The 72,089-nt window shown below is 45.6% G+C and overlaps 1 long non-coding RNA gene across 1 annotated transcript; it reads right to left on the bottom strand.

Annotated features, from left to right (window-relative positions):
* Positions 1 to 19,069: 19,069 nt before the first annotated feature.
* LOC139227506 (uncharacterized) lies at positions 19,070 to 46,143 on the bottom strand. Its single transcript, XR_011587437.1, has 3 exons — positions 45,274 to 46,143; positions 42,890 to 43,319; positions 19,070 to 19,225 (listed from the first exon to the last, which is right to left on the bottom strand). It is a non-coding gene; the product is annotated as an uncharacterized lncRNA (long non-coding RNA).
* Between the last annotated feature and the right edge of the window lie 25,946 nt (positions 46,144 to 72,089).

Genomic DNA, 72,089 nt, shown 5'->3' with positions numbered 1-72,089 from the left:
CCAATCAATAGTATACATATGTGGAAGGATATAAATTGTTTAGAAGAAAGGGTAGTGGTAGTATATATAGGGGCCGAAATTCAGCCTCCCAAAAAGGCCTCCAACCGCCAGAAAGCGGCGGCCAAGCAGTGGAGTTCAGTGGCCACTGATTTCCAATCGAATGGCTGTTGCCAGCAAAAGTCACCCTGCTGCTGCCGACCGGTCCTAAGTGCGTCATCAAAGGGCGCACCGCCGATCTCCAAATTCAGCTTCAAAAATCCACGATGCGCCGAGCAGTGTTCCCGACAGCTTTTTTCCGTCAGCGCATCTTGTTGCCTGTGTGTAGGACTTGGCTGCACAGCAGCCATTAAAGGTGAGGGCCCAGTGTCGCGGCCGCCATGTTATTTTTTTTGCCGGCCGGCCAAATATGCCCCCGTGTTCGGCCGGGTCGCCAACAGGCAGACTGGCACCCCCTCTTGGATGCGAGGCCGCTGGCCCGCCCGATACCCTCCCTGGTGGCCCAGTAGACCAATCTAAAATAATCGCAGAGCTCACAGTGGCCCTCCTCTTAAGTGAAAGGGAGAGACGTGGTGATGCACATGCGTCATGATGTCATCAGCACTCCGCTGATAATTGACGGCCGTGGTGACTCCGTCTCATCTCCACATCTGTCCCTCTTGTTGGTGATCCAACGCATCCCTGCAGCCAGGACGTTTGCATGGGCAAGATTGCGGTATTTGCCCATCTCTTGCCCTGTGAATGCCCTGAAAACTCTTGCGCCTGGTAAAAGCAGGCACATAGCCTACTTTTACCAGCATAAGAGTTTTAAAACTTTTTTAAAAATTGGAAAAGTATTTTTTTTCGAAGATATTTATTAACTTTAATTTAAATTAATGTTAAATATATAATGTTTTTTTCTATGTTTTATTTGTGTTTGGATGTTTGCAGGTGGGTGGGGGAGGGTTCTCAATCATAATAATGAGAACTCCTACTTACGGAGTTCCCATTATTGGGTCCAAGTTTGCCCCAAGGGTTAGAACGGCGCATCTCCGTGTGGTGTGCTGACTTTTTCGAACAGAAACGGCGCCTATTATTTACCTTGGTATTCTCCCATCCGTCTGGCCGATCCAGGCCCTTGGCGCAGCGCAGCAGAATGCGTGGAGGGCGGAGCCAGGTCCCGGTGCTGAAAACAGTGTCAGGACCTCTGCACATGCACGCTAGAGTGTGCGCGCATGTGCAGTAGCTCCAGGCCCCCAAGGCTGCCTGGGAGGGGCCTGAAGCATGCTGCCCCTAGCCCTGGCCAAATGGGCTGCCAGGTGAAGATCGGACTCAGGCCTCCCCCCCTCCCTCCCTCCCGTTTATCTCCCGTTCCCCACCCCACCCACCCCGTTTAGCTCCCGCTCCCCCCTCCCTCCCATTTAACTCCTGCTCCCGCTCCCCCCCACTCCCGTTTAGCTCCCACTCCCCCCCTCCCTCCTTCCCGTTTAGTTCCCGCTCCACCCCCTCCCGTTTAGCTCCCACTCCCACCCCTCCTGTTTAGCTCCTGCTCCCGCTCCCCCCCACCCCCCTTCCGTTGAGCTCCCATTCTCCTCCCTCTACATTGTCATTGTCGTCGTCGGGCCCGCCATCCATCTTGCTGGGGGTGGCCCCGCCCGAAGTCTTCGGCGCGGCCCATTCAGCCTCCCTCTCCCTCTCTCCCCTCTCCCCTCTCCTCTCCCCCCATCCCGCCTCCTATCCCCCTCCCTCCCTCCCCCTCCTCTTCCCCCTTCCTCCCTCCCCTCCCACTCCTCTCCTCTCCTCCCCCTCCCCTCCCTCCCCCTCCTCCCTCCCTCCCTCTTCTCTCCCTCCCTCCCCTCTCTCTCCCTCTCTCCCTCCCCCTCCCTCTCTCCCTCCCCTCTCCACCCGCTCTTCCTCCCCCCTCTCTCCCTCCCTCCTCTCTCCCTCCCACCTCCTCTTCCTCCCTCTCCCCCCCCTCCACTCCCCCTCCTCCTCTCCCCCCCCTTCCTCCCCTTCACCCCCTCCCCCTCTCCCTCCTCTCTCCCCCTCGCTGTCAGAAACATAGCGAGACACTGACAGAGAGAGAGATAAAGAGAGAGACACTGACAGAGAGAAAGACACTGACAGAGAGACAGACAGACAGAGAGACACTGGGAGGGGCCCCGTCCCAGCACACTGTTGGAGGGCTCCCGGTGCTGCAGTCGGTGAGCAGAAATGTAATTTTTTATTTATTGATTTATTATTTTTTTTACATTTTTTATTTTTTTGATTGATTTATTGGTTGATTTATTGATTTAATTATCATTTATTATTGATGATGGCTCTTTATTTGTAAAAGTGAAGTGTTTAATGTTTGTACACCCCCCTTCCCCCCGCCCCATCACTCATTCTCTATGCCTGATTTATAAGGCAAGGTTTTTCTGAGCGTACAAAAATCTACACTTACTTCATTCTAAGTTAGTTTGGAGTAAGTTTTCGCTGCCTAAACTTGCAAAACAGGCGTAAGTGGCTGGACACGCCCCCTTTTGAAAAAAAAATCTGTTCTACAATGAAACGATTCCAACTCACCAGAATTGGCTGCCCAGTGCCATGTGACTCCAGCTCCAGCATACATCCGTCCAGACATGCACGCGCTCCTATGCGCAGGGAGAGGAGGCCTCAGGACCGGGATCTCTGGTGAGCACAGCAGGAAAAGGTAGGTGCGGATCTTTTTCGCCATTTTCTGTCAAGCTTCCACGGGAAGCAGATGACTGGGATTTGGGGGCCATCAGAGAACTGATGATGATGTTGATGCAGTACCTTTCCTTTTCTGTAGGTGGAGTTATTTTATCATTTTACAGCTCGTTCAGAAGCAAAAGCACTGTTAAATTTGTGCTTTAAAATTCTGGCAGGCATAATTGTACAGGGTGAATGGATCTGAATAATATGTTTGAATAGCAAAATATCAGCAGTTGCATGTGTGGCAGCAAATTGTTTTGGGTTGACTTTGCTGTTCGATTGTTAGGATACTGCAGTATTAATTTGTATTTAGAGGGTTTAAAAGTTTTGCAAATATTCAGCTCCACTTACGACACCAGGAAATTATGCTTTTTTTGTAAATGTGACATTTTCAACGAAGTTGTGAGAAAGTTGTATAATCCACAGGATCACAACAAACGAATCAAAACTAGGAATAAGCACAAATAATGCTGGAAACTTGAACTAGAAAAATATATCACCTTTCATTTCCTCAGGACAACTCAAAGCGCTTCACAGCCAATGAAGTACTATTGAAGTGCAGTCACCATTGTAATGTAGAGAAATACGGCAGCAAATTTGCACACAAGTGGGGAGGGGTCATTTTGACTTTGAGCGATAATGTAAAACAGATGATCGTGTTTCAGTAGCTTATATCTCACCCAATTTTTATTTCCACTGACTTCAAAATAACTCCCATGGTTCCATACACAGTAATGAAATAAATGACTAAATAATCTGGTTTTAGTGGTGCCTGTTAAGGAAAGATTGCTGGTCAGAACATCAGATGAAAGGTTACTGCACAAGATAAAAGTTCACGGGGTTGGGGGTAATATATTAGCATGGATAGAGGATCGGCTAACTAACAGAAAACAGAGACAAGGGATAAATGGTTCATTCTCAGGTTTATAATCAGTAACAAGTGGGGTGCCACAGGGATCAGTGCTGGGACCCCAGCTATTTACAATCTATATTAACGACTTGGAGGAAGGGACCGAGTGTAACGTAGCCAAGTTTTCCAATGATACAAAGATGGGAGGAAAAGCAATGTGTGAGGAGAACACAAAAAATCTACAAAAGGACATAGGCTGGCTAAGTGAGTGGGCAAAAATTTGGCAGATGGAGTATAATGTTGGAAAGTGTGAGGTCATGCACTTTGGCAGAAAAAAATCAAAGAGCAAGTTATTATTTACATGGAGAAAGATTGTAAAGTGCCGCAGTACAGTGGGACCTGGGGGTCCTTGTGCATGAATCACAAAAGGTTAGTATGCAGGTACGGCAAGTGATCAGGAATGCAATGGAATCTTGGCCTTTATTGCAAAGGGGATGGAGTATAAAAGTAGGGCTACAGCCTTGCTACAGTTGTACAGGATATTGGTGAGGCCACAGCTGGAATACTGCGTACAGTTTTGGTTTCCATATTTACGAAAGGATATGCTTGCTCTGGATGCAGTTCAGAGAAGGTTCACTCGGTTGATTCCAGGGATGAGGGAGTTGACTTATGAGGAAAGGTTGAGTAGGTTGGGCCTCTACTCATTGGAATTCAGAAGAATGAGAGGTGATCTTATTGAAACGTATAAGATTATGAGGGGGCCTTGACAAGGTGGATGCAGAGAGGATGCTTCCTCTGATGGAAGAGACTAGAACTAGAGGGCATGATCTTAGAATAAGGAGCCACCCATTTAAAACAAAGATGAGGAGAAATTTCCTCTTTCAGAGGGTTGTGGATCTGTGGAATTTGCTGCCTCAGAGAGCTGTGGAAGCTGGGACATTGAATAAATTTAAGACAGAAATAGACAGTTTCTTAAACGATAAGGGAATAAGGAGTTATGGAGAACAGGCAGGGAAGTGGACCTGAGTCCATGGTCGGATCAGCCATGATTGTATTAAATGGTGGAGCAGGCTCGAGGGGCTGTATGGCCTACTCCTGCTCCTATTTCTTATGTTCTTATGTTCTTATGAATACTGCTGCTCATCTTCAAATCATCCCACGGTAGACGGCCTCAGTTTAATATCTCATCCAAAAGACTTCCTCAACACTGCTCTGAAGTGACAGTCTAGGTTATGTGCTCAAGGTTCTTCAGTGGGGTTTAGAACTTCTGACTCTACGGTGAGCGAACTACCACTAAGCCAAGATTGACACAAACCTCAGAAAATGCTGTAAGTACACTGCAGGTCCAGCATCTGAAAAAAAGAGATTAATGTTTAAGCAGCCGACCCTTCCTGGAAATGTTTTGTGACAAATACAGTCGACACCTGAAATATTAATCTGTATTTTTCTCTTTTGAAATGCTGATGAACTTGCTGCATCATTCCAGAATTTTCTGTTTTTATGCAAAATGTAAACAACTGTGTCATTAGTGAAAATGGATACTCACTGCCCCACTGCAAATGTTCTGATGGACTTTCTATCTCATCTCCTCACTAAATCAACAGGAATCTGAAACCTCCTGTCAACTGGAGTAAAATAAAACTAGTTCAAAGCATAAAACAGCTCAGAATGGAGTGCCTCGTATAGTCTTCCTTGATCACACTATTTTTAGAACTCCAGAATCAAAAGTATAATTGAGTTGAAATTCTATTTTTCTTCCCAAGGGATTTATGTAAACACATTTCTTTAAATTGATTTTTAAAATTTCAGTAGTCTATTAAAATAACTATATTCTGATTTTTTTTTTATCATCAAATTTTTTCAATTATTGGAGCAGGTAGAGTGAAGGGCTGCAGGGTTAATCTCAGAATTTAAGGCAATAATGGATTCGGAATTATTGACTACCCTGGGTGTTTTCTGTCTTGAAAGAAGACGAGAGGGGATATAGATAATTATGAGAGATTGGAGAAATTGGATCGAAATAAGCTTTTCTGCCATTTAAGCACAAGCAGTCATATTTTCAAATTAAGGGGAACAAAAGAAAATAGAAAATGCAGGAAGAACATTTTTTTAAGTAAAGGGTGCTAATTATGTGGAATATATTACTGGCTTGGGTGGTGGAAAAATAAACCTCAAATGGGTTTCAAGAAAGAATTCAAAGGTTCTTGTCAACAAATGGGATTCATGGATATTAGAAATGCACCAAGGGAATATGTGGGTTAGTTGAATTGATGATCTTCTGCCTGAAACTGTTATTACTATGCTACTATAGTGGCGGCCCCGACCTATGAAAGATCATCAGCGGCAGGTCGGGGCCGTAAAAGGAGCGGTGCTGTGGGTTCTGGAGTGACCCCTGGAGCAGCCCCTGGAGCGGCCATGCCACTGCAAGGTACAGCGTGAGCTGGTACAGGAGGGCGACAGCAGCGAAGAGGGCAACTGGATTGGACATCATCAAGGTCCAGGTCAGTGATTGGAGCGTGGGGAGGTACAGCAGGAACGGCGAGGTCGGGGCGAAGTAGCGGCAAGTGATTGTGGAGCGACGTGATCGGGGCCCAAGAGAGGCGTGAGTTCGGGGCCCAGAAGAGGCGAGGGCCTAGGGACAGCACGGGCTAGCCCACACTGCGATATGTGTGCGCACTAGGCCCGTGCAGCAGAGCAGTTCTCCAGTCGTCTTGGGTAATCCTTGCCACTGGACCAAGACCTAGCTCTGTCAAGCCCATGTGGTGTGCTGGTGTGCAATGGCCACCACATGTTAAAAAAATCCACGCACAGGCTTCTTCCACTCTTCAACATGTAGTTCAGGACCAGAAATATCAGCTCCCTCATTGAAACAATTGTAAGCTCATCCTTTTTTGGTGTGGAAGCAAGGCAGTTCAGAGAAGGTTCACTAGGTTGATTCCGGAGATGAGGGGGTTGACTTATGAGGAAAGGTTGAGTAGATTGGGCCTCTACTCATTGGAATTCAGAAGAATGAGAGGTGATCTTATCGAAGCATATAAGATTATGAGGGGGCTTGACAAGGAGGATGTTTCCACTGATGGGGAAGACTAGAACTAGAGGGCATGATCTTAGAGTAAGGGACCGCCCATTTAAAACTGAGATGAGGATAAATTTCTTCTCTCAGAGGGTTGTGGATCTGTGGAATTTGCTGTCTCAGAGAGCTGTGGAAGCTGGAACATTGAATAAATTTAAGACAGAAATAGACAGTTTCTTAAACAATAAGGGGATAAGGGGTTATGGGGAGCGGGCAGGGAAGTGGAGCTGAGTCCATGATCAGATCAGCCATGATCTTATTGAATGGCGGAGCAGACTCGAGGGGCCGTATAGCCTACTCCTGTTCCTATTTCTTATGTTCTTATGTTCTTATCCTCGTTTCGAGGGATTGCCTATGATGATGATAGTTTGAAGCTATGGATGTGAATTAGCTCAGGATTTCTCCCGCTCCGCCGCTATATCATCCACCAAAGTTATGGCAGCAGAGAAGAAGAAGCTCCGAGGACATTTTTGGAATATAATTCTCAAAACCAATAAAAGGTATGTCTCTTAAGTACAGGTTCTATTTCCTAAATTCTGATATAACCTCTACAGTAATATAATTGTATACAGGGAATACATTTCCCCTGTAGCTTGCAGTGAAAAATGCCTAGAATCACTACAGTTCAAATCAAATGACACAATCGCACTTCAGTTCCAATGAATGCCCCTCCATTAAGGGGGGCGGGGAGCACAGTGCAGGGGGTATCAATGTTTTCTTTACTTTCATTTTTAAGTCATCTTTCTCTCTTCCCTCCGACAGTGGCTTCTGCTACCCAACACAACTCCCAAACAAATAATGTTGCTGCTGGCACTCCAAATGAGATTCATGTCATTCTCCTAAATAAGAGGTTAGGGACAGCGACCACCTGCTTCTCAGCCTTTATCACTATGGCACTCCAGTGAACACCTATTGGGAGGTGCATGAGAGGAGCCTAGAGTTTAATTTACATTGATGGGGAGCTGTTGAATATCGACACACATGTTTCCTGTCATAAAGAAAGAAATTGCGTTGATATAGTGTCTTTCATGTCCTCAGGACATCCCAACTCACTTTACAGCCAATGAATTACTTTTCACGTGCATGGAGGGAAATGCAACAGCCAATTTGCATGCAGCAAGCTCTCGCAAACAGCAATAAGATAAATGAGTAATTTCACCCAAAAGACAGTACCTCTGACATTGCAGCATTCCTTCAGTACTACATTAAAATGCCAGTCTTGATTATATCCTGAATACCTGGAATAAAACTTAAACCCACGATCTTCTCACTGACAGGCAAACATGCTACCACCAAGCCAAACTGACGTTATTGGTACGCTTGTCAATAAAGGACTTCCAGAAAATCAGCAACTGTTCAGACCCAATGTTTCTCTGGATCTCTCTAACATTAACATCCTCTTTAGCCACACAAAAAATGCTGAGCCAGTTCACTGTGTCATTGTGCTTAAGTTGTGATGCAAAATTGCATGTACACTGATGCACAGATCTGGTTCAACATCAATTTCCAGGTGCACAACAATGTCCCCAGGCCAACCAAACACAATTAAAAAAAAAATACACAGGAGCAATTGAAGAATTAATAAACTTTTATGTTTACTTGTCAAGTATTTCTGCTTTCTTGTCGTCTTGATAGAGATCGATTCAGAATGTGGAGTCTAGCCCTTCTCTCTGTGGACACAAGAGTGGATCTCCAAATTTTGAATCAGTCTCCAATGAACTTACAGGAGAATGGAGGCAAATGGCAAAGTAAGCATGGGGAACAGTGCCTGAAGATTATTTTGCAACCTAACACCCAATGTATGAGGTAAACTCTAACCTAGCCAATCATAGCCTGGGCATCTCCAACAATGCTTCCTTTCTTAGCCCTGTATGTGACTTCTGAAATTCCCCAACAATCCATCCTTGACCCACTCCTCTTCATCATCACCAGCAAATAGTTTGTTTTTAGAAAAGTTTGTAAAGAAATTAAAATTTATAACTAACATGCAACGGTCATCTCAGTGAGGCACTGAAGAGGCATTAAAGGAAGAAACGGGGTGAAAATAACTAACAAAACATGAAAAAGGGGAGAATAAAAAATACTTGCAAATGCATGAAATTGAAATAAGAATAGAAAATGCTGTAAATGTTGAAAATGCTAATGCACAGCTGTGAAGTTCCTTGAGATGTTTTGCTACATTGAAGGCACTATATAAATGGACGTTGCTGTTGGGACAGGTTCATTGACCAGTATGTAACGGAGCCAACCAAGGGGCAGGCTATCTTAGATCTGGTCCTGTGTAATGAGACAGGATGAAAAACAATCTCCTAGTAAAGGATCCCCTCGGAAAGAGTGATCATAGCATGATTTAATTTCAAATTCAGATGGAGGATGAGAAAGTTGGATCTCTGACCAGCATGCTAAGCTTAAATAAAGGAGACTATGAGGTATGAGGGGAGAGTTGGGTAAAGTGGACTGGGAAAATAGATTAAAATGTAGGACGGTTGATGAACAGTGGTGTACATTTAAGAAGATATTTCACAACTCTCAAGAAAAATATATTCCAGTGAGGAGGAAAGGGTGTAAGAGAAAGGATAGCCAACTGTGGCTAAGTAAAGAAATAAAGGACGGTATCTGATTAAAAACAAAGTGGCCCAAACTAGTGGGAGGACAGAAGACTGGGAAGCTTTTAAAAGCCAGCAAAGAACAGCTAAAAAAAATGATTAAGAAAGGGAAGATAGATTATGAAAGTAAACTAGCACAAAATATAAAAACAGATAGCAAGAGTTTCTATAGGTACATAAAAAGGAAAAGAGTGGCTAAAGTAAATGTTGGTTCCTTAGAGGACGAGACCGGGGAATTAGTAATGGGGAACATGGCGATGGCAGAAACTCTGAACATATATTTTGTATCAGTCTTTACGGTAGAGGACACTAACAATATTCCAAAAGTGGGTAGTCAAGGGGCTATGGGGGGGAGGAACTTAACACAATCACAATCACTAAGGAGGTGGTACTCAGTAAGATAATAGGACTAAAGGCAGATAAATCCCCTGGACCTGATGGCTTGCATCCTAGGGTCTTAAGAAAAGTAGTGGCAGGGATTGTGGATGCATTGGTTGTAATTTACCAAAATTCCCTGGATTCTGGGGAGGTCCCAGCAGATTGGAAAACTGCAAATATAACACCCCTATTTAAAAAAGGAGGCAGACAAAAAGCAGGAAACTATAGACCAATTAGCCTGTGGTTGGGAAAATGTTGGAGTCCATTATTAAAGAATCAATAGCAGGACATTTGGAAAAGCAAAATTCAGTCAGGCAGAGTCAGCATGGATTTATGAAGGGGAAGTCATGTTTGACAAATTTGCTGGAGCTCTTTGAGGATGTAACGAACAGGGTGGATAAAGGGGAACCAGTGGATGTGGTGTATTTGGACTTCCAGAAGGCATTTGACAAGGTGCCACATAAAAGGTTACTGCACAAGATACGGGGTTGGGGGTAATATATTAGCATGGATAGAGGATTGGCTAACTAACAGAAAACAGAGAGTTGGGATAAATGGTTTATTCTCTGGTTGGCAACCAGTAACTAATGGGATCAGTGCTGGGACCCCAACTATTTACAATCTATATTAACGACTTGGAAGAAGGGACTGAGTGTAACATAACCAAGTTTGCTGATGATACAAAGGTGGGAGGAAAAGCAATGTGTGAGGAGGACACCAAAAATCTGCAAAAGAACATAGACAGGCTAAGTGAGTGGGCAAAAATTTGGCAGATGGAGTATAATGTCGGAAAGTGTGAGGTCATGCACTTTGGCAGAAAAAAATCAAAGAGCAAGTTATTATTTAAATGGAGCAAGATTGCAAGGTGCCGCAGTACAGCGGGACCCGGGGGTACTTGTGCATGAAACACAAAAGCAGAGTGTGCAGATACAGCAAGTGATCAAGAAGGCCAATGGTATCTTGGCCTTTATTGCAAAGGGAATGGAGTATAAAAGCAGGGAAGTCTTGCTACAGCTATACAAGGTTTTGGTGAGGCCACACCTGGAATACTGTGTACAGTTTTGTTCTCCACATTTACGAAAGGATATACTTGCTTTGGAGGCAGTTCAGAGAAGGTTCACTAGGTTGATTCCGGGGATGAGGGGGTTGACTTACGAGGAAAGGTTGAGTAGGTTGGGTCTCTACTCATTGGAATTCAGAAGAATGAGAGGTGATCTTATCGAAACGTATAATATTTTGAGGGGGCTTGACAAGGTGGATGCAGAGAGGATGTTTCCACTGATGGGGGAGACTGGAACTAGAGGGCATGATCTTAGAATAAGGGGCCGCCCATTTAAAACAGAGATGAGGATAAATTTCTTCTCTCAGAGGGTTGTGGATCTGTGGAATTTGCTGTCTCAGAGAGCTGTGGAAGCTGGAACATTGAATAAATTTAAGACAGAAATAGACAGTTTCTTAAACAATAAGGGGATAAGGGGTTATGGAGAGCGGGCAGGGAACTGGAGCTGAGTCCATGATCAGATCAGCCATGATCTTATTGAATGGCGGAGCAGACTCGAGGGGCCGTATAACCTACTCCTGTTCCTATTTCTTATGTTCTTATGTTCTTATCCTCGTTTCGAGGGATTGCCTATGATGATGATAGTTTGAAGCTATGGATGTGAATTAGCTCAGGATTTCTCCCGCTCCGCCGCTATATCATCCACCAAAGTTATGGCAGCAGAGAAGAAGAAGCTCCGAGGACATTTTTGGAATATAATTCTCAAAACCAATAAAAGGTATGTCTCTTAAGTACAGGTTCTATTTCCTAAATTCTGATATAACCTCTACAGTAATATAATTGTATACAGGGAATACATTTCCCCTGTAGCTTGCAGTGAAAAATGCCTAGAATCACTACAGTTCAAATCAAATGACACAATCGCACTTCAGTTCCAATGAATGCCCCTCCATTAAGGGGGGTCAGGGAGCACAGTGCAGGGGGTATCAATGTTTTCTTTACTTTCATTTTTAAGTCATCTTTCTTAAACGATAAGGGGATAAGGGGTTATGGGGAGCGGGCGGGGAAGTGGAGCTGAGTCCATGATCAGATCAGCCATGATCTTATTGAATGGTGGAGCAGCTCGAGGGGCCATATGGCCTACTCGTGTTCCTATTTCTTATGTTCTTATTATCTTATGAAATGTGCAGTAGTTCTGCCAGCACCCAAAATGAGAAAAGCCAGGTGAACAATCCTGTGCAGACCCCCATTAGACTTGTGTTCTGATGAAGGGTCTGCACCCGAAACACCAATTCACCTCCCTTACCCCCAGATGCCAACAGACCCTCCGTGTATCTAGCATACATGCTAAAAATATTTTCTCTCAGAAAGATGGGGGTCAGGGAATGATGGGGTGAGAGGTAAGTGAATGGTGCAAGGAGGGTGAGGAGATAATAGGATGGTCAGAAGCCGAGCCGCAGGTGAATGATACAAGGTGTGAATGGCTATTGCAAGGGGGTAGGAAAGGAAGCAAGACAGACTAAGGGAAGGGTTGGGATTGGATCTACCTCTCCCCACAGTAGTAAAGACCAGAGAAAGAACATAGCAGAAAAGGAGAAATACAAAAACGTGCAGAAAAGAAAGCACGAGGTGAAAACAAAAGGGGAGATGAATAAAGAAACAACATGAAGACAACACAGGCTGTAAGGATACTCCAACTTGAATGCTCCAACTTGCTGTGAGCAGCTTCTTAAGTGATCCACTATAAATGCTAGCCTTTCTTTCTAGTTGTATTAAAAAAAAGACATCAGTCTAATATGCATATGTCACATTCCAAGGGCTAGTACTGTGATATCTTCACAGAGCCCAGCACACACAGCTTCCTGACATGGCCGGCAGCTCTCTTGGAAGTCTCCGGAAATCTGCCTGGGCTGTTTATTATTAACCCTGCACTTGCAGTACACAATACGTCCACATTCACAGTATGGCGCTACAAACATTACAAGCTTACAGACATTACACTTCTCTTTAATGAAGAAGCCATCATAACAAACATCATACATAACTTTCATGTTCATACATAACACAGGATATAAACTTATTTTTTTTCCCATATTTACAAATTTAACTACCATTTGTTTTCTGTTTCGAAGAGGATACCTTCGCTCTCGAACAGAACCTTCTAAACATGGCGTCGATTTCACTCATTTGAGGCTCATCCTGAGGAACGTTTTTCTCCACGGAATTTCCTTGATTTTCATTTGAATTCACTCTAACTTCAGGCTCTTTGTTTTCCTGACTCGGACTCAGACTTTCATTCTGATTCTCTCCTGGATTTGTTTCCAGTACATTGGATTTAGGATTTGCTACTGGTATATCAAAACTATCTGATGAGTCAGAAATAATTGAATCATTCCCACCTTCAACTCCTTCCATGTCTGTAGGTAAAATATGATCAATATGAACAAACCTAACCTGTCCATTATCAAACATCTTTACCAAATATGTGCGAGGGTCACACTCTTCACCACTCTTCCTGGTAACCACTTTAACCATTTATGGTGATGGTTCTTCACTCTCACCTTCTGTTTAAATTTCACACTTCTCTCTTTTACTCTACCTCTATCCTGATTCTCTTTCTGTCTTAATTGTGTCTCTTCTATGGACTGTGCCAAATTTGGCTTTAACTACGAGAATCTGGTTCGTAGCTGTCGTTTGAGAAACAACTCTGCTGGTGTTCTACCAGTAGTTGTATGAGGAGTATTCCGATATGTAATCAAAAAATTAGCCAATTTGTGATCCAATGACAAATGTCGTTTCCTTGTATATGGATCTAACATTTGTTTTATGAGGGCATGTTTTACAATTTGTACAGTGTACTCTGCTGCACTATTCGAAGAAGGATGGTATGGTGGAACCTTGGTATGTTTCACACCATTTTTGCTCGTGAATTGTGCAAATTCTTCTGAACGAAATTGTGGTCCATTATCCGAAACAATCTCTTCAGGGAGGCCAAATGAAGAAAATCATTTTTGTAAAATGTCCAGTGTTTTACTTGTTGTTATTTTCCACCTTGGAAACACCTCAACCTACTTCGAATGGCTATCAATCACAATGAACAATTGTTGTCCTTCTAACTCAGCAAAATCAATATGTAGACTTTGCCAACACCTTGGGAGGCCATTTCCATGGCTGTAATGGTACTGGTGGTGGTTGCTTGCTTACTGATTGACATGTCATACACTGGCTCACGAGGTACTCGATAACTTTATCAAGACCTGGCCACCATAAATAACTGCGTGAAAAACTCTTGGTCAAGCACATTCCTAGGTGCTGGTCATGGAGGTCTCCTAATAATTTGGACCTGCATTTATTTGGTATAACCACTCTTGCACCCCACATGATACAATCTTTATCTACTGATAATTCATTCCTACGAATGAAGAATGTATGTGTATCTTTATCTGTTACCTGGTTTGGCCATATATTTGCAATATACTCATACACCTTTGATATCACTGGGTCACGTTTGGTTGCTCTACCAATCTCTTCAGCTGTGACTGGCAGTTCATCAATGTATGAAAAATAAAACACTTCTTCCCTATCGGGTGTAACTTGTGATGGGGAAGGCAATTTAGACATTGCATCAGCATTACTGTGATCAGCTGATCGTCTGTACTCAATACCATATGTATATGCTGACAAAATCAAAGCCCATCTCTGCATTCGGGCTGCAGCTAATGTTGGAACTGGGTACTTTGGATGGAGGATTGCTGTTAGGGGATTATGGTCCATAACGATGGTAAACTTATGACCATACAAGTACTTGTGAAACTTTTTGACCCCAAAAATTAATGCCAAAGCTTCCCTTTCAATTTGCGCATAATTTCTCTCACTGGCACTGAGAGTGCGTGAAGCAAAAGCAATTGGTCTCTCCTCCCCACTCCTTAATACATGAGAGAGTACTGCCCCAAATCCATACGGAGAGGCATCACATGCTGGCTTAATCTCCTTAGATATGTCATAGTGAACTAACATGGTGCTCTCTACCAATTTGCTTTTACACTCCTTGAATGCTGTATCGCATTCTTTTGACCACTTCCAATGGATCTGTTTTTTCAAAAGTTCATTCAGTGGATGTAATACTGTAGCCAAATTTGGTAGGAACTTCCCATAATAGTTCAAAAAACCCAAGAATGAACGAAGTTCAGTGACATTCCTGGGAGTGGGTGCATTTCTGATCGCATCCAATTTTTCCATGGTTGGATGTAAACCATCTTTGTCTACTCTGTACCCTAATTACTCCACTGAGTTTTTAAATAACTCACACTTACTAGCAGACACTTGTACTCTGTGCTTCTCTAGCCGTTTGAGGACTTCATTCAATATGTTATTATGAATTTGTCTATTTGGTGCTGAAATTAGTATGTCATCCAAATAACATACTACCCCTTCAATACCTTGCAAAATCTGGTTCATCACCCCTTGGAATATGCAGGGGCAGAAGACACTCCAAACGGTAGCCTATTAAATTGAAATAGGCCTAGATGAGTATTTATAGTCAAACATGACTTGGACTCCTCATCTAGTTCAAGCTGTAAGTAGGCATTCATAAGATCCAGTTTTGAGAAGATCTGACCACCTGTCAGTGTTGTGAACAAATCTTCTATATTCAGCAATGTATTGGGGACATTACCCTCCAGAACCTGGCTTACGGTTACTTTATAATCACCACACAATCTTACCTTACCATCGGACTTAGGTACAACAACAATGGGTGTAGCTGAATTACATCGATCTATCTTACAAATAATGTTCTCAGTCTCTAGTCTTTTGAGTTCTTGCTCAACTTTCTCCTTGAGTGCATATGGTACGGAACGTTGCTTGTAGTAAACCGATCTCGCGTCCTTTTGTACCCTGACACTCGCCTTGAAGCCTTGGATCGGACTGCCCGTTTCACAGGACACCTTCGGATACTGCTTGATAACCTCATCCGTTGATGAAAATCTCAGTTCCACACAGAAAATCTTACTCCAATCCAGCTTCAAGGAGCTCAAACAATTTCTTCCTAGTAAGGCAGACTTGTCTCCTTTCACTACTATTAGAGGCAAGTTCTGAAATTGATCTTTATAGTAGGTACACTGATACGGCCTACTACAGGAGTTTTCTCTCCCGAGTAGCCTCGCAGCTCTATCTTGAATTTCTCCAGTTGGAAATCACGCAATTTGTCGCGGTATAGTGACTCCGGTACTGCATTCACGGAGGCACCCGTGTCAATTTCCATTGGTATCTTGAATCCCGCAACATCCATGTGGATTTCGATGCTTTCCGATCGCTGTCCGTTAACCTCGTGCTCCTGATGACGTGTAACTCTAGCATCTCCTCATCCTGTTGTTGTTCTTCCATGCTATGTCGTCTCTTGGGATTTCTAATCATAGCTTTGAACGCTGGACTCATAGCTTTAAAAGCTGGTTTACCCTTCAGACGGCATGCCTTCGCAAGATGCTCAGTCTTTCTGCAGAAGAAACACTCTGCCTTCATTTATGGACAACTTTGAGCAATGTGTTGTCCCAGGCACCTATAGCACGACTTCGACGCACTAGTAGAATTTCCAATTTCTGAGACTTTCTGAGACATGCATTCTCAAAAGTCAAGTCATCTGTCGTCAATAACTTCCTTCTGATCGCATCATTTTTCACCCCACAAACAAAACGATCCCGTAATGCTCGGTTTTGAAAGTTTCCAAAAATACAGTACATCGACAGCTTTTTTAATGCTACAATGTAATCACTGATAAGTTCATCAGCCTTTTTATTCCAAATCCCAAAACGATAGCTTTCAGCAGTTTCTAATGGTTTGGGGTTATAGTGCTGCTCCAGCTTCGTTAAAATCTCTTTAAGCGTTGTGTCCTTTGGCTAATCAGGCACAAGCAGATTTACAAGGTTTTCGTACAATGCCGGACCTGCCTCCGATAAGAAGATCACTTTCTTATGTTCCAACACAGCCCGGTTCTGGACTGCATTGTCTGGAACTTCGATTATGTTATTTGCAGTGAAATACATTTCTAGCTGATCCACATACGGTTGAAAATATTCCCGGTCATGTCTATATTCCCCCAAATATCCCAATACACCTGTCATTTTAACCTCTAGTTGTTCAGACCATATGCTGTATTTTACCTCGGATTTTGTAGCTTTTTTCCAAAGACAGAAACTTCCAAAGTCTCCCTGTCGGCTGGCTGAATCCTTCACCAACAAAATTTCAGCTTTAAATCATCCGAAAAATCCCAACCTCGTCGCCAAATGTGATATATTCACAGAGCACAGCACACACAGCTTCCTAACATGACAGGCAGCTCTCTCGGAAGTCTGCGGAAATCTGACTGGTTCTGTTTATTATTAACCCTGCAATTACAGTACACAATACGTCCAGATCCACAGTGTGGAGCTGCAAACATTACAAGCTTACAGACATTACAAGAACCTCCACTTTTTTTACATGCTTAACGCCCACTTAACGGCCATTTTACCGCTGAAATGACGTATAACACCCATATATCGCCCATTTTGGCACAAAATGGAAACTGCCGGGCTTTTTTTGGAGACATATCACCGAGCGTTATTTTCCAAATGGGCTTAACGCCGGGAAAAAATATTACCGCCCGTCCACTTTTTTTGGGTGGAATCAGCAGAATGGGCAAAATCAACGCCCATAATATCGCCCAGCGTTACTTTCCACAAGGAATTAATGCCAAGTTTCAATAATAACGCCCGCCCACTGTTTCTTGTCGTAAAGAGCATATTTACCCAAACTAATGGCCATGGAGATCGCCCATCGTCAATTTCACCACCTCGCACACATATCGCCCACAATATCGCTCGCTCAAAGACTGCCCACAAAAAGTGGAACTAACCGGAATGAACGGCAGCAGTGTGGCTGGCATTTGTTAAATCCCACTTTACGTAAGGAGCTGATATTGGAAAGATTTGCATGAAAGAGCGCTGATGTGAGTGACAACGCTGACACACTGCTGTGTGTGCAGCTCTGACAATGGTGCCCATCAACTTTGTGCCAGTTAAAGTTTACATTAATTGATGTTAAGTTTTATTTAACCCTTTCATGGTAAGGAATCACCAGTGTGTAACAGTCCAGCTATCTGAGCCAATGCGCAACAAGGTTATGTTCAATAACAAAAGTTTAATACCAACATTGGTCTGAAATCATAAGTATCACAGCCAATAACACCCAACCCCCGCCCACATCCCACTTTTTCCACCATTGACATAAATCACATGTTCAACATGTCCACCATCACAGAATACAAAGGCAAAGCAGGAGCGTGGTCCCCAGCCCCCATATATTGTGACAAATTGCATACACCCAGATGGAGATATAACATAGCTATCACCTGCGCATATGCACCTCACTTTCCTTCCCCCCTCCCTTTCTTCTCCCCACCTCTACCCCTTCCCCTCCTCGCTCCATGGCGCCTGGCCGAGGAGCTCTTCAGGCGTTGCCTCATTGTGGGGGATGAAGGTAGATGCGGTGGTTGCATGGGTACGGGAGTGGGGGCTGCCGAGGAGGCAACATTCTCTGATGCAGAAGCAAGGATCTTGGTCCTTACTCTCATCTGTTGTTTGCAGTGGTGGTGCGGAACCTAGGGGTGGAGTGCCACGCTCAGGGAGTACTGCGAGGCCTGTGGCAGCAGTGTTCCTGGCTATCACATCCAGGGACTCCGCCATGCGTGGAATGTACTCGGTCATGGTGGCCAGCTGTCGGGATATGCCCCCCAATGCTTCGATGAGCTGGTCACCAATGTCTGCAGACCTTCTGGACAACTGTACCATCTCTCCGCTGTCATGTTGCACTCGTGGAACAGACCTGCCGCGTCCACGAGGCCTCCGCGGGGTCGCGCCGTCCTGGAGAAAAATGGAGTGTCCTGTGGAGAGGTGTTTGGGGCTGATAATTCAAGAGTGGAGGCGGGACTGACCGGTGGACGACTAGATGGCCTTGGAGTGGAATGTCTTCTGGAGCGTGGTGATGCAGGTTCTTCGAAGTCCTCACTCTCATCCGTTGTGAACAGACTGTGCAGATTGACGAGCTCCTCAGCACCAGATGTAGTAGGATCATCTGCCGACTCCTGCCCCGCGCCCCCACCTTCTGGCCTCTGTGGCCTTGCCTGGGGCCACGTTGCTGGCTGAGCTGCAAGACACAAATGAGGCTATTGGAGGAGAAGAGGGTGCTAGGGTCACAAGATGAGTCAAGTGGTACACACAGCATATGCACGACAAAAGCACCACCGCTCTCAAAATCATCGCAGACATCACATTTCATGACCATCAACACATTTGCAATGCAATGATTTTCACTAGACCAGCATTATTTCAAGGACAATTTTAGAAATCAGCTATCATAAATGATTATTCAGATATGAGTTGGTGAGGCATCTATTGAATTTACATCACGCAATGGTGTAAGCTTTACTCACATGGCATCACTTCAGGGTCTGCAGATGCGTCCATGGCTGTCCGGGAATGCTTCCCCACGAGTGCGAGCACTCGCTCCTCCATGTCAGTGATGTCGCTGGAGACTGGTGGCCCCCCATCCGTTCGCCTCTGCACCGACCTCATCGTCGATAGCTTCTTCTGTAAAAGGTGACAGGACGACATGGCATGAGATCATTGCGTGATATCATTGCACATAGTGTCACAGAAACTGATACAAAACATAACCGACAGATGCAATCATGATTATTAGATAATTATCATTCTTTACCTAAAGACGTACACCGTGACCGCAGGCTTTGAGTAAAACATTCCTGGTAAAAGTGCAAGACCTCACATCTGCTGATAGTCACTCATGACTGTTACAAATCAAATTATATAAATACATAAGTACAACGGGGAACAAAGAAATGGCAGACCAATTGAACAAGTACTTTGGTTCGGTATTCACTAAGGAGGACACAAACAACCTTCCAGATATAAAAGGGGTCAGAGGGTCTAGTAAGGAGGAGGAACTGAGGGAAATCTTTATTAGTCAGGAAATTGTGTTGGGGAAATTGATGGGATTGAAGGCCGATAAATCCCCAGGGCCTGATGGACTGCATCCCAGAGTACTTAAGGAGGTGGCCTTGGAAATAGCAGATGCATTGACAGTCTTTTTCCAACATTCCATTGACTCTGGATCAGTTCCTATCGAGTGGAGGGTAGCCAATGTAACCCCACTTTTAAAAAAAGGAGGGAGAGAGAAAACAGGGAATTATAGACCGGTCAGCCTGACCTCAGTAGTGGGTAAAATGATGGAATCAATTATTAAGGATGTCATAGCAGCACATTTGGAAAATGGTGACATGATAGGTCCAAGTCAGCATGGATTTGTGAAAGGGAAATCATGCTTGACAAATCTTCTGGAATTTTTTGAGGATGTTTCCAGTAAAGTGGACAAAGGAGAACCAGTTGATGTGGTATATTTGGACTTTCAGAAGGCTTTTGACAAGGTCCCACAAAGAGATTAATGTGCAAAGTTAAAGCACATGGGATTGGGGGTAGTGTGCTGATGTGGATTGAGAACTGGTCGTCAGACAGGAAGCAAAGAGTAGGAGTAAATGGGTACTTTTCAGAATGGCAGGCAGTGACTAGTGGGGTACCGCAAGGTTCTGTGCTGGGGCCCCAGCTGTTTACATTGTACATTAATGATTTAGACGAGGGGATTAAATGTAGTATCTCCAAATTTGCGGATGACACTAAGTTGGGTGGCAGTGTGAGCTGCGAGGAGGATGCTATGAGGCTGCAGAGTGACTTGGATAGGTTAGGTGAGTGGGCAAATGCATGGCAGATGAAGTATAATGTGGATAAATGTGAGGTTATCCACTTTGGTGGTAAAAACAGAGAGACAGACTATTATCTGAATGGTGACAGATTAGGAAAAGGGAAGGTGCAACGAGACCTGGGTGTCATGGTACATCAGTCATTGAAGGTTGGCATGCAGGTACAGCAGGCGGTTAAGAAAGCAAATGGCATGTTGGCCTTCATAGCGAGGGGATTTGAGTACAGGGGCAGGGAGGTGTTGCTACAGTTGTACAGGGCCTTGGTGAGGCCACACCTGGAGTATTGTGTACAGTTTTGGTCTCCTAACTTGAGGAAGGACATTCTTGCTATTGAGGGAGTGCAGCGAAGATTCACCAGACTGATTCCCGGGATGGTGGGACTGACCTATCAAGAAAGACTGGATCAACTGGGCTTGTATTCACTGGAGTTCAGAAGAATGAGAGGGGACCTCATAGAAACGTTTAAAATTCTGACGGGTTTAGACAGGTTAGATGCAGGAAGAATGTTCCCAATGTTGGGGAAGTCCAGAACCAGGGGTCACAGTCTAAGGATAAGGGGTAAGCCATTTAGGACCGAGATGAGGAGAAACTTCTTCACCCAGAGAGTGGTGAACCTGTGGAATTCTCTACCACAGAAAGTAGTTGAGGCCAATTCACTAAATATATTCAAAAGGGAGTTAGATGAAGTCCTTACTACTCGGGGGATCAAGGAGTATGGCGAGAAAGCAGGAAGGGGGTACTGAAGTTTCATGTTCAGCCATGAACTCATTGAATGGCGGTGCAGGCTAGAAGGGCTGAATGGCCTGCTCCTGCACCTATTTTCTATGTTTCTATGTAAAATCAATGCAATACTTACTCTTGCAGATCCCACAAGGTCGTTCCATCGTTTGCAGCATTGGTTGCCCTCACGCACCTCGTTGTTCGCCGATGAAACCATCTCTGCTACCTCAGTCCATATCCACTGGTAGGCCTTTGGGGTGGGCTTCCCACATCCTCCCTGTGTCAAATCACCCCAGCATAACTTGCCCTCCTACAGGAGGGAGGCATTTGCCTCGTCCGAGAACCTCCTGGCTCTTTTGCAGTTCCAATGTGTTCCTCTCCCACCTCACTGCTCTCTCCAGCGTCAGTCTCCACAGCGTGCTGTGATGCCTCCTCCTCTCTCTCCATTATAGGGCAAATTCGGTCAAATATGTGGCTGGTAACAGCTAATTTTTGTTTGCTTACTTACTGTGAAGCTCTAAAGTCTCCCTCCTTCCTTCCAAAGCAGCCACACCACACCCAGCCTTCTGCGCATGTCATGGTGACCCTTGACCTCCAGAATCACAGGAATCGAGCGTTGCCATGCCGTTGCTAAGGACAGCCACACTTTACGGCAGAAGGTCAAAAAAATTTAACACTACCGCCCATTAAATATTGCTCGCGGTAACACCCATTTTCAAAAATGTAAACTAGGTGTTTTGAAAATGGGCAAGAAGCCGGCGATCTGAAAACCGTTTTTTACTGCCCATGCCGGAAATAACGCCCATTTTTGGGCGATAAGCACAAAAGTGGAGGTTTCAGCTCCATATATCTTATTTCAAAATGTTAAAAAAAAATTAAAAGGGGAACAGTCACTTTATGGTGAGATCATTTAAAGGTTAATTTTTGTTGCTGATAGAGGTTTGCAGATTGACTTGGAGCCAGAATGTTACAAGCAGCTGGCAATCTGCAAACTTCGCTCCCTAATTATCCTGTAACTGACCTTATGAACTATTTAGACTTCTTCCCCTTAGGCTAAAAATCACAAAGGTACTCCAGACCCCAGACTGCCCCTGAACAATGGGCCAGATTTTGCAGTAGAAATAATGATGAGGTCAACAGCGCTCACCTTTATTTACACTGAAATCGGACAGCAACTTCCAACAACCGGACATGCGCAGTTAAACACGGCAATTAGGAAGTTGCTGTCCTATATGCCCTGCTCCTCCAAAAGCTTCCCAAAAACTACATCTCGTCATTTGACTCACTATTCAAATACATTGACGTTGCTGTTCTTATCTCATAGATAACGACTAAACTCGCCAGAAAAAGATAGGGCTTGTTCATTCCAGTCTAAGTACATTTTTATTGGCATGACAAGTTTTAATTACTGTCAAACAAACTCTCTGGCTATGAAAATTAACTTTTACAAGTATGGAGTCTCATTCCTTCAGCTTTTAATTATTGTTGGAGATTGAAAAAAAAAGAATGAAAATGTTTTTCTTTATTTTTTCTTTCTGTCTCTTTTGTCTCTTTTTTTTTATCAATCTTTCATTCCCTCTCTTTATTTTGCTTTCTGTATCTGATTTGACATTAAATTCAATATTCCAACTTGCACTTCCTGGTTCAGAAGCTGTGCTGCTCATTAATGATTCTTCACTCTGATTGGTTAAGGAGATACTCAGTTGTTTGCTCTGTTCACACAGGTCCCAGATGTCTTGTAGACGGCGCTGAAATTATTGGATAGTTTTCTCACAGTAATGCACTGCACAATAGCCCATAGAATGTCTATGAGTAAGTTCAAGTCGAACAGCTGGCTGGCGCCGTTCATTCGTGACTCAGAACAAGGTCCAGTCTATTATGTTTAAAGTAACGATGATGTGTATGGGTGGTTTTAAAGATATTGGGGGAAGAATTGGTATGCATTGTATCAGTGTTTGCTCCCCCCCTCCCTCACCCCCAACCGTAGCCCATTCTAACCTCCCTCCTGGGTATTGGCGAGGCAAGGAAACCTGACATTTGAGACCCACAATGCACAAGCTGCCTGTGGAGCCATGATAGGTGCCAGCAGCTCACACATTTAATGCTAATGAGCCTGAGGCCCAAATTTGGGCTGACCTTGGACCTCTTGGTTCGGGTGCATGGCGAAAATGGGCCCAGATAAAATTCTACTTATTTTTAATACAGTTGAACAGGAGAGGGAGCTCTGTGCTAATCAAAGAAATGTGTTATTGGAGAGATACATTTAAATCAAATTATGTATTTTTAAATCATATTTTAGCTAATTATTCCTTCAATTCTACACAATATCCTTTAAGCTTCTACATTGAGTAAAAGTTTGGTTTACTGTGAGTCCTAGCCATTCATTTTAATCAAAAGTAATTGTTAATTTCAATCAACCTACTGAATAATGCATCACACTTGGGGCAATATATTCAAAGTGAAGAATCTAGAAGACACCTCAAGACACTGACACCAAATGACTTCATTCACATTGTGATTTATTTGGCCTTGCTTAAACAGCTTTGTTTATGCCACTTGATTCAGACCTTTTCTCTGCAAAGATTTGTCAAAGTATTCATAAATCTGTTGCAGAGTCATTGGATTTTAAATATCCCAGGACATTGGGTGGGTTATTAATAAAAACTTTCAGAGACTCCATTAATCTTTCAACATGTTTCGTTCAGTCAAGGAAACATAGGGGATTGTATGATGCTAATGTGTGATGACAGATCCGAAATGCAATATGTTATAAGCTCCACTGCCCAAATGTAGTGAATCCTTCAGCAAACTCCGTCAGACTGTATCATGGTGAGATTACCATGGTCTCACAAATATTTACACATTTTGTTAACCCTCAAGTAAACACCAGCTGAGAAATTAGTTTAGAGCAGTTTTGAAGTGCCTAATGAGTGCATCCCTGCACTTGAAGATGGAAGCACGAGGAATGCAATAAGTTGGTCTTTGGGCCTTATCTACATAATCGCAACCAACTGAAGAATCTAATTTCAGCTGGCCTGCCTCGCTGACAGTGGCCCTCAAGTAAGTTGAGGAAAAGATAACGGAAAAGGACCAATCGCGACTGGGTTACGGGGAGCGGGTGGGTAAGTGGAGCTGAGTCCACGGCCAGATCAGCCATGATCTTGTTGAATGGCGGAGCAGGCTCGATGGCCTACTCCTGTTCCTAATTCTTATGTTCTTATGTTCTTATGACTGGTAGTAGCTAATAGGAGTGCTGCGGAGCCAGGAGGAGCACTCCTGTTCTTCCTGGCTCAGCAACAATATACAAAAATAATTACGCTTACCTTTACGCTGGTGGCCACTGGCTAGTCTGCATTCAGGACCAGCAAACCTGAGCAGAGCAGGCTCGATGCACCCTCCTTTCAAGGCAGCCCAATCTAGTGGAAGGGATCCTAAAACTGGCATTAGGCCTCTGATTAGCCTGTTTTAGGGAGGCACTCCTGAAACCTGTAAAATGGTCCGACACATTCTCGGTTTGGATGTTTTTCATGCGTCCTTGGGACGCTGGACATTGAACCATGGAATTCGGCCTCTTTACACCGACAAAATGGGCTTAATGATGTCCAATTTCTACTCCACCTTATTTAGAGAATTTTAAATACCAGGAAACATCAACATTTGTCAACAAATTCTTCCATAAATAAGCTAAGAAAAGGGTAGATGATTCTGCAATCATAGAATCATGGAAAATTACAGCACAGAAGGAGGTCATTTGGCCCATCGTGCCTGTGCTAGTTCTTCGAAAGAGCAGTCGTATTTAGTCCCACATCCCCACTTTGTGTCCGCAAGTGCCTGTCCAACTCCCTTTTAAAATTATTTATGCAATCAGCTTTCATCACCTGTTTAGGTAGAGTGTTCCAGATCCTGACAGCTGTTTGAGTGAACAAAATCTTCCCTCTAGATCTTTTACTAATGATTTTGAATCTATGACCATTAGTTATTGACCCACTCGCCAGAGCGAATATTATTTCCCATTTACTATATCAAAACCTCACATCATCTTGAAAACCTCTATTAGGTCACTTCTTAACCTTCCCAATTCCAAGGAGAAAAGTCCTAACTTTTCCAACCTCTCCTCATAACTGAAGTCTCTCATCCCTGGTAACATCCTGATGAACCTCCTACGTAACCTTTCTCATGTCATTACATCTTTCCTGAAGTACGGTACCCAGAATTGTCTGCAATACTCCAGCTGAGGCCTAACCAGTGATTTATAAAGTTTTAGCATGATCTCTTTGCTTTTATATTCTATTCCTTTTTTTATAAACCCAAATAGCCCATATGCTTTTTTAACCACCTTACCAACTTGCCGTGCCACCTTTAAGGATATGTGTAAATGGATTTGTGTCTATAGACACAAGACTCCCAAAGCATGCGCTCTACTCGGAACTCCTTCATGGCAAATGAGCCAAAGGTGGGCAGAGGAAACATTACAAGGGCACCCTCAAAGCCTCCCTGATAAAGTGCAACATCCCTACCGACACCTGGGAGTCCCTGGTCAAAGATCGCCCTAAGTGGAGGAAGTGCATCCGGGAGGGTGCTGAGCTCCTCGAGTCTCATCGCCGAGAGCATGCAGAAATCAAGCGCAGGCAGCGGAAAGAGCGTGCGGCAAACCAGTCCCACCCACCCTTTTCCTCAATGACTATCTGTCCCATCTGTGACAGGGACTGTGACTCTTGTATTGGACTGTTCAGCCACCTAAGGACTCATTTTAAGAGTAGAAGCAAGTCTTCCTCGATTCTAAGGGATTGCCTATGATGATGATAGACACCAAGGTCTCTCTGCTCATCTACACTTTTCAAAATCGTTCCACTTGTTGATATATTAAATATTGAATTTAAATCCATGTGATAATTGTCTGTAGATGGGCTGAATGTGTACTTTTATACACAAAGGTGGTTAAATAATACATCATCAGAAATGAAATGTAGTGGGTATGAATCCACCCAAATTTCCATCCATCAAAAGTATTAGGTAGAAAATTGGATGGGCTGCATAACAGGAGCACAATCCTCTGCACCCAATATTCTGATGTACATGTTTCGCATCTGATGCTCTGCACTATGAAGGCAAAGATGGAAAATTTACTCAGCAATTTTTTTTATTACTGAATGGTTGCTATTCAGTGCTGTTCCAATTTTCTTCTTTTATTTCCCCCCTCTTCTCCAGAATATAAGAGCAGGGGGGTTATGCTTCAACTGTATAAAACATTGGTTAGGCCACAGCTGGAGAACTGCATGCAGTTCTGGTCACAATACTCTACCCAATGACCAGGGGACCAACCCTGGTTCAATGAGGAGTGCAGAAGAGCATTCCAGGAACATCACCAGGAGTACCGAAAAATGAGGTACAAACCCGGCGAAGCTGCAACACAGGACTATGTGCATGCTAAGGAGCAGAAGTTGCATGCTATAAACAGAGCTAAGCAATTACAGGAAGGACGTGATTGCACTGGAGAGGGTACAGAGGAGATTTACGAGGATGTTGCCAGGAGTGGAGAATCTTAGCTATGAGGACAGATTGGATAGGCTGGGTTTGTTTTCCTTGGAACAGAGGAGGCTGAAGGGAGACCTCATTGAGGTGTATGAAATTATGAGGGGCCTAGATATAGTGGATAGAAAGGGCCTATTCCCCTTAGCAGAGGGGTCAACAACCAAGGGGCATAAATTTAAAGTAATTGGTAGAAAGTTTAGAGGGGATTTGGGGGGAACTTTCTTCACGCAGAGGGTTGTGGGGATCTGGAACTCACTGCCTGAAAGGGTGGTAGAGGCAGAAACCCTCACCACATTTAAAAAGTACTTGGCTGTGCACCATAACCTGCAGAGTTACGGACCTAGAGCTGGAAAGTGGTATTAGGATGGATAGCCTCTTGTTGGCTGGCACGGCACTATGAGCTGAAATGGCCTCCTTCCGTGCTGTAAACTTCTATAATTTTATGATTCTATTGAAGGCATTGATTCTTGCTGGGCAGAGTTCCACAGGCACTAGCTACACTTTGTTACTCCGCCCAAATAATGATTTCCAAATGTGTAAGCTGAGTCAGTGAGGGGGAAATTTTAACCTGGAGAAGCGAGTGGGTTTGGGTTTGGGTCAGGAAGCTAGCTCCAATCTGCCAACTTATGTGTTTAACTGGAGTGTGTTAGGCTGCTTGCGAGCAATCCACTTGGGACAGGCTGGCTGCCTATTAATGTATGCCAATCACTCAATTGGAGCAACATTTCAACTAATTTTTAAATTTAACATCACATCCACGGGTTTCTTGAAACTTGCCAGTGAAAGCAAGGTGAGAGTACAATGGCAAGTGAGGGGGCTGAATCACACTCATGGAAATGGTTTCCTAATCTGAGGAAGGATCTTCTTGCTATTGAGTGAGTGCAGCGAAGGTTCACCAAAATGATTCCCGGGATGGCAGAACTGACGTATGAGGAGAGACTGGATCAGCTGGGCCTGTATTCACTGGAGTTTAGAAGGATGAGAGGGGATCTCATCGAAACATATAAAATTCTGATGGGACTGGACAGGTTAGATGCAGGAAGAATGTTCCCAATGTTGGGGAAGTCCAGAACCAGGGGTCACAGTCTAAGGATAAGAGATAAGCCATTTAGGACTGAGATGAGGAGAAACTTGTTCACTCAGAGAGTTGTTAACCTGTGGAATTCCCTACCGCAGAGAGTTGTTGAGGCCAGTTCGTTAGATATATTCAAGAGGTAGTTAGATATGGCCTTTACGACTAAAGGGATCAAGGGATATGGAGAGAAAGCAGGAAAATGGTACTGAGGTGAATGATAAGCCATAATCTTATTGAATGGTGGTGCAGGCTCGAACGGCCGAATGGCCTACTCCTGCACCTATTTTCTATGTTTCTATGTTTCTATGAAATGTTGCACTACATACTCAGTTCTTACAACTGTATTCTTATCTACTAGTGGGAAAGAGTTTATTCACAATACTCTACCCAATGACCAGGGGACCCAGGGGACCAACTCTGGTTCAATGAGGAGTGCAGAAGAGCATTCCATGAACATCACCAGGAGTACCGAAAAATGAGGTACAAACCCGGCGAAGCTGCAATACAGGACTATGTGCATGCTAAGCAGCAGAAGTTGCATGCTATAAACAGAGCTAAGCAATCCCACAATCAATGGATCAGATCAAAGCTCTGCAGTTCTGCCACATCCAGTCATGAATGGTGATGGACAATTAAAACAAGTAACGGGAGGAGGAGGCTCCATGAATATCACCATCCTCAATGATGGTACACAAGTGTAAAAGATAAAGCTGACCATCTTCAGCCAGAATTGCTGAATGGATGATTCATATAGGCCTCCTCCTGAGGCCCTCACCATCACAGAAGCTAGTCTTCAGCCAATTCGATTCACTCCATGTGATACCAAGAAGCAGTTGAGCGCATTGGATACAGCAAAGGCTATGGGCCCCGACAACATCCCAGCTGTCATGCTGAAGACTTGTGCTCCAGAACTAGCCACGCCTCGAGCCAAGCCATTCCAGTACAGCAACAACACCGGCAGCTACCCGACAATGTGGAAAATTGCACAGGTATGACCTGTCCACAAAATGCAGGCCAAATTCAATCCAGCCAATTAGCGCCCCATCAGTCTACTCTCAATCATCAGCAAAGTGATGGAAGGTGTCATTGACAATGCTATCAAGCAGCAGTTAGTCATTAATAACCTGCTCACTGATGCTCAGTTTGGGTTCTGCCAGGACCACGCGGCTCCAGACTTCATTACAGCCTTGGTCCAAACATGGATAAAAGAGCTGAATTCCAGAGGTGAGGTGAGAGTGACTGCCCTTGACATCAAGACAGCATTTGACTAAGTGTGGCATCAAGGAGCCCTAGTAATATTGAAGTCATTGTGAATCGGGGAAAACTCTCCACTGGCTGAAGTCATACGCAGCACAAAGGAAGATGGTTGTGGTTGTTGGAGGTCAATCATCCCAACCCCAGGACATCGCTTCAGGAGTTCCTCAAGGCATTGTCCTAGGTCCAATCATCTTCAGCTGCTTCATCAATGACCTCTCCATCCTAAGGTCAGAAGTAGGGATGTTTGGTGATGATTGCACAGTGTTTGGTTGCATTCGCATCTCCTCAGAAAATGAAGCAGTCCATGCCCGCATGCAGCAAGATCTGGAATACATTCAGGCTTGGGCTGATAAGTGGCAAGTAACATTCACACCACACAAGTACCAGGCAATGACCATCTCCAACAAACGAGAGTCTAACCATCTCTCTTTGATATTCAACGGCATTACCATTGCCAAATCTCCCACCATCAACATCCTGGGGCTCACTATTGACCAAAAACTTAACTGGACCAGCCACATAAATACTGTGGCTACAAGAGCAGGTCAGAGGCTGGATATTCTGCGGCGAGTGTCTCACCTCCTGACACCCCAAAGCCTTTCCACCATCTACAAGGCACAAGTCAGGAGTTTGATGAAATACTCTCCAATTGCCTGGATAATTGCAGTTCCAACAACACTCAAGAAGTTCGATGCCATCCAGGACAAAGCAGCCTACTTGATTGGCACCCCATCCACCGCCTTCAACATTCACAACCGATGTACCGTGGCTGCAGTGTGTACCATCTATAAGATGCACTTCAGCAACTCGCCATGGCTTCTTCGCTAGCACCTCCCAAACCCGTGACCTCTACCACCTAGAAGGGCAAGGGCAGCAGAAGCATGGGAACATCATCACTTGCAAGTTCCCCTCCAAGTTACACACCATCCTGACTTGGAAATATATTGCCGTTCCTTCATCGTCGCTGGATCAAAATCCTGGAACTCCCTCCCTAACAGCACTGTGGGAGTACCTTCACCACAAGGACTGCACCGGTTCAAGAAGACTACTCACAACCACCTTCTCAATGGCAATTAGGGATGGGCATTAAATGCTGGCCTTGCTAGCGACGCTCACATCCCGAAACAAATTAAAAGAAAATACTTTTGCTGAGAGTTTACTTTGTTCTTTTTGGAGGTTTTCTGAATCACAGCATGATGGGTGTTACTTTGGCTGCCTTAGATCTTAGATGGGACCTCGGATGAGGATCAATATGACCAGCACTAGAACCACCAGCACCAACAGCAACTTGCTCTTGAGAGACCATTAGCTGGACATCAGGGAGGGCACCAGAAGTAGCTGCCTGATGTCGAGAGACCAGCAGCTGGGCAGCAGAGGGGAGAGCAGCAGAGGTGTGCAGCTCGCAGGAGACACTGACCGTGACACAGGGTGTACAGGCAGAGGCTGAGTTACCGTCACGTATCAGCACAGCAGAGTTTCAGGAGGCTCAGATTGTCGCGTCAGATGGTGGCAGACATCTGCACCCTGATAGAAGACCTGTTCCCTGCTACACCTGGTGGCCACGGGTTACCAGTGGCTGTCAAAGTTACCACTGCCCTCAACCTTTTGGCTTCGGGATCCTGCTGGGACTCTGCCAGAGACATATCCAGATCTCCCAGTCGGTGGCCCACAAATACATAAGACAGGTTGTTTGCCAGGGCAGGCAATTATGTGAACTTCGCCTGTGATGATGCCTGTCAAAATGAGTGGGTACTTGGGTTTGCATCTCTGGCTGGCTTCCCACAATGCAGGACACCATTGACTGCAGATATGTGCCAATCCGTGCTTCCCTAGATCAATCAAGAGTATTTATGAACTGCAAGGGCTTCCACTCCATCAATATGTAGCTGGTGTACAACCACAAAAATATATTTCTGCACAAGATTTCCGTGGAGCTGCCATACTGCATTTGTCCTATGGCAGTCCTAGCTCCCTGACATCATTGAACCTGGAAACACATTTAAGGGGTGGCTGCTTGGAGACAAGGGATACCCACTTCAAACTTGGCTGATGACACCCATCAAAAACCCGACCAAGAAAACTCAATAGCGCTACAATGAATGCCTTATGACTCGCAGATGTGTGATCGAACAACCTGACGATGTGCTTTAGGTACCTAGACAAATCACAACAGCTAGGGTTTCCAGAAAGGTCGTGGTCTTATAACACTCCTGTGAAGCACCTTGGGATGTTTTACTACATTAAAGGCACTATATAAATGCAAGTTGTTGTTGGTGTGCTGCGCTCTGCACCACGTTGCTCAGCAGCGAGATTTGGTCCTGCAGGAAGAATAAGGCTCAGAGTTCAGATCCTCTTTAGATGATTCCGAGGAGCAGGAGGAGGAAGATGAGGTGGAGGATGGTGATGAGGGCAATGCACCACCAGTTACTCTCACTGCTGCCTGGGATGGCAGGGATGCCATTATTAATGCAAGGTTCGCTTAGGTTGCACCAGTGGGCCCATGTCAGAAGCACATGCAATGGCCACTCTTCCTGCCCCACCTCCCATGCCACTGTAACAAAGCAGTCCTGCAAACAACCAATCACTCCTTGCACGATCTCTCATTGTTCCCCGTCAATTCATGTCTTCCCATTCTTCATCAAACAAATTAAAAGACTACTTAGCAGCCAGCAACCAAGAATGGGTACGATGGGGAAGTGATGCAAAAGAATGACATTTATGTAATTGAACTAAAGAACAGAAACTTCACAACATAATGTTTTCTCATACACCCATGTGCATACCCTTGTGCAACTACAAAGCTTTACTCTTGTTTTTCTACTGCTCTTACATGGGACAATCCTTGTGGATTCAGCAGAGGTAAGCTGCTTATATCCCTGCTCTGACTGATGCGATGCTCTTGGTTGACATCCTCTGGGTTTTGTACCCTATGAGGGCCTCACTAAAAACTACTTCACCTGCACCTTTGTGTTGTGTATGTAAATAAACAGACTAACTGTGCCTTTTATAGAAACACTCAAAATGGCATCCAAAGCCAGCATGTTTACAGCAGGTGTGAATAGCCCCTGCAGTGTCCTAATGTCTGTCTAGTGAGGGTTCGTGTGACCAACAAATAGAGTATGAACACAACATGGTGCAGGGGCAGACTCAGCCATTGGGACACGAGGCAGCATATCAGGTAATGACTGAGGTGGGGCGGGGGGTGCAAACGGGTGAGAAGCGGAAGCGTTTGGAGTGGTGTCCAAACTTCCATGTTCCGTTTCGCCATCATCCCCCTCATGGCTCTGATGATGTAAATCATATGACCGAGTACTGTATGATATGTCGGTTGCTGATATTTAATTGTGTCACCACGTAGCTGGGAGGTCCCTGTCTCCGCATCTCGGACAGCCAAGGATGGCGAAACACCACTAATCTCCAATGCCTCCTCCTCTCCACTTGTGAGCTGTGAGGTTTGTGGATGCCCACCTCTGGTTCTCTCCTTCTCACTTCTCCTGCAACAGGGGAAAGAACAGACCTATGAGCAAGTGTAATAGATGCAGGGCATTTGGGTGTCTATCAGGGAGAAGCATGAAATTGCTTAAGGACGAGGGTAAGTGATGGATAGATGGAGATGTGAGGAAGTACATAGAAAGAGAAGGATGCCTATGCATGCAAGGTTAGTGGGTGTGAGGAGCGATGTGATAAGTAGGCTTGAGAAGACAGAGTGAGGGGATGGGGTGATGTGCACAGCAAGATGTAGGTGAATGTGTAAGTGTACTCAGCTTTCCTGCCCAAGGTAGGTCATTAAAGCACTTCCTGCACTGAATCCAGGATCGTCGGACAATGCTCTTGTTGCTAACGTCCTGGGCCACCTCCAGCTATGCCTTCTTTTATCTGCAGCATGTTTCTTCCTCTTGTTGCTGGTGAAGAGTATCTCTCTCCAGCTCCTCATAGCCCCCAGCAGCACATCACTAAAGCAGGGCACAGCCTTTGAGCACCTTGATTCCATAGTGATAATTTTTCCTCTGTTGCTTCCAACACCAAAGGTCCAAATTTGATCAGAGCCAAGTTCCACCCATTTACCGTTGAAAAGACCACTAAGATCCTGATGGTACTTTGGATGGAAGTTTTGTGAAAAAAGAAGAAAAAAAGCATCCAGTGGAAAAAATGGGCATTGCACGGCGATTCAGGTGGGATTCTGGGCAGCAAATGCAATCCTGGAGAAAGTTATGCTGCAGCTGGAGTTGGGCCCAGGGAGGGGGAAACGCACACCAAAAAAATTTTCAAAAAAGAAAATACAAAACATCACAAAACCTTCAGAGGATCCTTTCAAACAAAATCGCTGCAAAAGAAATAAAGAAAACAGTCTCACTTACCTTTTCTTGCAGGTCTTCATACCTACCGTCCAGGTAAGACCTGCTTCCACACGGCGGTCTTTTCTCCTGCAGGAGCGGAGGACCGGTTGGATAAATCTCAGGCGGAAGGGGGCGGGAGCAGGCACACCAACGGACGCTCCCCAGCGGTCCTTCCAAACTGCCGGCGTGAGGGACTCACCAATCTCGCACGGAGGGGAGAGCGCCGAAAAAACGGGGAGACCACCGAGAAGCCCCAAGTGCCTGAAAATTCTATCTTTGGATTGACCCTTTAAATACTGGAGTGGGTTATGTGGGTCCTCATCACGCCCACTGCCGCGCCATCGACGGCACACCTGGAAGTAAAATGCTAATGAGCTGGCTGCGTTAAAAGTCACAGACACTCTGTACTGCATTTGCACATTAATTGCCCACACGCACTGAACGTACTTCCAGGATTCGCATGCGATATCAGACCCATCCACTCCCAATGCGTCTCTAAGTTAATATCAGACCCCGAGTATTAGCTAGTTATCTGATCATGGGGGGAAGGTTGGCATCACCAACTGTACCTTATCTGACATCCACACACCTGCACTTACTAGTGGAGGTCACTGAATAGCAATGAGGAGTCAGAACCTGTTTGACTATTTTTTCTCTCTCTAGCCCAGGCTGTGTTGGGGTTAATTGTAGCAGTATTACATCCACTCCAGCTAGGATGAGCTAACTTAGCATGGATTTGTATTAAACTTGTGACCTTCCTGGCTCAGTTCCACACAAGGCTTACCAACTGAGTTATTCGAGGAACTTATTTTCTATGAAATGATGCTACAAAGTCCAATATCTTCCATTGTCTACCCTTTATGTAGCTCATTCATATTCATAGCTAGCTGCTCAGAGGATGTCAATTGTGGGTGGTCGCCTCAGGATAAATGGAGAATGATGTAAGACTAACTCACAGACAGCAACAAATATAGCTCAGACCTTATCTCTGCAGGAAAGCTGGTATGTCTCAATGTAATACATAAAAAGCAGCTGCTGACTGCATTCTTTCTAGTCTGAAAACCCATATCTGTTTTTCTATTCCTTTCCAAAATGTACTTTATTTCCCTATTAAAGGTAACCATTATTTGGTACTACCATCGACAACCTAACAAATTCCAGCTTAATATTACCATTGTTACCAACAATAGAATATTGAACTGTATAGCCAAAACAGTAGAATATAAGTCAGAGAATGTCATGTTCAAACTGTTCAGTGTTCTGGTCAGACCATTCCTTGAGTACGGTATCCAACCTCGAGGACTGAGACACAAAAGAGACAGTCAAGCATTGAAGGCAGTGCAGAAAAGAGGCACAACGCTGATCCTAGTCTTAGAGGTCTAAGTTATGAGGAAAAACTCGAGAAACCTGGTCTTTTCAGCTTTGAAAGGAAGTATCTGAAGTGTGATATTATTCAGGTACATACGATAGTGAATGGTATGGAAAAAGTAAATCCACAAAATTACTTTAAATTAAATTGCAAGAGCAGGACAAGAAGTCACAGGTTCAAACTAGTAAAAGGAAAATTTAGGACTGATATCAGGAAGTTCTTCTTTACCTATAGAGTGATGAACATATGGATTGGAGTCCTGGTTAGAGCATTGGAGACAAAACCCTGAAATCATTTGAGAATCAGTTGGATGCTGTAGTGAGTGGATTTCAGGGTCATTCTTGATGGATGAACTAAGATAGTTCAAGTTGCCTTTTTCTCATATTTATTTATCGTGTGATCTTGTGAACACTGTAAATGTAAATAGCTGCTCTGGCCCTTATTGGTGGTAGAGGTCATCTGGCTGGGAGGTGCTATTGAAGTTAGCTTGGTGAGTTGCTGCAGTGCATTCTGTAGATGTTACACTTGCAAGTGTATAGTTTTGGTCCCCATGTTACAAAAAGGAGATAGAGGCATTGGAGAAGGAGCAAAAGAGATTTACAAGGATGATACCAAAACTGAGAGGATATACTTATCAGGAAAGAGTGAACAAGTGGGGGCTCTTTTCTCTAGAAAGGAGAAGGCTGAGGGGTGACTTAATAGAGGTATTTAAAATTATGAAGGGGTTTGCCAGGGTTGATGTAGAGAAAATGTTTCCACTTGTGGGGGAATCCAAAACTAGGAGCTATAAATATAAGATAGTCATTAATAAATCCAATGGGGAATTCAGGAGAAACTTCTTTACCCAGAGAATAGTTAGAATGTAGAATTTGTTAACAATGGAGTAGTTGAGGTGAATATTATAGATGAATTTAAGGGGAAGCTTGATAAATATATGAAAGAAAAAGGAATAGAAGGATATGCTGATGGGGTGAGATGTGGAGCATAAACTCTGGCATAAACATGTTGGGTCAAATGGCCTGTTTCTGTGCTGTAAATTCTATGTAATATATACATATTGCTATTGGTGGTGGAGGGAGTGGATAATGCGCCAGATTTTGATGAAAATGCACAAATTGGCCAGCAATTTGTAGTGAGGAAGAGATACCCCATGAATTGAGAATCGCCACAAGTTGCTGATCGATTTGTGCTACTCAGCTGTTGACTTCATAAAAACAGCATCTTGCCCTTAGCCACCATGTAATATTTCATGAAGTTGCTGCATTTGCACATTAATTGCCCATTAAATGCGTCATAGAAAGTTAAGTCTAGTAATTAACAGTGTAAGTGCCCTTTTAACGATGTGAGTATTGTTAATGACTGCCAATCAACCTCTCTTGCCCAGAAAGTGAACAATTATTTGTGGAGTCTCATGCCTTCAGGTTGTGAATTGCTTCAGTAGATGTTTTCCTTACTTTTCCTTTCTGTCTTTTTCTCTCATTCTTAATCCAATCAGGTAAAGGAGAGGGTAGATGAGAGTACTGTGCTTGATGTTGTGTATAAGGACTTTTAAAAGGCATTTAATAAAGTATCACTTAATAGACTGGTCAGCAAAATTGAATCCCATGGGATTAAAGGAGCAGTGGCTGTGTGAATACTGAATTGGCTAGGGGACAGAAAGCAGAGAGGTATGGTGAATGGTTGTTTTTCAGGCTGGAGGGAAGTATTCATCAGTTCTAGGGAAAATGCTGCAATTCATTGTTAAGGAAGTGGTATCAGGGCATTTAGAAAATCATAGCAGGATTAGGCCGAGTCAACATGGTTTTATGAAAGGGAAATCATGTTTGAAAAATGTATTAGAGTTTTTTGAGGATGGAACTAGCAGGGTAGATAAAGGGGAACCAGTGAATGTAATATATTTGGATTTCCAAAAGGCATTTGATAAGGTGCCACATACAAGGTTTTTACATAAGATAAGGGATCATGGGATTGGAGATAATGTATTCGCATGGATAGAGGATTGGTTAACAGAGAGAAAACAAAGAGTAAGGATAAACAGGTCTTTTTCAGGTTGGCAGGTTGTAACTAGTTGGATGCCGCAAGGATCAGTACTGGGGCCTCAGCTATTTACAATCTATATTAATGACCTGGATGAAGGGACCAGGTGTAATGTATCCAAGTTGCTGCCGAAACAAAGCTAGGTGGGACAGTAAGCTGTGAGGAGAACACAAAGCATCTGCAAAGGGATATAGATAGACTAAGTGGGCCCGAAATTTAGTACCGCTGGAAAGCTGGTGCTCCCCCCCACCTTTTTTGGGCCATTAGCACTAACAATTTTTCATGGCTGGGCCACCCCATATTCAGCTCCAAAAGTGAACAAATAGGTTTCAGTGCTAATAAACCCTTCCAAAGTGGATTTTTCAGCAGTGTGGTTGTCTTACTTTGAGCGTCATCACCACTGAGAAATTCGGCATGCAGGTAAGAGTTTCAAATGAGCAAGCTGCCCCCTGGCCTTTTAAAGGCCAGGGTTTGCAGCAAGGCCCTGAGAGGGCAAAGGAGTTTGGAAGGCGTTTGGAATGAGGTTGGAAGGATGGTTGGTGTAAGAGCCAACAGGTTTACTGATATGAAGCTGGAAACACTGATGGATAGTGTGGAGGACAGAAGAATAATATTATTTCCTGACGTGGGGAGACCTGGCCGACCGCCAGTACAAAATGCGTGGAGGGAGATTGCAGGGAAGGTGTCAGGCACCTCTATATGTGTGACGACGCACCCTCCCAGGAGGGTGCTGGCCAGTCTGCACCCGGCCCTTCCAGGGTGGTGATGGGTTGATGCTTCCTAGCTCTGGGGTGACGGGGATCCTTCTCCTCCTGCGCCTCCTCCTCTTTCTCTTCCTCAGGTGTTACTGCTGGCTCGACCTCCAGCGGCTGTCCCCTCATGATGGACAAGTTGTGCAACATGCAGCAGACCATGACAATTATGGAGACCCATTGAGGAGCGTACTGCAAGGTACCACCAGAGCGGTCCAGGCATCGGAACCTCTGCTTAAGGATGCCTATGCACTGCTCGATGATTCACCTGGTGGCACAATGAGCGTCATTGTGCGTATGTACGCTCTGGCGCTGTCCTGGGGTTCTGCAGAGGAGTGAGCAGCTGAGTGGACAGGGGATATCCCTTGTCCCCATGCAGCGAACCGTAATCCTGATTCGGGCCAGTGAAGATGGCAGGCACATTAGTTTGGCACAGAATGAATGAATCATGGCTGGCCGCTGCCTGTCTGCATGGTGCTGACACTAATGCCTTCTCCTGCGTGCCACCCTGCTTCTGACCAGGTGCACCAGGTGTCGCCCTTCCAACACTCCTCCCATCCTCAGGATGAACCCTGCCAAGTAGTTCTCTGCAGTCCACAGGACTCCACTAAAGAATTAGACCTGAAAGTTGTACAAAAGTCTGTGAAAACCTCTGAACAGCACTCAACAGGTTTAATGGAGCTAAAACAATTAATAAAACTATATGAAAAGCTAAATACTCCTTCGGAGATGGTGAATTTCGGCCCCAGTGAGTGGGCGGTAAGGTGGCAGATGGAGTATAGTGTAGGGAAATGTTATTCACTTTGGTAGGAAGAATAGCAAAAAAAATATTTTTTAAATGGTTAGAAACTTTTAAATGTTGGTGTTTAGAGAGATTTGGGTGTCCTTTTGCAAGAAACACGGAAAGCTAGCATGCAGGTACAGCAAACAATAAGGAAGGCAAATGGCATGTTGTCCTTTATTGCACGGGGGTTGGAGTATAAGAGTAAGGAAGTCTTGTTAGAATTGTACAGACCTTTGTGAGACTGCACCTGCAGTACTGTGCAGTTTTGGTCTCCTTATCTAAGGAATAATATACTTGCCTTGGAGGTGGTGCAATGAAGGTTCACTAGATTTTTCCTGGGATGAGAGGGCTGTCCTATGATGAGAGATTATGTAGAATGGGTCTATACTTTCTGGAGTTCAGAAGAATGAGAGGTGATCTTATTGAAACCTACAAGATTCTGAAGGGGATTGACAGGGTACATGCTGAGAGGTTGTTTCCACTGGCTGGAATGTCTAGGACTCGAGGGCATAGTCTCAGGATAAGGGGTAGGCCATTTAATGCAGAGATGAAGAGGAATTTCTTCACTCAGAGGGTTGTGAATCTTTGGAATTCTCTGCCCTAGAGGGCTGTGGATGCTGAGTCTCTGAATATATTCAAGGCTGAGACAGATAGATTTTTGGAGCCTAGGGGTATCAAGGGGTGTGGAAATCGGGCGGGAAAGTGAAGTTGAGGTCGATAATCAGCCATGATCTTATTGAATGGTGGAGCAGGCTTGAGGGGCGTATGGCCTACTCCTGCTCCTATTTCTTATACAGGGGTGTTCGCCAGGGTTTGGTAATAGGATTACTGCTCTTTTAGATATATATTCATTATCTGGACTTGGGTATGCAGGGTATAATTTCAAAGTTTGCAGTTGACACGAAATTCAGAAATGTAATATGCACTGAGGAGGATAATAACTGACTTCAGGAGGACATAGCTAGACTGCTGAAATGGGCAGACAAATAGCAGATGAAATTTAACATAGAAAAGTGTGTAGGAAGAATGAGTAGAGACAATATAAATTAAATGGTACAATTTTAAAAGGGGTGCGTGAATAGAGAGACCTAGGGCTGGCAGGACAAGTTGAGAAAGCTATTAAAAATGCATAAGGGATCTATGGCTTTATAAATAGAGGCATAGGGGCCGAAATTCACTCCGCCCGAAACGGGGCACACCTACCACTTTTTGGCGGTCATTACTACCACAATGGTTGCGGCGGCCATTAGAGCAAAATTCAGTATTTTTAAAAAGATGGCGCCCAGCGGTATTTGTTGGCAGGAATCGGCAGTTTGCAATGGTCGGGGTACGGAGTGGCGTTTCGACCGCGAAATTCACCTACTGCTGATTTGCTGCCAATGCGTCAGCTGCTCCCTAACCGTCTTAAAGGGCAGGGTTTGCAGCTAGGCCCTGAGCAGGGAAGCCATTTGAGTGGAGGCCATGGCAAATGCACCAGTAGCAAGGAGGGCCAGCAGATATTCCGTGCTGAACTGGAGACACTCATGGAGGCTGTGGAGAAAAGGAGGTACGTCCTGTACCCCGAAACAGGCAGACCGACTCTCGATCTGTTCATGACTGCTTGGAGAGAGATTGCTGAGGAGTTCTCCGGGACCTCCATTAATGACCGCACCCCGAGTCAATGCCGCAAAAGAATGCATGACATCATTCTTCCGATGAAAGTGAGTACATGTTCCACCAACTCCTGACCTTCCATCTGCGAACCTCTCCTTCATCCTTCTCTTATTGCCCACCTTCACTATATATTCACTGAAGCAGCAATTGATTGTTGAGGTCTGTGTGTATATATTTGTGCGTTCTCGCAATGGAGGTTCCCTTTCATGTCACAGTTGCAGCTGCATGTCAGGGACACAAACTTGTGCACTCATTTCTGATGCCTCATGACACTGCTACTCAGCAAACCTTCTTTGTGTTGCAGGCCAAGGTTGCTCACAACCGAATGGAGCAAAAGAGGACTGGTGGTGGCGAGGCTGACATACAGCAGCTCACTCCACTGGAAGAAAGGGTCCAGATGCTAGTGGGCACACATGCTGCCTTCCCTGTGGAGTCCAGTAGTGCCAATCCCGCTGTGGGCAGCATGGGTAAGTGAAAGCTTTTTTTTAATGCTATCTCTCTGAAAGTGCTAGCGCCTACTGTGCGTTTCCTTATGAAAGTGTGGAAGTTGTAGCCTGCATGCATCAATTCCCTACCTCCCCCTCATGGCAGCTCTTGTGCTATTTATGCTTGCAGATGAGAGGCCGAGTGTGAGCCAAAACGAAGGACATAGCACTGATGCAAGTGGGATGGCAAGCCGGGATGACAGCCTTGAGGGCACTGGCAGCCGAAGACAGGGAGAGGCTCACGATGATATTGGGAGGCCAAGCCAGGAAGACAGCCATGAGGGCAGTGGCAGCCATGGCCTTGCCGAAACCCTAGAGGCCATTGGGAGCGTGAGCCTGGACGACACTCTGGAGGCCAGTGCATATGTTGGTGCGATATCCGATGAGACAGAGGAAGAGGAGGCTACTGCTGGCAGCATCGCGTCACTGCTTTCTACAGTCACACCCGCCAGCTCAGATACTGGGAGTATGCGGTCCGATCAGTTAGAGAGATCAGAGAGGTCTGCACTGGGTGTTACACCGAGGCCTAGCGGGCTGCAGCATGGTGAGGGGCAAAGGGAACCTTGGATGCCATCTTTCTGGGGGGAGAGTGCGCACGTGAGTTCTGCTGAAGAGGACTCGGACGAGCCCATCGATGTTGGAACTTATGAAAGAAGGGTGGAGGCCATGCATTCCCAGATGTTGGGGGCAGTGGCAGGGGTGCCGGACAGGCTGTTGGAAGTGGTCAGGAGCGTGGAGGAGTCCGCCTCCCGCATTGTGGACAGCTCTGCGCGCACCATGGAGCCCATCATTGCCAGTGTGCAGACGATGGTGGACTCCCAGAGTAACTGTGCGGATCCAGCTGTGATGCAGCAACTCATTGGGGATGTGGCAGCTGCCATTACAGCACAGGCACAAGGAAACAAGCATATGAGTTCTGCTTTGGAGAGGGTGGCCATGGCCCTGGAAGCTCAGAATGCTCTTGTGCCCTCTGGCCAACGGGCCACGGAGCGGCTTACTGCTGTCCTCTCTGTTAGCATTGAGACTGTGGCTGCTCTCATGCAGTCTCAGCTGGATGCCACGCGAGACCTCAGTGTTCCCATCACGGCTGGGTCCACCAAGGTCCATGAGGGACCTTCCGGTGTCGCACCACATCACCGATCTGTGCTCCCTCAGATTGGTGCCGATGGTGATGTGCTGCCCCCGGGGAGTGGCACAGCCTCCTCGGACCAGGATGATGATGATGATGTGCTCTCTCAGGATCACACCCCATACCTTTTCACTCCGCCATTGCCGAGAAGCATAGACTCGCCCGAGCCAAGGCCGACTGAATCTTCCGAGGAGGGGGCTGACCAGTCTCCAGCGGCCCTTCCAGGGCCAGAGCTGGTCGAGAGTGTGCTCGAAGGACATCTGTAGCTTCTACACATGAAAGACAGCAGCCTTCCCAGACCCAGGATGCAGCCACAGAGGAGACACTGCGGCATAATAGCAGAATACATTTGCGTAAGAGGGGTTATGAGATGCACAAGGGTGAGAAATGATTATAGGGCGAGATTTTACACTTTTGTGCAGATCGCCCAAAAATGGGCGTTATTTCGAGCATAGATGGTAAAAATGGGTTTTCAGATCGCCGGCTTCTCGTTCATTCTCAAAGCACCTAGTCAACATTTTTTAAATTGGGCGTTACCACGAGCAATGTGAAATCGGCGTTGGCGTTAAATCTCTCTGATCTTCTGTAAAGTGTTGCCGTGCTTAGCAATGGCATGGCAATGCTCGATTCCCGTGATTCAGGAGGTCAAGGGTCATCATGACGTGCAGAAGAGGAGACAGAGAGAGAGGGAGCTGAGAAGGACTGAAGCCGTGTGTGGGTGTGGTGTGGCTGCTTTGGGAGGAAGGAGGGAGAGTTTAGAGAAAATAGGGAAACAAAAATTAGCTGTTATCAGCCACATATTTGCCTGAATTTGGCTTATAATGGAGGGAGAGGAGCTGACGCTGGCGAGAGCAATGAGGTGGGAGAGGAGCACATTGGAGGGCGCAAAAGAGCGAGGAGGTTCTTGGACGAGGCAAATGTCTCCCTCCTGCAGGAGGTCGAGTTACGTTGGGGTGATTTGACACAGGGAAGGTGTGGGAAGCCCATCCCAAAGGCCTACCAGAAGATATGGACTGAAATAGCAGAGGTGGTCTCGTCGGTGACCAATGAGGTGCGTAAGGGCAACTGATGCCGCAAATGATGGAACGACCTTGTGGGATCTGCAAAAGTAAGTATTACATTTATTTACATGTACTTATGTATTTATATAATTTGATTTGTAACAGTCATGAGTGACTATCAGCAGATGTGAGGTCTTTCACTTTTACTCACATAGTACAGGCGGAGCATTACACCGAGCTCTCCTGCCATGACTTAACCCTTCGATATACTTAAATTGGCAACAACAGTGCTAAAAGTTACTCACTGATATAGAAGAGAAAAAAGAAAAACTACTCGCCAAACACTTACCCCCTTGGCTGTGACGTCACCTTTCTATTTCTCTCTACTTCTTCTTTTTTGCTTTCCCCCTGTAGCTGCACCGTCTAGCCTTTTGTAGGCCTCTCGCCGACCCCGGACTCACATCTCTCCGACGCATCTTCCGACGCCTCTCATGGCCTTTTGTCGGCCTCTCGCCGACCCCGGACTCACCCTCACTTGAAGAGGATCTGGTGTTGAAACAGGAAAGCATTTAATTATTAAAGGTCCAAGTGTAAAAAAAAATTAATTTAACATTTTTAAAAACATTTCCAAAAGAGAAAAGTTGTACATTTGCTTACCCACGTGAATTTTCCCAGCACCTTGGTTCTGCTGTTTTTTAATATACTTACAGTGAAAATGGATTGCCTTTTGCCACTTGAAAAACTGTATCTCAGTGCCCCTTTGGAACAGTAGAAATACACTGTAAAATCAATCAGATTATTTTCCAATATGTCATAATGCTTCAGCACACTTTCCACACTCATTGCATGCAGTAAATTCTTTCCAGTATATAAAACAATCAGTATATTGGCAGTAATAAACGTTGCTTCAAGCATGACTTATAACTCCAGTGGTGTAAGGAGCTTGAAATACTGGAAATTTGAAGAGTTCCCAAACAATTGGTTCAATTCGTGTATTTTACTGATGTGCTAAACCTACGCTGGAAAATATGACCTGCTATTAATACCAATTTCCTTCTTGGCACTACACTAATGCAGAAATTGCTCATATTCACCAAATACAACTGTAGTTGTTTAGGTTATTGGTGTCATTTCTAAACCACTGCCATCCATGTGGCGAAATACTCCCACAATGCAGTTTTTTTTTATTCGTTCATGGGATGTAGGTTTTTTGCTGCAGTCCATGGGGTGAAGGTACTCTCATAGTGCTGTTCGGGAGGAGGTTCCAGGATTTTGAGCCAGCGACGATGAAGGAACTGTTGTGTATGTATAACATAAGTATACTCCCTGTACACTCAATGTGCAGTTACATAAGACTACTGGATGTACCTTCACACTGTATACACTATGCTTGTGCCATCAGAGGGTGCAACTGGTGGAGGCCGAGGGGTCACCTGTACATGACAGGTAACCAGGTATAACAGGGAGCTCACCATGCTGTACTCTCACTCAGGAGCTGTAATAAATGGACTAAGGTCACCACAGTTCAAGTACAATACCTTACCTCGTGGAGTCATTACTAGAGTGCTTATTGACATAACAGGGACAGCAATATATTTCCAAGTCAGGTTGGTGTTAGATTTGAAGGGGAACTTGCAGGTGATGGTGTTCCCATATGCTATGTAATGACGTGTGTATCGTCCCAGTACCTTAAATGTATTGTAAGTACTATGCCACATCACAGAGGGTGCTGCTGTGGGAAACCCTGGTAGTACCTGTAACAAAGGCTATATAAGGCAGACCACCACACCTGGGAGGCACTCTGGAGCTGAACAATAAAGGACGAAGGTCACAGCAGTTAGACTTACACCAGACCGTGTGGAGTCAGTGATTTGTGTGCTACATACATCACACATTGGCAACGAGGAAGCGGATGAACTCCACGCAACCATGGCTACTCTGGACTCGCTAAGGGATTTTACCGTGGGCAATGATTGGGAGGCCTTTACGGAAAGGCTCGAGTACTACTTCACAGCAAATGACCTGACGGAGGACACATACGCAATGAGAGAGAAGCGTAAGGCGATATTGCTCTCCAGTTGTGGAGATGAGGTTTACTGTCTCGTCAGGAATTTGCTGGCACCTGGGAGCGCCAGGGACAAGTCATACGAGGAGCTGACTGAACTCATTCGTGACCAGTTGAAACCGAAGGAGAGCATCCTCACGGCCAAATACAAATTTTACCATCACTGCAGACCCGAGGGCCAGGATGTCACCAAATATGCTGCGGACCTCAGGAGACTCGCGGCGCCGTGTGATTTTGGGGCACACCTTGACGAGGCTTTGCGGGACGTTTTCGTTGTGGGGATTGGCCACGAGGGCCTCCTTCATAAGTTGCTAGCCACGGAACCCACAGTCACTCTGACAAAGGCCATCACCATCAGCCGGGCATATATGACCTCGACTTGCAGTGCCAAGCAAATGATCCACACAGTCTCGAACCCGGCAGGCACTGTCCACAGGATAGCGCCCACCACGGACAAAACTGCAGAACGTGGCTCTGCCCAAGGCAGAGCGTACGGACCTCGGGGTCCTGGAACTCAGAGTCCGCTGAGGGGGACCAATCAAGCAGCACCATGCTGACGCTGTGGAGGAAGCCATGGGGCTCACCGGTGCAGGTTTGCGGAGTATACGTGCAATACCTGCCACGTTAAAGGCCACCTTCAGCGTATGTGTAAAAGAAATCGGACTCACCATGTGGCTGAGGAGATGGGGGATGATCCACTGTTCAGCGAGGAGCAGGTAGAAGAAGATGAGGTGCTTGGACTGTATACGTGCACCGACGATTCGCCCCCAGTGATAAGTGAAGTAAAAATCAACGGAGTCCCTGTGAGTATGGAAGTGGACACGGGCTCGGGTCCGTCGTTGATGAGTCGGAGAACTTTTGATAAACTGTGGATTAACCCAGCTGCACGACCCAAGCTGGTCCCGGTCACGGCGAAGCTGCGTACCTACACCAGGGAACTAATACCTGTTCTCGGCAGAGCGATGGTGCAGGTATCCCACCGGGATGAGACGCACGCTTTACCTTTGTGGGTCGTTGCAGGCGATGGGCCGACACTCCTCAGCCGGAGGTGGATGGGGAAGGTCCGTGGGAGCTGGGAAGACTTCATTCCTCCACAGGCTGCTGCTCCCCGGGGTGCTGCCGTGCCCCGGGTCCCCAGAGAGCAGCGCCGACCGAGCTGGAGCTGCAGCCTCAATCCACCCACAGGCAAGTCCCAGGCCCGGACCTCACACAGAGACCCTGCAGCCTTAATCCCCACAGGCAAGTCCCAGGCCCGGATCTCACACAGAGACCCTGCAGTCCCAGCCCCCACAGGCAAGCAGCCCTGCACAGGGGGGGGGGGGGTGGGGGTTGAGCCGGCGGGGCACTGCAGGCGGGATGCTGAGGGATCCAGGGGCCGACGGTTCGGAAGGGCCCCGCAGAGGAAGAGGCCGTTGGGCAGGCCCCGCAGAGGAGGCGGCAGCCATGTCAGCCACAGGGGAGGCCGCTACGGAGGCCGCGGGGGACGCAGCAAGTGCGGCCGCTGGAGAGGCCACGACGGCCGCAGGGGAGGCGGCAAGTCAGGTGGCAGCGGAGGGGAGCAGAGACTGCGACGGCGGAGGGCATCCGGAGCGGCGGAGAAGAAGATGGCGGCGGCATCGTGTCGGAACTGCAAAGCATCAAAGATGGCGGCACCCAAGGAGAAGCCTCGTGGAATCCTCCTGCATCAAAGATGGCGCCTTAAAGAGGAAATGCACCCGGGAGTCTTAAAAGGGCCTTACAAAGAGGTGGTCCCCACAAAGGACTTCTGTTTGGCAGAGCGAGTCTAAAATGAGCTATGTTAATGTGAGACAGTGAATTTATAATAAGAATTACTTTTTTTATGCTGAATGGCCGCTGTATTTGTGTAAAATAATGGATGAAGTACAATTAATGATAACGGCTAACAAGGAAATCAAGGTTCCGCTACCAGTCAATAACCAGTTAATGTACCAGATAATATGTACCATACTAATGCACTGTCTATGCCCACCTGCCTTCCATTGAACAAGATGTTATGTAATGATGTGTGTATCGTTGTCCTGCGTCCAGGTGGGGGGGGGGGGAAGGTGATGTTATGTAATGATGTGTGTATCGTCCCAGCACCTTAAATGTATTGTAAGTACTATGCCACACCACAGAGGGCGCTGCGGTGGGAAACTCTGGTAGTACCTGTAACAAAGGCTATATAAGGCTGACCACCGCACCTGGGAGGCACTCTGGAGCTGAACAATAAAGGATGAAGGTCACAGCAGTTACACTTACACCAGACCATGTGGAGTTAGTGATTTGTGTGCTACATACACCACACCATGGGCCCAAGTTTCCACATGATTTGCGCCTGATTTTTAGGAGCAACTGGTGGAGAACGGATTATCTTAGAAATCGCAATTCTCCACATTTTTTTTTCTGCAGTTCTCGTCAGGTAGAACAGTTCTACTTTGGAACAGAATTTTTTCTTCAAAAAGGGGCGTGTCCGGCCACTGACGCCTGATTTGAAAGTTTCCACAGTGAAAACGTACTCCAAACTAAAGTAGAATGGAGCAAGTGAAGATTTTTGTAGAACTGAAAAAAACTGTTCTACACATTAAAAAATCAGGCGCAGGTTACAAATTAGGCGTCCAGAACGAGGGGGGGGGGGAGGGAACTCATTAAATTCTACAATAAATCCTTATTTATACTTCTACAAATAAATCAAACCTGAATAAACATTTATAAGCAAAGAAAAGATTAAATAAACTATCTTCCTACCTGTGTGAAAGTGCTTCAGCCAGGGAGAATTCTGCAGCCGTTCGTTGCCACTGAGCAGTGGGGGGGGGGGGGAGGAGAAAGCGGTTTGTTGTTGTGGAGGGGAGGGAGGGGAAGGAGACAGCCGTTTGTTGCCGCGGAGGGGAGGGAGGGGAAGGAGACAGTGAGAAGGGTAGCCTCAGTGCTGATGTGCTGATGGCAATGTGATTTTATTAAAAAATTTTCAAAAATTAAACAGCTACAAAGAACTACAAAAATGGCCGACTGCCAATGTTTTTTTTTCACACTGAGCATGCGCGAACGCTCCAACGCGCACGCGCAGCGTTGCCGGCAGGAAAAAAACTAATTTAAATAGTACCCGCCCCCTCCCACTTACAAAATCGGCGCGAGTGTAGGCTCCGCCCCCCTGGGCGCCACGCCAAACAGACAAGGAGCTGCAAAGTGCTCGAGAATAGCGCGTTTTTTTTCTGGCACCGTTTTAGGCGCGAAAAACGGGCACCCAGCTCGGCGGGGCACCCGTTTTTTATCCTGTGGAAACTTGGGCCCTGTATGTCTGCTGCCCTTGTCCTTCTCGGTGGTAGAGGTCGCGGGTTTAGGAGGTGCTGTCAAAGTTAGACACGAAGCTATGGGTTTAAGCCCTATATTGCCATTTGTGGTTGTTACTGTTGCATCGCAGTTGCTACATTTTCATACCGAACAAAAGTCACTGCACTTCATAACAAAATGTTTTATTAAATGAATTACTTATGAAATAATTGCAAGTGTAAGTATAAGTTCATTGGTGCCAGGAAGCTGACACTATTTAACATCCAAAAGGGCTTTTAGAATAACTTAGCTATGTGTTTACCATTGAAGTTTTTAAATCCTGGCACAAAGAGACTGGAAATGGCAGCCTCAATAAATTCAATTTCAATTAAGGCAAAAATGGCACTTCCTTTGTGGGCAATTCCTGCTTCTGTTCCTCCCATAGACAGCTAGCAAAATGGATCCAGAGACCAAGGCTATGTGCTGATTGCAACAAACAACGTTCATGCTGCACTTCACACAAATGATTTAGAATGCATTGTCTGAAAGGCTGTTGAAAGCAGAATCAATAGTAAAATTCAAAAGGAAGTTAGATATATACTTGAAAAGGAAAATGTTGCAGTTATTGGGAGCGGGTTGTCGTACTAATTGTATAGGTCTTTCAAAGAGCCATCACAGGTATAAAATCATAGAATCTTAGAAATTTACAGCATGGAAGGAGGCCATTTCGGCCCATCATGTCCATTCCGCGATGGGGTGAACAGCCGCCTTCTGTACTGTATTTTTTGATGATTCTATAAAGCACATTAATATTTTCCACACATGTACGACTGACTGTGGTCAAGTTGTGCCTAATTTTCTATTTCTGCAGGGAAATGAGGCGGTAGAAAAGGAATCAAGTCTGATGAGGAAATGTGAAACCATCTACTGGGTATTATTGGCATGGGCCGGCATTCCTTTAGTCAAGTTCAGCAAGTATTGAAAACAGCTATGACCCAGTATCCAAGCTGACATAATTGTTAGGAAATTTGAGGCCTTGAGCTCTTCTCTGGTAGTGAGGTGGATGGCACAGCATTGAACATTGTTTGGTTATTCAAACTATTCCTAAGATGTGGCAAGTTGAAAGGTGGCAGTATCAACAAGTACATTGTGGTCAAAAGCAACCCAGGTCACCAGCTGCTTTTGAACAAAGGTTACAGTCCAGAAAATCACTGCAGACAACCCAGTGGAAGCAGATCAGAAGGAAGACCAGACCATTGATGGAACAATGGTTGAAATTTGTGAGGAGACACCTAACGTGGTGGATAAGGGAGTGTCTATCGATGTTATTTATATCTCGTGTCAGGCATGCAAATGATGGTCGAGTGTGGTCAGTGCTTCGATGCTGGGGATGTTGGCCTGATCAAGAACACTGACGGTTGATGTGTCTATCCTCCCAATGGATTTGCAGGATCTTGCGGAGGTCGTGTTGATGGTATTTCTCCAGCGCTTTGAGGTGTCTGCTGTATATGGTCCACGTCTCTGAGCCATATAGGAGGGCGCTTATCACTACAGCCCTGTAGACCATAAGCTTGGTGCCAGATTTGAGGTCCTGGTCTTTGAACACTCCCTTCCATGGGCGACTAAAGGCTGCGCTGGTGCACTGGAAGCAGTGTTGGATCTTGTCGTCGATGCCTGCCCTTGCTGATAGTAGGCTCCCGAGGTATGGAAAATGGTCCACGTTGTCCAAGGCCGTGCCATGGATTTTGCTGACTGGGGGGACAGTGCTGTGTTGTGGGGTCATGTTGGTGGAGGACCTTTGTCTTATGGATGTTTAGTGTAAAGCCCATGCTTTCATATGCCTCAGTGAAGGTGTTGATGATGGCTTGGAGTTCAGCCTCTGAATGTGCGCAGACACAAGCGTCGTCTGCATACTGTAGTTCGATGACAGAGGATGGGGCGACCTTGGATTTAGCCTGGAGGTGACGAAGGTTGAACAGCTTCCAATTGGTTCTATAGTTTAGTTCCACTCCAGCGGGGAGTTTGTTGAGATGGAGCATTGAAGCGAGGAAGATCGAGAAGAGTGTTGGCACGATGATGCAGCCCTGTTTGACCCTGGTCCAGACGTGGATTGGGTCTGTGGGGGATCCGTTGGTCAGGATCACAGCTTGCATGTCATCGTGGAACAGGCGGAGGATGATGACAAAGCAAGCGCTCTATTTGGAACTTCTACATGGCAGGCGAGCCCCAGGTGAGCAGAGGAAACGTTTCAAGGACACCCTCAAAGCCTCCTTGATAAAGTGCAATATCCCCACTGGCACCTGGGAATCCCTGGCCCAAGACTGCCCTAAGTGGAGGAAGAGCATTCTGGGAGGGCGTCTGAGCACCTCGAGTCTCGTTGCTGAGAGCATGCAGAAAACAAGCGCAGGCAACGGAAGGAGCGTGCGGCAAACCAGACTCCCCACCCACCCTTTGCTTCAACGACTGGTTGTCCCACCTGTGACAGAGACTGTAATTCCCATATTGGACAGTTCAGTCACCTGAGGACTCATTTTTGGAGTGGAAGCAAGTCTTCCTCGATTTCGAGGAACTGCCTATGATGATGATGATATTTACATGGAATTCCAGAATGCATTTGCTAAGGTTCCACATAAGAGAATGTTAACAAAAATGAGAGCACATGGGGGCCGAAATTGATGAACTTACTGCCCACTGCCGCCGACTGCTGCCGACATTCCTCTGCGTGAATCGCCCAGTGCCACTTTCGATGTGGCCTGGAGCGGGCAGGATGGGAGAGCCGCTGGAAAGCGCCCGCCGACGTCAGCGGACAGCCGATGTGCGTAAGTAGACTCCCGCCCGCCAAAATGCCATATTCATGCAGGCGGGAGTCGGCTGGAGTCTGCGGCAGGACGGCAGTGGACCGTTGCATGGAGGCTGCTCTGTCCTCAATGGTAAGTGTGAAGGTAGGGGTAAACAGGTTAGTGACATTTTTTAAATTTATTTCTTTACAGGGACTTACCTGTATGGGATCCCCTAAAGGTCATTAGATGTTTTTTTTTAAGCTTTTTATTTTTAGGTGTTCTACCCTCCAAGGGCCCGACGCCATCTCCGGCAGCACTTGGGCGGCAAACGCATTTGCCGCCGAGAGTGAGAGCTACCGCCCGCTGCTGCCCAGGTTAGCGGCGTACATCGCTGCTTTGTCGCCCGCCGACCTTTGAGGGATCTTGTGATGAAAACCCCGCCCAAAGAACCATCAGGGACCTCGGCGGCCATTGGCAGTGCTTTGGGCTGCACTTGGGCATACGGAGGCCTTCATCAAATTCGGGCCCATGGAAATTGAGGCAACCTATTGACATGGGTAGGGAATTTGTTCGAAGGTAGGAGACAGAGAGTAGGAATAATGGCTATGTACACCACTTCCCAGGATGTGGCTAGTGATGTCCCCCAAGGATCTGTAATGGGGCCTCAATTTTTCACTATATTTATAACTAACTCAGATGAAGGAATAGAGAGCCATATATCCAAGTTTGCTAATTACATCAAATTAGATAGCACAGTAAATAGTGTAGATGGGAATAAAAATTTTCAAAGGGACATTGATAAATTAAGTGAGTGGACTAAACTGTGGCAGATGGAGTTCAATATGGGGAAGTATGAGGTCATCCACTTTGGACCTAAGAAAAATAGATTAGAGAATTTTCTAAATGGCGAGAAGTTATGAACTGTGGAGGAGCAGAGAGATTTAATGGTCCAAGTACAGAGATGACTAAAAGCTAGTGGACAGGTACAAAAATAATTTAAAAGGCTAATGGAATGTTGGTTTTTATCTCAAGGGAGTGGATTGGGTGGGGGGTGGAATACAAAGGGGTGGAAGTAATGTTACAGCTCTGGTTAGACCCCACTTTGGGGCCCCAAATTTACACAGCCGCTTAGAGCGGCGTAGTTAGATGTGGTGCGCCGACTTCATGAAAGAAAAAACACGGCAAAAACTTCCCTAGATAATTTGGCCGTTCATGGATCCCTATGGGCCCATGGCGTGGTGCTGAGAAATCTGCGAGGGGGCGGAGCTTTGGCTGCGCTTGTTCAGCACAGCTGGCAGGGGGGCAGGGCTTGGGCCCGGCGTGTCCTCGCGTGCCAGCAGGGGGACGCATGACCATTTGTGCATGCGCATTAAAGCGTGCGCGCATGCGCAATGGGGCAGGAACATTGTCAATCTGCCATTTAAAGGGAGAGCATCCTCAGTGCCTCAGCAGTATTGGCAGTGGGCTATATTAGAAGGTAAGGTGTGAATTGTGATTTTTTTTGGGTGGCTGAGGGAGTGGAAAGGAGTGCTGCATGAAAGGCAAGAACTGTGTGTTTTCAAGATCATCTGAGTGTAAATCCAATACACCAATGACGCAAGAGCATGCAACATGGATGAAGAACTTCTTGCATGAGGAGGTGGAGAAACTAGTCACTGTCATTGAGGACAGATGGCAGGAGCTGGATATCAGTAAGAGTGGTCCCACAAAAGTACCACCCAAAGAAATGAGACGCTGGAACCTAGTTGCAGAAGAATTCTCCGCTGGGGTGATGACCGAAAGAACTGGAAGCCAGTGTAAAAAGAAGTGGCAGGACATTGGTCAAGTAGTGAGTGTAAGTATTATCTTGAGTTTTAAATGGAATTGCAATTGTTACTGTGATCATCTGTATATGTCCCATCCATCAGAAGCTCACCAAGTGGCAAAGATTATATTTTCATCTTTGCAAAGAAATTGGCCCACAACAAAAGGGAGAGAACTAGAACAGGAGGAGGGCTGCCAAATCTGCACCAACTACCACCACTGGAAAAGAGGGTTGCTGCCTTGCTGAGTCGCACCTGCAGAAAAAGAATAAGATCTGCACAAGCTGGGCCCACACGCAAGGGTGAGGGTCAATCATGAAAATGCATCGTCGCCCTTCAAATCAGCCTACTGACTGGCCTGCTACGCGTGAGACTACTCATTCCACCCATCACGCCCCCTCCTTTCCTGCTAACCATTTGACTGATCTGTTGTATTTTGCAGAACAAGAAGATAATCCTGAACATACTGAAGATCAACAAGATCAGCCAGATGCATCCGCTCCAGACCAAGGCGGGTGGGGGGAGGAGGGATCCATGGATCTGTGTTCACGGGAGAATGCTGATCATGATATGGATCAGTCCATGGTACAGGGCATCACTTTGCCAGACACCTCCATGAGCTCTGCCACGACATTCATTGGTTTCACACCTTTCGAGGTTGCGGGTCCCAGTGGCGGTGGTGGAATGCAAGTTGGAACACCCAGGGCCCCACCATCCCAGCCTGCGCCTCGTACTGGAGGGGTGCCGCTCGGTAGACCCAAGGCGAGGGGAAGGAGAAGCCGACCAGTCTCTCCTGAGATGCAGCCTTCATCAGATGTACATCAGGTTATGTCATTGGGTGAGGAGACCGATGCCCTTACCCGATCACTCGTGGCCACCGTCAGTGGGGTGCGTGATGAGGTTGCGACACTGTCGGGATAAATATCAGCACTGAGACAGGAACTGAGGGCGGGCATGTCAGAGGGAGTGCAAACGATGGCAGAGGCCATGAGGGAGCTAACTGCTGCAATAAGGGCCCACAGGCCTGACAATCAAATGCCACTCCCACTGCAATCCCCACACCAGCCTCTGTTGAGACCCAAGCCAGGCCCCCAGCCCCCCCACCACCGCCATCACTGCCCCTATGAGGAAGTGCACATTTCCCGATACATGGGTGAGAGATGGGTGCAGCCTTTCTTTGCTGTTGTTCTTGTTGTTGTTGAAGTCATTGTAAATTTCCCAATACAGATATTTTGCATTAAAACTGAATCATGTTCCATTATCACCACACAACATTTAGGAACAACTCTTTTTAAAAAAAAAAACATCTCTCACCCCTACAGTCATGCATGCCTGCCGCCCCTAGCCCTGGCTGAAGGGCTAGCTGGTGCGTTTTGCAGTCGGCAAGGCAGGACTGCTCTATTTTCAGTAGCTGATTTATCTTTCATTTATCTTTGATGATGTCGTGAAGATGTTTTGATGTTGTGCTGATGCTGTGAAGGTGTTTCGTGCTTTAGAATCCTCTAACTCACCTTTCCCCGCCGCCCCCCATCGCCCACACTCTCTGGCTACCTATGCTGATTTCTTAAATGTAGGTAAGGTTTTTCTGTGCATACATAAGTGGCCACATACACTGGCCTAAGTTAGTTTGGAGTAACTTTTAGCTGGCCAAATTTGCTTCTATGGCCAAAACAGGCGTAAGTGGCTGGTCACACCCACTTTTGGAGAAAAAAAACTAAACTTAAAAAAAAAAACCTAACTAACTGACTTACACTGGAGCAAGTTGAATGGGGAAATTTGCGATTTTTAAGTTATTCCAAAAAAAGCTACTTGCTCCAAAAAAGGCGGAGCAACTCCTGGGGAAATTTGAGCCCAGAGTACTGTATTCAGTTCTGGGCACCACACCTCAGGAAGGATATGTTGGCCTTGAAGGGGCAGATTCATCAAAACGATTAAAGGGTTAAATTATGAGGGCAGGTTGTGTAGACTAGGCTTGTATTCCCTTAAGTATAGAAGATTAAGGGGTGAACTAATTGAACTAACTGAAGGTAGGTTGATGGAGTTAAGATACAGATCAGATATAATCTAAATGAAAGTCAGAGACAGGCATGAGGGGCTAAATGACCTACTCCTGTTCCTATGAACAGCAAGAAGAAACTACACACATAAATGTCACGCTCATCAAGTGGTGAGACATGATGTCATCAAATGAGCCATCATAATTTCACTAATGACAGGTTTATGATTTTACACTTGCCAATAAATTAATATAACTCGATTTAATATAATAAGATGTTTCCAATAATTGTTGAACCTCAATATTTTTGAGAAAATACTTCTTGCAACTTGAAAAAATGTGTAGAAAGATCCAAAAAGAACATAATTTGCTTCCCCAATGGTGCAGCTGGCAAAGTCAGTGAATAGCTGAGCCTTAGAGACTATGAAGCATCCAAACTTGATTTGAGTCTGTATTTAATTAGCTTGATCTCTGCCAGGGCACAATAATGGGCTTCAGTGCCCTTGGGTTAAGGAAGGGGAGTCAGCCATGTTCTGATTGTTGGGCATTATCCAATGATCCCTGATGAAATGCATCTGTGTAGGCGTTGGATGAGGACAGGATTGGACTCATTTTTGAGGTCCCCCTGCAGTTTGAATGGCCTACTGACACTTACTGTCAAGACTCACATATGAAGGTTAGCCACTTGGGTCAAATAATAGAGACCGCTTGGCGCCTATGCAGCAAGGCGCCAACTGCTTTATAGAGTTGAAAAGAAGCAAAAAGAAGCTTTGGTGCTACTGAATATATTTTGTAGCAAGTGAGTCCTGGTTTACTTTGGTAGGGCATGGTGTTTGCAGCACAAACATTCTATTCTTTTTCTCTCCATATTAGTTGTTTTTTTATTTAAAGAGTAAGTGCCAATAATATCAATAATGTATTGACTTGGAAGAGTGACTGAGCCTGAAACTGTAAGGCAGCTGAAATAATATACTGTACAAGGTTGAAGTTGAAGTACCCTGATAATTTAATTGGTACCAACTGTTTAAAATATAGTTCACAAATTAAAAGAAAAGCACAGACCCTTAAGCACAAATAGATTAAGGATCACTGAGAGCTAGTTTCCCTGATGGTATCACATCTCTTAAATAATGTGAAGAGGGTTGTTACATATATATAATTTTTTGGCCCACTCCCTTCCTTCATACAGTATAGCTTGAGTTTCTATCCAAAATCACATAAATGAATTTGATAATAATACAACAAATTTAATGGCAGTCCGCAAGCATACAGAAACTAAAGCCCCGATTTTAACTCGGAACGGGAATCGGGCAGGTGAAGGGCAGCGAGAGCTGCAAGCCACTGTAACGCTGTTGGCATGAAGCCTGGGCAATTTTAACTCCAGGGCCTCATTAATATTTGAAGGACGGCTGCCCTCCCAATCGCCTGCCATGTGCAATTTACGGCACAATTTCTGGAGGGCTACTTAAAGCATGGGGTGCATCTCTTAAAGCAAGGTTCCATACTTTACTTGCATTTTTTAATGAGCTACCATGGGAGTTGGCAGCAGAGATGAGTCGCAGTGCTGCCTCCCATTTATCCTGCTTTTCTGAAGCCTCCCCAAAGGTCCTATTGAGGGAAGTGAGAGCCGGTAGATACTCTTCCCCGGAACCTGTAGGAGCATCCACAAGGCCATTGTCAGGCAGGTGGCTGACAGGCTCAGTGCCAACAGTATTATCCCCAGGACCTGAGATCATTATAGAAAGAGGTTTAATGACCACAAAAGAGCAGCAAGGGTGAGTACAGTTCTTCACCTCTCTCACTAGCACCTCACAACACTGCACTCACAACTATTACCTCCTCTACATTACATCCTTCAACACACAATCACAACAACACATTAAAACACCTCTTCTGCTCAATCCAAACACACTCACCTTTTCCTTTCCTCTCATCTCACTACACACTAACATCATTTGCTTCTCGCATACCTCTTGCACAATCACAAACATTACTTCCTCATTTACATCTCATATGCTAAACTTTACATTGATCACCTCCCCATCCTCAATCCATCTTGCTTCTTCTATACCTCTCAGAAAATTCACTATAAGCACAACCCCCACACATCTCTATTGATGTTCCCAGCTCACATTCAATAACACTCACCCACTCTTTCTGTAACACAAGATCGTGCAATATGCCAGGAAGAGGATCAAGGGCGCTCAAGGAATCCCGAGTGCCATTGCCCTCATTCAGGCAGAACAAGTAGCCCTGGACATGCAGGTACAGCAGGTAATTAGGAAGAAAAATGGAATGTTGGCCTTTATTGCAAGGGGAATGGGAAAGTAGGGAAGTCCTGCTACAACTACAAAGGATGTTGGTGAGACCACACCTCGAGTATTGTGTACAGTTTTGGTCTCCTTATTTAAGGAGGGATATACTTGCATTGGAGGCACTTCAGAGAAGGTTCACGAGGTTGATTCCTGAGATGAAGGGGTTGTCTTATGAAGAAAGATTGAGCAGGTTGGGCCTATACTCATTGGAGTTTAGAAGAATGAGAGATGATCTTATTGAAATGTATAAGATTCTGAGAGAGCTTGACAGGGTGGATGCAGAGAGGATGTTTCCCCTCGTGGGGGAATCTAGCACTCGGGGGCATAGTTTCAGAATAAGAGGTTGCCCATTTAAAATGGAAATGAGGAGGAATTTCTTCTCTCTGAGGGTCGTGAATCTTTGGAATTCTCTGCCCCAGAGAGCAGTGGAGACTGGGTCATTGAATATATTTAAGATCGAGATTGACAGATTTTTGAATGACAAGAGAGTCAAGGGCTATGGGGCGCAGGCGGGGAAGTGGAGTTGAGGCCAAGATCAGATCAGCCATGATCTTATTGAATGGCAGAGCAGGCTCGAGAGGCCAAATAGCCTTCTCCTGCTCCTATTTCTTACGTTCTTATGACATCTTTGGTTCAGGAAGAGTCATGAGTATTGGGAAAGGAGAGGCTGGCAGTATACCTAAACAGGGTGTTTACATTTATATCCTGTCATTCAACTCAGAAAACATGTAGCAAGCTTCATAACTTCAAACTGTATTTATCAGACTGACCCTAGCTCATGTGTTACTTCTATCTCACATCCTGACACTTCTTCCCTTTCTCTTTCTTTTAGGTCCTTCTGAGCACCAAGAAGCTGCTGCAGAAGAACATACCTTGGAGGAGGACAATCCCTCTGAGGATGCACTTTCATGCGCACCACCCCTCTAGCTAACAGCTCAGTCTTTGGTATTTCATATGGGACTGATAGTGAGCTACAGAGATTTGCATATGGTATAACACCCAGCATTAGTGGGCAGCAGCAGGTAATATTAGCAGGGTCAGCCCAGGAGACGCCTTACCAGAGGGTGAGGCCCACTTCCAGCTCTGCTGAGGAGGACAGAGATGAGAACTTTCTGCTTCCAGGAACGAGAAGAAAACTGCTGACCTCACACAAACAGCTGTTTGAGGTATTGGATGGCGTATCAAGGAGTTTGAGCACTATGGCTGAGAATGTGGAGGAGTCTGCATCCAGCCTCTGTGGTGTTAACACGCGCGGCATCACCACTTTATAGTTTATCTAGGACACGTCTTTCTTTTTAAAAAAAAGCACTACGGGCTGATCACCTAGGTGAGAAATGAATGGAAAGCAGTTATTATGTTTGGTATTAAATTAGTTACCTTTATCACATTTGGCACTTTGGTCTTCAATGTAGTTTCATAGCAGTTTCTGAGCCTGCATTGTCAGAATGTGATTGATATAGAAGTTGTCTGAATGGTTGAACATTCTTTAATATAGGTTGAAGGGGTTGGGAAAGAATGTAACACAGACTGTTATTCAGAGGGACTCTCTGGAAGTTCTGTGGACAGGAGTGTGAGAAGCTGGATGGAATTGTTCAGCTATGAGCTGATCCCTGGCATCTGCAAGATCTTGAGGTGGCCCTCCTTCCTCTGCTCCTTCCTTTTCTTCCCCCTGGTCAAACTTATCTGATGACGATTCTGGCCACAGCTCTGCCTCCTTCAAATGCAAGCCTCTCTGCAACGCAATGTTGTGCAATATGCAGCAGACCATGACAGTGCGTGACACTCTACCTGGAGTATATTGCAGCAAACCCTCGAGCAGTCCAGACACCTAAACCTCTGGTTGAACATTTCTCATGTGTGCTGAATGACAATCCTGCTGCTCGGGTGTGGCAGGGTTGTACAGAGGTGACATCAACCAGTTTTGCAAGGGGATACCTCAACACGATGGAGAGTATCCTCATTGTGAAGACAGGACTTCGTCTCCACAAGGACTGTGCAGTGATCACTTGTATCAATACTGTCATGCACTTGCGACAGATAAATTGGGGAGGATGAGATCAAGTAGGTTTTTCCCTCATGGTGGTTCTCTCACCTATGTCGGGCAACTATGTCCTTCATGACTCAGCCAGCTGGGCCAGTATTGGTGTTTCCAAGCCATTCTTGGTGATGGACAGTTGAAGTGCCCTTGCTACCATCAGTGCTTCTTCCAAGTGGTGTTCAACATGGTGGAGTTCTGATTCACCAGCTGAGGGAAGTCAGTGGGTGGTAATCAGAAGGAGGTTTCCTTGCTCATGTTTGACCTGAAGCCATAAGATTTCATGGGGTTCAGAATTAATGTTGAGGACTTCCAGGGCCTCTCCCTCTCTGCATGTCACTGTGCTGCCACCTCTAGTGGGTCTGTCCTGCTGGTGGGACAAGACATACCCAGAGATGGTGATGGAGGAGTCTTAGACTTTTAATGATACAGTGGTATCCTATTCTATTTACAAATGTTGCTGGCTCATGTTTCAGTGTCCTGATGGCCACGTGTGAACCATTGATCTCTCCCTGCATACAAAGGAAGCGAGGCACGACTACAAAGCTACAAACTCTCTCTTGTTGGCTGCTGAGTTCAGTGGGAAATGTACTGCTTGGCTCTGACAAAGAGGGCACTGTTGACCTCCTTAATGCAGCTGTGAACTACAGACTGGGAGATGAGGCTGATGTCCCTTGTACCAGACTGAAAGGATCCAGTGGTGTAAAAATTCAGGGCTGAAGTGACTTTGAGGGCCACTGGTATGGCATGACCCCTTGGTACAGCGGGAAGCAGGAGTTGTTGTAGTAAGTTACAGAGATCTGTGATAGCCTGTCTGGAGAAGTGCAGCCACCTCCTGTACTGCTTCTCAACTAGGTTCAAGAAGGCGACTCTTGGCCTGTAGACCTGTGTGCTGGATATGGGCTCATGTGCACAGCCTTCCTCGCCTCACAGGTGCTGCTGGTGGTGTTTACTGAGGCTGCTGCTCCTCCTTTTCCAGGTCTTACTCCATCCAGAACAAAGAAGCAATAATGGCACCCATAGTAAGTAGAAAAAGTTGACTAAGGGTTGTAAGGCAAAAAAGGTGTAGTAATAGTGATTTGAAAACTGAAAAATCTCCTGGAAACTAGACAACAAAAGATCCTCAGATACAATGAGCTACAATGAGCTCCCTCATTAATACTGCCTTATGTGCTCTCAGACACCAATTTTGCCAGGTTTTACTGGCAGGTCCGAGTTGGAGGGGGGCTTCCAGAGTTTGGTTTAAAATAGAGTAGGTATGACATCATTGGAGTCAGACTTTGACCTGTTAATTAGGACCCTGCTTGCCTATAGTGGTTACCTGACCCAAAGCCAAAAAAAAGGTGAGTCAAAATGTTGGTGGAAAAAATGGTATGTGGGCAGGCCCCAGACACTTCTAACTTGCAACTTTAATGCAGTTTTAACTTTTTGTCCTCCCTATTTCCGCTGGGCAGGATGGGTTCTAATCAACATTGAAACCAAGCAAAAACAGAAGGGTTACCCAACCCAAATAATTTTTTTTTAAATCTGGAATATCAGGGGCTTGCTTACCTTTAAGATATGACTTACTAGTTCTCACCTCTCACCTTATCATCATAATCCACTATTAGCATAGATCATCCCAGTTCTTGGGGAGTGAATGAATATGATCAATTTATCGTAAGGAGCCATAAGTTATGCTCTGGTTTTAGGGGATAACTTATTTGCATATATGGTCATTATTCTTTTACTGTTCTAAATTACCTTTTTTTTTCAAACTCATTCCTTCGTCTATACTTTAATTTCCATTATTAAACATTTTTAAACATTTCTCTCTTCAGATTTTGTCTCATTCTCTGAAGACGATCACTCTGACAAAGTATAGTCCTGTGTGTACTGGTAATTCTCCTATACCATATTCGAGTTATCATTCTTTAGAGTGAAGCCTAAAGAAAGAGCTTAAGCCTTGAGTGTCGATAGGTGGTTAGACAGTGAAGAACCCAATCCTGCCGTACATCCACTATTACAAACACTTTCAGCAGGGTTCACTAAATAGTGATCAGAAGCAGGAACACTGGCTGACCTTTCACCTCTCTAATCCAAGCATACTGAGGTCATTTGCCTACTGTTACTCCAGCATAGAGCAGTGCTAATGGGTTCCTTCCTGTGTTTGAATTGGAATCTTTGTGCAAAATCTTGTATGACCTAGGACAATGTATATTTTACTGAAGATTATTTATTTATCTCATGAACATTTGTTTCGTGATGATTAATTTTCCCATAATTGGTTTGTCAGCCAATCCTTTAATTTTGATTAAATAAGCGAATACATGGTCTCCGATTTCCTCTTTCCAACTCATGATAGTGCATACACAAATGTTTTTCACATTATCAATTTCAATGTTGTAAAAAAAAATTTTTTAAAAGATGCCCGAATTCCAACTGTAATTTTTCACAAAACGTCATTGCTATTTATTAACAATTATATTAGAGTTTAACTGTAGTTATTTAATTTTACATTATTTTAAACAAGCCTGTTTATACATCTGAATCCAATTATAATAGCTATGTTACAAAAAACATGGGAATTCACAGTACATATTTTTAATTAAATATTATTATTGAATTAGTCTAAATACTAAACAGGATGGACATGCGTAAATTTGTTGCAGTGCATTCTTGCATTTTAGAAAAAAGTTGTCCCATGGTCTTTCGGTGAAAAACAAGATATGCTGATTTTAGACTTTTAACTCCATTCTACACTGGGTTATTTTCTCTCCAAAAAAATGGAAGCTTTTTTTTAGTGGATTGAAAATTTAAAATCTAAGAAACCATTTGTAACTGTCTCTTAAAGGTGCTGTGTTTTACCACAGGAAGAGAGAGCACAATTAGGAAAACAGCTCAGAATAGCCAATCTTATTGCTGCAGTAATACTTACTGCATGGAATCACAATTCAACTTCTTCTATGCTTCTCCCTTCCCTTTACCCACCAAGCTAAAGCTCGCCACAGGTTCCCCATGCCCTAGTTCATCTATTTCACCAGTTTCTCTCCCATGTCCCCTCATGTTCTCTCCAAGCTCATCTCGTCCATGAAACCCAGCAGCTGCTCCCTCAACCGCATTCCCACTAAACTGCTGGCCATCCAACATCCCTTCCTGGCATTCAAGCCAGTTGACATTATAAATGGTTCTCTCTACACAGATACCACCACTCTTCCTTACAAAACTGCTGTTATCACGCCATAACAAAAAGCTCACCTTCGGCCAACTGTCCTTGAAAACTACTGCCCCATTTCTAATCTGTTTTTCCACTCCAAAGTACTTGAATATGTTTCTTGTTATATATGTGAACCTGTATCTACTTTGTATAGCCACCAGAGGGCTCATCCCCTGGAGTCCCAAGAGATCCCATAATCCCTTGGGAGCACAGATATTTAAGAAGGCTTCACAGGTTGGAGAGGCACTCTGGAGACCTGCAATAAAAGACTAAGGTCACACTTTACTTTGAGCTCACAGTGTTCAGTCTGACTCTTTCTCCATACACATCAACTGGCGATGAGATACAGATAGTGAACCCAAAGATGCAGAGAACAATGGACATCCTGGAGAAATTCTCGGAGGGAAATGATTGGGAAACCTTTGTGGAGCGACTCGACCAATACTTCATGACCAACTAGCTAGATGGGGAAGAGAGCACTGCCAAACGAAGGACGATCCTCCTCAACGTATGTGGGGCACCAACGTATGGCCTCATGAAGAATCTGCTCAATCCAGCGAAACCCACGGAGAAATCGTATGACGATTTGTGCACACTGGTCCGAGAACATTTGAACCCGAAGGAAAGCGTTCTGATGGCGAGGTACCGGTTCTACACCTACAAAAGGTCTGAAGGTCAGGAAGTGGCGAGTTATGTCGCCAAGTTAAGACGCCTTGCAGGACATTGCAAATTGGAAGGACATTTGGAGCACATGCTTAGAGACTTTTTCGTACTTGGCATTGGCCACGAAACCATACTTCGCAAATTTTTGACTGTAGAGACCCCAAACTTGAGTAAGGCCATAGCAATAGCCCAGGCTTTCATTGCTACCAGTGACAATATGAAGCAAATCTCTCAGCACACAAGTGCTGCTACAAGTACTGTGAACAAAGTGATGTTGTTTTCGAATCATAATGTACAGGGCAAGTCACACATGCCTGCAGCTGCATATCCGCAGAATTATCAGCGTCCATCATCAAGGGTGATGAATGCAAAGCCATTAACACCTTGTTGGTGCTGCGGGGGTGATCATCGTTTCCATTCATGCCAATTCAAAGAGTACATTTGCAAGGGCTGTGGAACAATGGGACACTTCCAACGAGTGTGCAGGCGAGCTGCAAAGCCTGTTAAACCTGCAAACCAACATGTTGCAGATGAGGACAGATCCATGGAGGATCATGATGAACCAGAGCCTCAGATCGAGGAGGCAGAGGTACATGGGGTGCACACTATCACCACGAATTGTCTCCCGATAATGTTGAATGTTGAACGAAATGGACTCCCAGTGACAATGGGCGTGAGCCAGTCCATCATGGGAAAAAAGACTTTCGAAAGGTTGTGGTGCAACAAGGCCTCAAGGCCAGTCTTAACTCCCGTTCGCACGAAACTAAGAACTTACACAAAAGAACTGATTCCTGTAATTGGCAGTGCTACCGTAAAGGTCTCCTACGATGGAACGGTGCACAAGCTACCACTCTGGGTGGTAACGGGTGATGGTCCCATGCTGCTCGGCAGGAGCTGGCTCGGATAGATATGCTGGAACTGGGACGATGTCCGAGCGCTATCGCCTGCTGACGACACTTCGTGTGCCCAGGTCTTAAACAAATTTCCTTCACTGTTTGAACCAGGCATCGGGAAATACCAAGGAACAAAAGTGCAGATCCACCTAATTCCGGGGGCGCGACCCGTCCATCACAAGGCGAGAGCAGTACCATACATGATGAACGGCTTCGCGAAGACAGCTTCAAAGAGAGTGCATCATTTCACCGATCGAGTTCAGCGAGTGGGCCAGCCCTATTGTCCCAGTCCTCAAGGGAGACAGCCCCGTCAGAATCTGTGGCAATTCCAATGTAACTATCAATCATTTCTCCCTGCAGGACCAATACCCACTACCAAAGGCCGATGACCTCTTTGCAATGCTGGCGGGAGGAAAGACATTCACGAAGCTGGAACTGACTTCAGCCTACATGACGCAGGAACTGGAGGAATCATCGAAGGCCCTCACCTGCATCAACACGCACAAAGGTCTTTTTGTTTATAACAGACGCCCGTTTGGAATCCGATCACCGGCGGCGATATTCCAGAGGAACATGGAAAGTTTACTGAAGTTGGTCCTGTACACCGTGGTTTTCCAAGACGACATCTTGGTTACAGGTCGGTACACAGTCAAGCACCTGCAGAACCTGGAGGAGGTTCTTAGTCGACTCAACCGCGTGGGGCTCAGGTTAAAACGCTCGAAGTGTGTTTTCCTGGCACCTGAAGTGGAGTTCTTGGGATTGCGGCGGATGGCATCAGGCCCACCAACGTGAAGACAGAGACAATCAAGAATGCACTGAGGCCACAGAACGTGACGGAGCTGCGGTCGTTTCTGGGACTCTTGAATTACTTTGGTAACTTCTTACCGGGTCTCAGCACACTGTTAGAACCATTACATGTCTTACTATGAAAAGGGGGCGAATGGGTTTGGGGCAAAAGCCAAGAAAATGCCTTTGTAAAAGCGAGAAAATTGTTATGCTCAAACAAATTGCTTGTGTTGTAGGATCCATGTAAGCGTTTGGTACTAACATGTGATGTGTCATCATATGGCATCGGATGTGTATGATTTCGGGAAACTGCAACCGGTTGCTTATGCATCCAGGAGTCTGTCTAAAGCTGAGAGAGCCTACAGCATGTTTGAAAAAGAAGCATTAGCGTGTGTCAATGGGGTAAAGAAAATGCATCAATACCTGTTGGGCTAAAATTCGAATTGGAAACTGACCATAAGCTACTTATATCCCTGTTTTCAGAGAGTAAAGGGATAAATACCAAAGCATCGGCCCGCATCCAGAGATGGGCGCTCACGTTGTCCGCATACAACTACGCCATCCACCACAGGCCGGGCACAGAAAACGGCGCCGATGCTCTCAGTAGGCTGCCATTGCCCACCACAGGTGTGGAAATGGCGCAGTCCACAGATCTAGCCATGGTTATGGAAGCATTTGAGAGTGAGCAATCACCCATCAAGTGCGGGGCAGATCAAAACCTGGACAAGCCAGGACCCCTTATTATCTCTAGTCAAAAGCTGTATGCTTCACGAGAGCTGGTCCAGTGTCCCAGTGGAAATGCAGGAAGAGATAAAGCCATTCCAGTGGCGCAAAGATGAAATGTCTATACAGGCAGACTGCCTTCTGTGGGGCAATCGAGTGGTGGTCCCCAAGAAGGGCAGAGACACCTTCATCAATGACCTCCACAGTACTCATCCAGGCATCGTAATGATGAAAGCGATAGCCAGATCCCTCGTGTGGTTGCCCGGTATCGATGCGGACTTCGAGTCCTGCATTTACAGATGTAATACATGCTCGCAGTTAAGCAATGTACCCAGGGAGGCACCGCTAAGTTTATGGTCTTGGCCCTCCAAACAATGGTCTAGGGTCCACGTCGACTATGCAGGCCCATTCTTGGGTAAAATGTTCCTTGTGGTTGTAGACGCGTACTCCAAGTGGATTGAATGTGAGGTAATGTCGGCTAGCGTGTCCGCTGCCACAACTGAAAGCCTGCGGGCCATGTTTTCCACTCACAGCTTATCCGATATCCTGGTGAGCGACAACGGACCAGTGCTGAGTTCAAAGAATTCATTACCCGTAACGGGATCAAGCATGTCACATCTGCTCTGTTTAAATCAGCGACCAATGGTAAGGCAGAGAGAGCATTGCAAACCATCAAGCAAGGCTTGAAGAGGGTAACTGAAGGCTCACTGCAGACTCACCTATCCCGAGTCCTGCTTAGCTGCCGCATGAGACCCCACTCACTCACTGGGTTCTGCTTCGTGGTCAACCGTGATGCCAGTTGCCAGTGGTGTGTATGTCGGGGGATCAAAAAAGGTAGGGTTCAAGGTTGTTTACTCAGGATAGTCCGTGAATCTGAGTTTGATTTGGTCCAAGCATTTCCGGTGAATGAGTCCATTTGAAAGTTTGACCTGAAACATCCTGCTTCCCTCTTTGTCCACGACACCTGCTGAACTGCTCATGAAAAGAGCACTTAAGACAAGGCTCTCGTTAGTTCACCTTGATCTACATGAACAGGTAGAGAGGAGGTGGCTTCAACAAAGTGCATACCATGATAGTGCAAATGTGTCACACGAGATTGAAATCAATGATCTTGTATTTCTATTGAATTATGGACAAGGTCCCAAGTGGCTTCCCGGCACTGTCATGGCTAAAGAGGGGAGCAGGGTGTTTCGGGTCAAACTTTCAAATGGACTCATTCACCAGAAATACTTGGACCAAATCAAACTCAGAGTCACGGATTATCCTGAGCAACCCACCTTGGACCCTACCTTTTTTGATCCCCCAACATACACACCAGTCGCAACCGGCATCACGGTTGACCATGAAGCAGAACTCATCATCCACAGCAGCCCAGCAGGGCCCAACACACCAGGCAGCCTAGCAAGGCCAGCTGCACAGCAGCCCAGCGAGGGCCCAACAAATGATTCAACAACACCAGCTTTCACACCGAGACGATCAACCAGGGCCCCAGATCGACTCACATTGTAAATAGTTACACTATTGACTTTGGGGGGGAGTTTTGTTATATATGTGGACCTGTATTTACTCTGTACAGCCATCAGAGGGCTCATCCCCTGGCACCCCAAAGGATCCCATAGTCCCTTGGGAACACAGGTATTTAAGGAGGCTTCACAGGTTGGAGAGGCACTCTGGAGACCTGCAATAAAAGACTAAGGTCACACTTTACTTTGAGCTCACAGTTTTCAGTCTGACTCTTTCTCCATACACAACATTTCTGCCTCCCAAATCCATGTCCATCTTTTCCACAGCTCTCTGTTTGAATCTCTCCAATCAGGTTTCTTCCCCTGCCACAGCACTAAAATATGCCTTACTAAAGTCACAAATTACATCCTCTGTGACTATGACCATGGTGCATTACCTTACATTTTCCACTTGACCTCTCTGCAGCAATTAAGATGGTTGACCACATCATCTTCCATCAACCTTTTTCCTCCGTTGTTCAGTTCAGTTGGATTGCCCTCATGTGATTCCACTCTTAACTATCTGATTGTACCCACATCATTTCAATCAATAGTTGCTGTCTCACCCCATAGTGTTATCTCCAAAGTACCCCAAAGATCTATCCTAGGTCCCCTTCTGTTCCTCATCTACATGCTGCTCCTTGGCTATGTCATTGAGCGGACATGGTTTCAACTTTCACATGTATGCTGGTGATATCCAGCTCTACCTTTCCACCACCTCTATTGCCTCGCCCAACATCAAATCTTTGTATGTGACAATCTTCCCTATTAAACATTGGGAAAACTCCCCATTCCTCTGTCTCTGGCCTCTTGTGCATTCCCCACCCGCCACTTTGCCCCAACATTGGCCATCATCTGCATAGGCCCCATTCTATGGAATTCCTTCCATAAAGCTCTCTGCCTCTCCACCCTTCTCTCTTTTTTTAAGACTCTCCTTAAATCCCATCTCTTTGATCAAGCATTTGGTCATCCCTCTTAAAGGGCTCAATTTCCCCAGTTATCTGTGCCATTTTTTTGGCGCACGGTGCTTTTTTTGACCTAAATTAAAATATCCAAGTTTCCCCAAATATCGTGCGCTAGTGTAACTCAGTTAGTTACAATTTTTTTAGGTGGGTTTTTTTTCATCCTGATGTCTGCGGCAGTTTTTCAAATTTATACAAGTTTGGCCAACTTACATTTTTCCGAGGATGGCGTATGTGACCACTTCCAAAAAACATTCTGGGCACAAGAAAAAACAGCGCACATTAAAAAATTGGCGCAGAAAGACGCCATTGTTTTTAGGCGAAGTTTAGAAGGGAGCCAAGAACACATTAAATACATATCATGAAGCTTAATTTTTTTCAAAATTAAAATGCAGAGAAAGGAAGTCTAATGCAATTCTTTAATTTTGGATTTTTTTCAAAGTTCCTGGCCACCACCGAACCTCTCCAAACTGGGCTCGAGGGGCGGAGCGTCGGCCGGCAGAATTGGTCTCTTGCCCGGCCACAGGGGCTCGGGGCTTGGCTTCAAAAGAGCCCCTGGTGGGGGGAGGGGGTGGTTGGGGGGTGGGGTGGAAGCCGAACGGAAGGGATGAGAAACCTTACACTATGCAGCAGCATCGAAAGAAGACCGGCGGTGGCGGGGGTTGGTGATGTGGGAGGTGTTTGCCGAGCTCCAGTGTCCTGGCGAGGGAGCGATTCTGCCGGCCGACCCTTGAGCCCGGTGAGGAGACATTTGGTTGGTGGTGGGGGTGGTACTTTGAAAAAAATCTAAAATTAAAGAATTGCATTCGACTTCATTGCCCCACATGTCCTCATTGGAATGCCTAGCTTCCCGTTCTAAGCAAGCCTATTGCGCATGTGCAGATGTGGGTGTGGTCCATACTAGGCGCCAACCTTGGGGAGAGAGAAAACAAAGAAGCTTGTCCCGCTTGAGCTTCTTGCAAAGAAAGATTTAATCATGGGGGCAATACTGACAATGCCATACCTCATGCAAGTCTTCTGCATGATGGTGCTGCGGAGGAGACGATTGATTCAATGTCATCGCATGAGCAACCTCAGAGCACAGAGGATGATGGACAGGAGGTCTTACTCATGTCAGGTGTATCGAGGCAGCCATTCATACCTGCACCTGAGTGATGCAGACTGTGTGAGAAGGCTGTGTTTCGCAAAGGAGTTATAATTGAGATCTGTGAGTTAGTAAAAGCAGCCCTGCAACCTAGAAGCATCAGGAGGACTGCTTTGTCAGTTGAAGTGAAGGTGTAAGGGGGAGATGGGAAGGCTTCCTCTCCCACGAGCGGGCCCCCTGATATAGAGGGTCGATGCTCGCCCCAGCCCACATAGCAATTCTCGAAGTTAGCAGACAGAGACGGATGGCAAAGTATAACGATCTTTATTACGAACGTCCGGGAACACCTCTTATCACAGTAGCCTGTGAGTGGAGATGCTCCCCGAACAGCACAATCATACAACTTTTATACATTTCAAAACCCCTCTGTTCCTGGACAAAACCTCCCTAGATTTCTAATTGAACTACCTTATCAGTGCTACTTCCCTAATTGGACTACCTTATTAGTGCTACTTTGGATTGACAGGCCAAGACCCTCGTGACCGCTTTGGGCTGTGACCAGAATGACTTCATTAGGTCGGAATTTGTTATACATTTCCTTGGTGCCTGTGAGTCGCCTCGAGCCTCTTCGCAAGGTCTTATCAATGTCTGTTTAGGTTCTCACATCGTATCCTGTCGGAATATTATTGAATTGATAACTTCTGGAGCCTTGGTACAAGGCCGAAGAGAGGCCTTTTACCTCAAATTAGGTTTTGTATTTTACACGGAGGGCTGCTTTTCATTATCTCAAATTCCAGTTTCAAGGTTGTTACAATGTCTCTTCTAAACTGCTAAAGCTTGCTGTTTTCTGCTCAACAAACCTATCCTTTGTGCATTTCCTAGCTCCATAACTTACCGAATAAATCCACACCTGCGTTTCTAACTTAAAATGTCTTAAAACTTCCCACATACAGGACAACACTACAAAGGGTTAAAAAACTTTCACTCTGTTTGGAAAACATGAAAAGTTCATTCCGCAGTCAAAAAATCACACAGGGATTCTCACTCAATGACAGACATTCACAAAAGTCTCTCTTCATTCAACAAAGCTTATTAATTGGTTGGCCGGTTCTAATTTTGGATCCATATGTCACTTAAGATAGTCATTATCAGCTTTTTTATGGCCTTACGTAATTACGCAAGTTACAATTAATAATTGGTTTTATTCGCCTTTTTACTAGCCGTGTTACCCATCTTCTTCGGGCTATGAGGGTCTTGGGTACTCCCTTAAATTCGTGACACGTATGCAGGACGCTATTTATCTGTCTTCCCTTGGCGCCATACACTCGTACCACTGCACGCTTTGGGTCAATATATCCCGTCACTGCTCAGGGACGTTGTCTCTATTCCCTCTCTCTCTCGTCCCAGCACCGTGCGCTCGTACCGCTTCGGGCCAATAGACCTCCCTCTCCCTCTATATCTTCCCTTGTGTCGTGCCCTGATCGCACTGCTGTGCTACCTCCACACGCGCGTTTTAGGATGCACCTTTTGACCCCCTTTTACCCCTAGATCGTCCTTGTCCTCCGTCTCCGTCCCTCCGGACTCACTACAGGTGGTTCTTTTGTACGGATGTCCTTCCCTTGCGGTTTACAATGCCACAGCTCTAACTTGAAGGTGGTAAATTAAAACATACTCACCCCAACAGCTGGGTCATTGTTCCGTTCGGGAAGTCCGTACCCTGCTCACAGCGCCAAATGTAAGGGGGAGATGGGAAGGCTTCCTCTCCCATGAGCGGGCCCACTGATATAGAGGGTCGACGCTCGCCCCAGCCCACGTAGCAATTCTCGAAGTTAGCAGACAGAGACGGATGGCAAAGTATAACGATCTTTATTACGAACGTTCGGGAACACCTCTTATCACAGTAGCCTGTGAGTGGAGATGCTCTCCGAACAGCACAATCATACAACTTTTATACATTTCAAAACCCCTCTGTTCCCGGACAAAACCTCCCTAGATTTCTAATTGGACTACCTTATTAGTGCTACTTTGGATTGACAGGCCAAGACCCTCGTGACCGCTTTAGGCCATGACTAGAATGACTTCATTAGGTCGGAATTTGTTATACATTTCCTTGGTGCCTGTGAGTCGCCTCGAGCCTCTTCGCAAGGTCTTATCAATGTCTGTTTCGGTTCTCACATCGTATCCTGTCGGAATATTATTGAATTGATAACTTCTGGAGCATTGGTACAAGGCCGAAGAGAGGCCTTTTACCTCCTTATGGGCCATTGCAGGAACCAGCACTTTAACCCTTGTCCCGCTGGTACCCCTAATGCCAAATTTCTCTTACAGAAGGTTACAGCTGCACTTTCATTCTATGCAACTGGATCATTCCAGGCCACAACTGGGGATGTTTGCGCCATTCTCAACATGCAACACATATCTGCATTCGGCAGGTGACTGCTGCACTATATGCACGGAGGGATGACAACATAAAGTTCCCCATGACCGCCCAGGCAATGCATGACAGGGTTGTGGGTTTCTCCAAGATTGCTGGCTTCTCAAGGGTACAGGGTTGCATTGATTGTACCCACATCGCCTTGCGAGCACCTTTGGAAAATTCCGAGATGTACAGGAACAGAAAAGGCTTCCACTCCGTTAATGTGCAGCTCGTGTGTGATGACATGCATTGCATCATGTCAGTTGATGCGAGATACCCTGGGAGCATTCATCCTATGCGAGAGCGCCATATCTGCCATGTTTCAGCAGCAGCACAAAGGGCAGAGCTGGCTGCTGGGAGACAAAGGGTACGGCCTTGTCACCTGGCTCATGATGCCCCTACGCATAACCCAGACGGAAGCTGACTGGGAATACAATATGTCACACATTGCGACGCACAGCATAATAGAGAGGACGATTGACATCTTGAAACAACGTTTCTAATGCCTGGACCATTCCGGAGGCTACTTGCAATACTCCCCTGAGATTGTTGATCAGTTCACTGTTATGTGCTGCATGCTGCATAATTTAGCCATCATGAGGCAGCAGCAGCTGGTAGTAGAAAACCTACCTGAGGTGAGAGTAGCTGATGATGAGGAGGAAGATGCAGATGACGAGGAGGAGGATGAGGATGAGGAAGCCATGCAACTACCTGAACCTGGAGCATGATGGCGGAGGAGGGCGGGCCGTCGTGCCCCTTTAATGATTGCTCAAGCCTTGTGCCAGCAGTTCATCCGTGAACACTTTGCTGCCTGAAGGCTCAGTGGCAACTATTCCAAATGGACCATGTTTACTGTTTGAACCTGCTCCATAATGTTGTGTTGTGTTAATGGAACAAATAATGGAAATGATTCTTCTTTAGTTCAAAAAGTTGTGTTAATAATGAAACAAATAATGGAAATGGTTCAGTTATAATTTAAAATATACTTTATTCAAAAGTTTAACAAACACTTGTTTGTACTTAACATTAATAAAAATATTCTTGTATCAAACTTTAAAGTT

The sequence above is a fragment of the Pristiophorus japonicus genome, chromosome 1, assembly GCF_044704955.1.
Source record: "Pristiophorus japonicus isolate sPriJap1 chromosome 1, sPriJap1.hap1, whole genome shotgun sequence".
Lineage (NCBI taxonomy): Eukaryota > Metazoa > Chordata > Chondrichthyes > Pristiophoridae > Pristiophorus > Pristiophorus japonicus.
This window is presented reverse-complemented; position numbering and strand designations above follow the sequence as displayed.